The sequence below is a fragment of the Tiliqua scincoides genome, chromosome 5 (genome assembly GCF_035046505.1).
Source record: "Tiliqua scincoides isolate rTilSci1 chromosome 5, rTilSci1.hap2, whole genome shotgun sequence".
NCBI lineage: Eukaryota > Metazoa > Chordata > Lepidosauria > Squamata > Scincidae > Tiliqua > Tiliqua scincoides.
The window spans coordinates 135,618,219-135,690,307 of NC_089825.1; the positions used below are offsets into that span (position 1 = coordinate 135,618,219).

Consider the following 72,089-nt stretch of genomic DNA (forward strand, 5'->3'; position numbering starts at 1 on the left):
CCTGTGGAATCTTGTAGACACCTAAGATACTGGCCATGTAGAGGGAGATTTCAGAATCCAGGCTCCCAATGACAGCTACTGGCTTCTTCTGACCATCACAGTCGTAGTTGAGCACAGTTTGATTCTTGTTAAAGAGAAGATTCAAGGTGTTCTGATAAGTCATCCTAGCATCAAAGTGGCTGTCATAGATGTGGAACCCCAAGGAGATGTTGGGTAAGATCTCTGGGTTCTCATTGATCTCCTTCACGGCGAACACCAAGGACAGCACATGCTGGTAGGTCTTTGGGACTGTGCTATAGGAAGAGACATATAGGAAGAGCATAAAAGGGATGCTGAAACATTCATGTGGTAATTCTCACATTACATTGTTCTTATAAAAGCACCTTCTTCAGGGTCACACACATTTTCACCATATCATGTTTCACATTGAAACAATCTCTATTTCTGGTTTGGGGACATGCTCAGTTTGGACATCTGAGTGAAAAGTGGATTTGCCATAATAGGAGAGAAGGGTTGGAAAAGTGGAACGTACATACAGGGAGAGAACCAAAATGTAATTTAGAAGCTTTAAAAAGAGAACAAAATAATTTGCATCAGTTTCATCTACAAGTAGAAAATGTGCATGAACATAAGAACATAAGAACAACCCCACTGGATCAGGCCATAGGCCCATCTAGTCCAGCTTCCTGTATCTCACAGCGGCCCACCAAATGCCCCAGGGAGCACACCAGATAACAAGAGACCTCATCCTGGTGCCCTCCCTTCCATCTGGCATTCTGACATAGCCCATTTCTAAAATCAGGAGGTTGCACATACTCATCATGGCTTGTAACCCGTAATGGATTTTTCCTCCAGAAACTTGTCCAACCCCTTTTAAAGGCATCCAGGCTAGATGCCATCATCACATCCTGTGGCAAGGAGTTCCACAGACCAACCACACGCTGAGTAAAGAAATATTTTCTTTTGTCTGTTCTAACTCTCCCAACACTCAATTTTAGTGGATGTCCTCTGGTTCTGGTGTGATGTGAGAGTGTCAAGCGTATCTGTCTATCCACTCTGTCCATCCGCTGCATAATTTTGTATGTCTCAATCATGTCCCCCCTCAGGCACCTCTTTTCTAGGCTGAAGAGGCCCAAACGCCATAGCCTTTCCTCAAAAGGAAGGTGCCCCAGCCCAGTAATTATCTTAGTCACTCTCTTTTGCATGTTTTCCATTTCCACTATGTCTTTTTTGAGATGCGATGACCAGAACTGGACACAATACTCCAGGTGTGGCCTTACCATCGATTTCTACAATGGCATTATAATATTAGCCGTTTTTTTTTCAATACCTTTTCTAATGATCTCAAGCATAGAATTGGCCTTCTTTACTGCCGCCACAGATTGGGTCGACACTTTCGTTGACCTGTCCACCACCACCCCAAGATCTCTCTCCTGATCTGTCACAGACAGCTCAGAACCCATCAGCTTGTATGTGGTTTTGATTTTTTGCCCCAATGTGCATGACCTTACACTTACTGACATTGAAGCGCATCTGCCATTTTGCTGCCCATTCTGCCAGTCTGGAGAGATCCTTCTGGAGCTCCTCACAATCACTTCTGGTCTTCACCACTTGGAAATGTTTGGTGTCATCTGCAAACTTTGCCACCTCACTGCTCAACCCTGTCTCCAGGTCATTTATGAAGAGGTTGAAAAGCACCGGTCCCAGGACAAATCCTTGGGGCACACCGCTTTTCACTTCTCTCCGCTTTTCACTTCTCTCCACTTCTCCTCTAATTCCCTGACTGTGGAGTTTTTTCAGTAGCCTTTGGTGAGGGACCGTGTCGAACGCCTTCTGAAAGTCCAGATATATCATGTCTACGGGTTCTCCCGCATCCACATGCCTGTTGACCTTTTCAAAGAAATGCATTTCTTTGAACCAAGATTCACACTATAACACAGTATTTTCCAAGAAATAAATGTTAAATTGGTCAATCTTCTAAAATGCTGTTTGGTCTATCTGTGATTCTGAGGCAGTGTATTGCGTGTTGTGAAACAAATGTCAAATGTTCTTACAGAGGCTCATCCACAAACTTGGCTTTGGGGTGCTCCTCGAATGATACAGTGTCAGAAAGGGAGAAGAACTGAGTAGTGATGGCACCAATGCTCAGATCCCCTTGTTGATAGTATTGGTACCATGTCTGGAGGGGATCACTCCTGGTACAGGTGACAAGATCCATTTTGCTCCCCACCTGAGGCAGTGACAACAGCAGCAGCAGGACTTGTAGTGACAAGGAGAACAAGGTCACTGAGAAAGCCAATCCTCCTTCTGTCCTAGTCATAATCTGCCAGCAAGAGGCTGGTACCATCAGCTCCTTTCAGAGGTCTGGATCCAGCTGGTGGCCTGATCTAACAACCGACCCCTGCACTGAGAGAGAAAAGTACCAAACAGCAACCTGTTTTGCACGAGTTGTAGAACATTCTTCACTCTGCCTGAGGGTTATTTTGTATCTGAATTACCTACCTTCCTTGAGGGTTTGGGTAAGCAGAATTCTGAATACGGGCGATCGGAGAAAATAATAGGCTGTCAATCTCCTCCCCAGAGGAATTTTCTATGATACCAGGTGCAGCAGATTCGTTAAGGAAAATTATACAGTTTCAAGTGTATTGATTGTCATGCTGCTCTGAATTCTTGTGAGGTTATTTTCCCCTTCCAAATTTAGCCCCTTTAGGGTTTGGGTGAATAAAAACAATAACACAGCCCTATCTTTCTCAAGTATTTTGCTCCTTTGGGGCTCATTGTGTGTCTGAATGGATGCTACCTCACCCCCATTATTTTTTTTTATGTGATGAAAAGCAATAGGAAATTTTCTCTCCCCCTTGCTATGTCTTTTGTCTTGCCTGGAGACTCCAATATGTTGACCTCCCTGGTCATTTAAAACTGGAATGCTTGATGTGTGTGTTTTGTTGCAACTGGTCTGCTGAACATTCTAGACATTGTAATAGATTTCCCCTTTTTCTTTATATGGCATCCTGCCATTCACCCCAGTTTCCCCAGTATCCTCTTGGAATGCTGCCAAAGTAGCCCTTTTCAGCCTCGTATACAATCCCTGGGCAAAGGGTTCTCAGTCAGCATCCTGGAGCCAAGAAACCTCTGGGCATCAGGTCTTGTCCCCCAAGTGGTCTCTCCACACCCCCTGGATGTACTCCAATTCTGCTCCTAATCACTACCTACACCATTCCTGCCTTCTGTGATCACCTAGATTCCAAAAGGAAAAAACCCATTTGTTTAGCCTGAAGTTGACCCCCCCAAAAAAGTTGACCCCCCCCCAAAAAAACCCCCCCAAACCTCAGCCAATCAGGTCCAAGGGAAAAAAAAATTAACAAGTCCTAGATTGTTCTCCTGGATTGGTGAGAAGACCCATTGAGCTCAGGTGCAGACGGAGGAAAATGCCCCTGCAAATGGCAGCCAACCAAATGATCCCACAACCTCCCAGCCTCATTATGTTCAGCAAGGCAAAACACTGACCTCCTGTGATAACCATATTTTTGCACCATATTTTGGTCACCCCTGGGGGCTGGGGATAAGAATAGGCCCTCGGTTTGGCTGTACTTGTCGTAAGAGGCGACTAAACAGACACCGGGTAGATGGGACTCGTCAGCCTGGGAAGGCAGCTCATCTGAGAGAAGGAAAACTCTGATCCCAAACCTCCACTGCCCTGTGGCTACATCCAGTTATGGAAAAGGCTTCAGGAGTCAACCTCGAGGCAAAATCCGGAGCCGGAGTCCCTGAGGCAGTTCATGGCTGAACACAGTCACGTGCTGGCAACTCCTGCGACGCCGCTGGAACCAACCGTATTGGCTTCTGCCTTTCCATTGGATCATTTCAGCGACGTGGAGAGGGGGGATTTGCTGCATGGGAAACAGTCTATCCTCCATATCTACTTTACCCAGGCTTCGCACACTGGAGAGGACACTCTGTTCCAGAACCACCATTCAGAGCGTGACACCATAGTCTTCCGAGACTGAAGGATGCCAACATGTATATTTTGGTCAGGGCATCACGTGTTTTGGGTACCAGATCTCGGGTAGCACATGACAAACAGACAGCCCCTACCCCACCTCCTCTCAGTTCCTCTTTCCCACCCAGTTCCTCCCCACACCTGCCTCCCTCCAACTCCCTGAGCTGACTTACTGGCACCAGCAGGCGTCCCCGGTTCTCTGATGCATGGACATGTCCACTCTCTGCTTGTGGCTGTACCCATGCCATGCCAAATGTCTTGCTGCCTTTTGCAACAGCTGTAAAGAATTTTACGCATGTGGAATGAGCATTCTGGCAGTCAAGAGCTGCTTAGAATCGGGCCGTAAATAAACGAGGAGCCCAAAACTAGGCATGTCTTACACCAATGCATCCACAATGCAGCTCCGATATAAGGAATCAGACATTCCCTTACCTTGAGGAGGCTTCCATGACTGCGCCCCCCCACTGCAGGTTGTAGCGCATGCCCTGTTGGCACACCCATGGCTGCCATTAGGGCAATGTGACCAATTTGACAAACTGGGTCCCACGCTTACAGGAGGACCACACTGGGTCAGCAAGCGGAGCACCAGTAGCCAGTGCCGGTATCTCACTGTATAGCGAATGCTTCGGTATGGAATCTTCCATGCTCTGGCATTGCAAGGGGAGTGCAGCAAGTGAAGCATGGCTGCTGGTTGGTCCTCCACCTACACCTGAGTCCTACTGGTTTGAAATCAGCCCCTCTTGAAGCACTTGGTGGTGACACCACTATGGGGTGCCATGCCAATGTTGCTTAGCTTGGTAAGTGGGGGGGTCCTGTGGGGGTGAGCATTCCAGCAAAAATGTGTTGCATTGGGTCCCGCAGCTCCTAAGGCCAACCCTTCCTGCCTCCCTCCTCCAACCCACTGAGGGCCCAATCATATTCAGTGTGCGCCAGCTCACTGCTGGTGTGCACTGCCACAAATGTGCCATGAGACACATTTGCAGGCATTAGTGCCAGCCCAGCACCAGAGCTTGCTGACCTCAAGCTCGCGCTGGACCAGTGGCAGTCGGAGGCCAGAGGTCCGCCTTCTGGCTCGGAGCACTGGGTGGCGAGGAGATAAGTAAGGATGGGTTCCTCTGTGAGACCGGAAATCGTACAAGGGACGCAGTTTCCCTCAGTCTGAGCTCCGCAGACAGTGTGCTGCCTTGCGCTGCCTCTGGGAAGCTCAGATGACCCTCCTGAGGGGAGGGGAACAGAGCATCCCCTTCCCTGCGGAGGGACCGGATTGCGTCAAGAGCCGCTTGACCACATGGATCGCGGTCCCGATCCCTGTCGTTAAGTGGCACATGACTGTATTGGGATTGTGTCTGGATGGGATCATTCATGATACACATGGCAGAATTAATAATGCACTGGGTCTACCTCAGCAACAGCAGCAATAAGAACGTGAGAACAGCCCCACTGGATCAGGCCATAGGCCCATCTAGTCCAGCTTCCTGTATCTCACAGCGGCCCACCAAATGCCCCAGGGAGCGCATCAGATAACAAGAGACCTCATTCTGGTGCCTTCCCTTGCATCTGGCATTCTGACATAGCCCATTTCTAAAATCAGGAGGTTACACATACACATCATGGCTTGTAACCCGAAATGGATTTTTCCTCCAGAAACTTGTCCAATCCGCTTTTAAAGGCATCCGGGCCAGTCGCCAACACCACATCCTGTGGCAAGGAGTTCCACAGAGACCAATACCAGAAGTTATAGCAGCAAGGACAATGCACTCATTCAGAAGGCTACATCCCTTCTGTCTTTCGTAATAAACACCAGCAGGTTACAGCATTGCTTAGCCAGTACAAGTTATCTGCTGCTAAATTGAACTCACCACAGTCTGTTGGCTAAAGGCAAACATGACCCCATTACCACCGATATCTCGATAATGCCTTCAGTCCCTCTTCCCGGCTGCCCTCTGCAAAGATGCTATTTTTCATCAGAATTGAGCAGTCAAAGAAAACTACTCATGTGGGCCAAAAGACCAAAAGAGAGTGAATACCAGCAATGTGAGATAATGACAGAATGGATAACTACCTCCCCAGAGAATTACGTTTTCGACGGCACTTGGTGCAGCCAAATGGTTACAGAATGCATGGGCGTGTTCCAACCAAAGATAAGGATTTTCAAGCCTACTGATATTCATGCTGCTCTGAATTCTCATGAGGTTTTATTTCCATTTCACAAGTTTGCATTTGTTGGGAGCGCAAACCAATCTTCCACTTGCTCCCAAACATTTTGCACCAATGCGTCCTGGTATTGGATATTTTGGTGTCCCTGATATTTGAGTCCAATATATGTGTCTATTTCTATTTAGATGCATTTTTTTAATATTTAAAACACAAAGGTAGGGCTGGGATAAGAGCTTAGGGTAATGGTTCCCAAACCTTTTACCCACGTTGTTCTTCCAAGCGAGTCACAATAGGTTGCTCCATCTTGCAAGGCACCAGAGGCCTTATCCAGGTTGGCAACCCACCCTATCAGCCTCCACGGGACTCAGAATGGCCTGCAGAAGCCTCAGAATGTCACTTCCTGCTTTCCAAAGTCACTTCCCGGGTTTACATTACATAACTGCTGGAGGCTTCTGTGGGCCATTCTGAGACCTGTGGAGGCTCATAGGGTGGGTTTCTGGCCCAGAAAAGTCCTCTGTGCCCTCCTAATGCTTCCAGAATGGCTCCAATTAGGAGTCATCTGGAAGCAAGGGTGGGCCTGATGGACCAGGTTGTGACCCACCAAGCATGAGCTTGAGACACACTGGGTGGGTTGCAACCAAGACTTTGGGAAGCACTGGCTTAGGGTATATAACATGGAGTTTGCTGCCCACTTATAGTGGAATGCAAATGACTAGGACTCATAAAAAAGCCAGAAACAAATGTCCAGGGACATCAATGACCAGGACACATTTGACAAGGATGCAATTGTCCGGACTCAAATACCGCAGTACCCAGCCGGTCCTGTCTATAACGCTACACCCCTTGACCTGGCATTTTCTTACCTTTTCCACATTGTCTCTAAGATCAAATTGAACTCTTCAAATTGAACTTCAGAAATGCCAACACCATGACTGTCCCAACTGTTAGCTTCATCTTGAAAAAAAACCCCAAAAAAGATCTCCAACTTCAACACCACCCAAACAAGACCTTGGAGACTTTTGTGCATGATATTCTTCACCCAACCCCTGGGGGCTGGGGGCTAAGAATAGGCCCTCAGTTTGGCTGTACTTGTCGTAAGAGGCGACTAAACAGCCACCAGGTAGATGGGACTCGTCAGCCTAGGAAGGCAGCTCATCTAAGAGAAGGAAACTCTGACCTCAAACCTCCACTGCCTTGTGGCTACATCCAGTTCTGGAAAAGGCTTCAGGAGTCAACCTCGAGGCAAAATCAGGAGCCGGAGTCCCTTAGGCAGTTCATGGCTGAACACAGTCACGTTCTGGCAACTCCTGCGACGCCTCTGGAACCAACCGTATTGGCTTCTGCCTTTCCATTGGACCATTCCAGCGAAGTGGAGAGGGGGGATTTGCTGCATGGGTAACAGCCTATCCTCCATACCTTCTTTACCCAGGCTTCGCGCACTGGAGAGGACACTCCAACTTCGCCATACGGCGTCGGCACAACACGGGAAGCAGCAGTTTACCGGTTATAAGTCTTTGCTCGATTGGCGTAGAGCATGACGCCAGGGGCTGCTTCCGACGGTGGGAGAGATCATTGCATCTCATTGGGCAGCTACCGCCCGCCTTAAGCTGGGCAGTCCCCAGCCAGTAAGGTGTTGCCTCGCCACGGTCTGTTAACCTCATGGGGTGCGTGGGGTTTAGGGTGAAAACCGACAAGCGGATCGACAACTCTGCACCATGCAACAGAAAACAGAAAACTCCTGCCCTAAAGCTGGGCACCTGGAACGTTAGGACAATGACACCTGGCTTCTCTGATGACCTGCAAGAAATAGACGACGCACGCAAAACAGCTGTCATCGACATGGAGCTGAGCAGACTGCAGATGGACATCGTTGCCCTTCAAGAGACTAGGCTGCCAGATTCCGGATCTGTCAAGGAGAGAAATTTCTCATTTTTCTGGCAGGGAAAACCACCAAACGAAACCAGGGAACATGGCGTTGGCTTTGCGGTCAGAAATACCCTGCTGAAATCCATCATCCCACCTACTGTGGGAAGTGAAAGAATTTTGTCCCTGCAGCTCCAGTCATCAGCAGGACCTATCACTCTCATCAGTGCTTATGCACCGACTCTGTCGTCTCCAGCAGAAGCCAAAGACAAATTCTATGATGACCTGGCCACCACTGTCAAGAAAATCCCTGTAAAAGAGCCATTGTTCATCCTCAGTGATTTCAATGCTAGAGTTGGTGCTGATAACAGTTCATGGCCCACTTGCTTAGGTCAGTTTGGCACTGGGAGGATGAACGAAAATGGCCAACGCCTGCTAGAGTTTTGCTGTCATCACGGTCTCTGTGTCAGCAACACATTCTTCAACACAAAGCCCCAACATAGAGTCTCTTGGAGACATCCAAGATCAAAGCACTGGCACCAGCTCGACCTGATCCTCACCAGATGCTCCAGCCTTCCCAGCATCAAGATCACACGCAGTTATCATGGTGCTGCCTGCGACACTGACCACTCCCTGGTGTGCAGCAGAGTGAAACTGCAAACAAAGCGACTGTATCACACGAAAAAGGAAGGAAGACCTCGCATTGATACCAGCAAGACCCGGGATCAGAGAAAAGTGGAGGAATTTGCACAAGCGCTTGAGGAATCTCTTCCAGGCCCGGCCGACGCAAACGCATCCAACAGATGGGAACATTTCAAGAATACCGTTTACAACACCGCCTTGTCCATATTCGGCAAGAAGACCAACAAGGCGGCAGACTGGTTTGAAGCCCACTCTGAGGAGTTGACACCAGTCAATGAGGAAAAGAGGAGAGCTCAAGCAGCATACAAGGCCTGTCCCAGTGAGCGCAACCTGCAGGTCCTCCGAACTGCTCGCAGCAAAGTCCAACAGACTGCCAGGAGATGTGCTAACGACTACTGGCTCCAGCTCTGTTCCGAGATACAGATAGCAGCTGACACGGGCAACATCAAGGGGATGTATGATGGTATCAAGCAGGCCCTAGGTCCAACACAGAAGAAAATTGCCCCTCTGAAGTCTGCCACAGGCGAGGTCATCCAGGATCGGGCGCAGCAGATGGAACGCTGGGTGCAGCACTACTCTGCGCTATATTCCAGAGAAAATGTAGTCACCGAAGAAGCACTGAACAACATTGAGTGCCTGCCTGTGCTGGAAGAGCTTGACAGTGAACCAACCCTAGAAGAACTTCACGTGGCCCTGGACTCCCTTGCCTTTGGCAAGGCACCTGGAAAAGACAGCATCCCTGCTGAAGTCCTAAAATGCTGCAAAGAGATCATAGTCACTGAGCTGCATGAAATCCTCTGTCTCTGCTGGAGAGGTGGAGTACCTCAAGACATGAGGGATGCAAACATCATCACGCTGTACAAGAACAAAGGTGACAGGGGTGACTGCAACAACTACCGCGGCATCTCTCTCCTTAGCGTTGTAGGAAAGCTGTTTGCCCGAGTTGTACTAAAGAGGCTCCAGGTACTTGCAGAGAGCGTCTATCCAGAATCGCAGTGTGGATTCCGAGCCAACAGGTCCACCACTGATATGGTATTCTCCCTTAGACAACTGCAGGAGAAATGCAGGGAACGACAACAGCCACTCTTTATAGCCTTCATAGATCTCACAAAGGCTTTCGACCTGGTCAGCAGAGACGGCCTCTTCAAGATTCTCCCCAAGATTGGATGTCCACCCAGGCTCCTCAGCATCATCAGATCTTTCCACAAGGACATGAAGGGCACTGTTGTCTTCGATGGCTCCACATCAGACCCTTTTGACATCCGAAGCGGAGTGAAGCAGGGCTGTGTTCTTGCACCAACCTTGTTTGGGATTTTCTTCGCTGTCCTGCTGAAGCAGGCCTTTGGAACTGCAACAGAAGGCATCTATCTCCGGACCAGATCAGACGGAAAGCTCTTCAACCTCTCCAGACTGAGAGCAAAATCCAAAGTCCAGCTGAAATGTGTGCGTGACTTCCTCTTTGCCGACGATGCAGCTGTCACTACCCACTCTGCCAAAGATCTCCAGCAGCTCATGGATCGTTTTAGCAAGGCCTGCCAAGATTTTGGACTGACAATCAGCCTGAAGAAAACACAGGTCATGGTTCAGGATGTGGACTCACCTCCCTGCATCTCTGAGCATGAACTGGAGGTTGTCCATGACTTTGTGTACCTTGGCTCAACGATCTCCGACACTCATTCTCTCGATACCGAGCTAAACAAGCGCATCGGTAAATCAGCTACCACGTTTTCCAGACTCACAAAGAGAGTCTGGTCCAACAAGAAGCTGACGGAACATACCAAGATCCAGGTCTACAGAGCTTGCGTCCTGAGTACACTTCTGTACTGCAGCGAGTCATGGACTCTTCGCTCACAACAGGAGAGGAAACTGAGCGCTTTCCACATGCGCTGCCTCCGACGCATCCTCGGCATCACCTGGCAGGACAAAGTTCCAAACAACACAGTCCTGGAACGTGCTGGAATCCCTAGCATGTATTCACTGCTGAAACAGAGACGCCTGCGTTGGCTTGGTCATGTCGTGAGAATGGATGATGGCCGGATCCCAGAGGATCTCCTCTATGGAGAACTCGTGCAAGGAAAGCGCCCTACAGGTAGACCACAGCTGCGATACAAGGACATCTGCAAGAGGGATCTGAAGGCCTTAGGGATGGACCTCAACAAGTGGGAAACCCTGGCCTCTGAGCGGCCCGCTTGGAGGCAGGCTGTGCAGCATGGCCTTTTCCAGTTTGAAGAGACACTTTGCCAACAGTCTGAGGCTAAGAGGCAAAGAAGGAAGGCCCATAGCCAGGGAGACAGACCAGGGACAGACTGCACTTGCTCCCGGTGTGGAAGGGATTGTCACTCCCGGATTGGCCTTTTCAGCCACACTAGACGCTGTGCCAGAACCACCTTTCAGAGCGCGATACCATAGTCTTTCGAGACTGAAGGTTGCCAATACAAAAATTCTTCACCCACAGTCATGAATAACACTACAAATAATAAATAACTATCTAAATAAACTAATGAATCCATACTTTGAGAGAAGGTGTAGACAGGTATGAAATAGAAAGTCACCGAGCAAAGGTTTCTAAAGATGCAGCATGGGAATAAATGTCCACACTAACAAAAGCTCTTTGGCGTACACATTCACAACAATCCTAATGCAGTTCCTGGATAGGAAAAGCATAAGAAATCTTTTCTTAAAAGATTTTTCTTAAAAGAAATTCACCTCTTCTTAAACAATAATACAATTGAGAAGATAGATTTTTATTTACTGTTCCTCATCAGGTGCTCCTTACAGTTCAGTTCAGGTCTCAAAACAATTATATACACTTTGGGGGAAAAGATGCAAGCCAGTAAGCCAGCACTGGAGGCCAAGATGGAGAAGACCTCTGCAGCCACCATGTATTTCCCTTTGGTGCTTAGATAAGCTGGCACAAAAGACAGCCACACACTGCAAAAGACCAGCATGCTGAAAGTGATGAACTTGGTCTCATTAAAGGAGTAAGGCAACTTCCGAGCAAAGAAAGCCACAACAAAGCTGATGAGGGCCAGAATTCCCAGGTATCCCAGAACATAGTAAAACATATTGGCTGATCCTTCATTGCATTCCACAACAATTTCTTGAGGCAGAGAGTGCATGTCCACATAGGGGAATGGAGGATCTGTGCATAGCCACACCATGGAAATCCCTGCTTGAATGCCTGAACAGTAGAGAACGATGGAGTTTGCAAATCTGTTCCCCACCCATCTCCTCAGCATGGAGTCTGGCTTGGTGGCCATGAAGGCCAGAACCACAGTGATGGTCTTGGCCAAGACGGAAGAAACAGCCACTGAGAAAATGATACCAAAAGCAGTTTGTCGTAGCTGACAGGTCAGGATGGAAGGACGGCCAATGAACAGCAGGGAGCAGAGGAAGCAGAGGAAGAGGGAGACAAGCAGGCAGTAGGTGAGGTTCCGGTTATTGGCTTTGACGATGGGAGTGTTCCGGTGCTTGATGAAGAGTCCCAGAACCAAGGCTGTGGTGAGAGAGAGGGACAGAGCCAAAACCACCAAACTGATGCCCAAAGGTTCATTGAATGAGAGGAAGTTTATCTCCTTGGGAAGACATTGATCTCTCTCCTTGTTTGGGTACTGATCTTCTGGGCAGTTAAAACAGTCATCCATATCTTTAAATGAAATATGTTTTAGTTCATTATACAAACCATACTTTGAGGTCTGCTATGAGAACTTTCTTGAGACTGTAGACCTCATCCCACCATCTACTTTTGTCCCTACCATGAATGTTTTCTGCCCAAACGTGTCAAAGTTGAGTTACCGCAAGCCCCTTAAGTGAACTTGAACCTGTCTTGTCTCTCTGTTGCTCAGAAAATCAATTAAAATATGCTTTGATATTATCTGTGATAACTTATGTGAATTTTTCTCAATCTATTTTATAATATGGTGCCTCCTACCGTTCTGTCTGGAAACCTTTCCTTCTGGACATGGGACACAATCATAGCAACAAAATGGCTCCCCCTCTTTCTTTTGCCTCCTGTAACCTGGATGGCATTGCTCATTACATACAGCAAGGGGCACGACCTGAAACAAAGAATTAACTTAATAATGGACAAAAACCAATGCATTCAATTTCCTTCTACTCCTCTTTTCATTTTGTATTCAATAGGCTTTGGAACTAAAGGAAGGACAAGAACGTCACCACCATTTTCTTGGCAGTCCAGAGATCTAATCACATGTTACCCATGCAATCTTTGTTAATCTCTACTTGAGAACAAGTGTTTCACCTTTCCATTCAATACATGTACAACAAAACTGTTGATCTCTTAACATGAGCCCAGGGTCGGTCATGGACTGTGTACTCAGTTACATAGTTTTGTTTTTTGTTTTTTTTTTTTTCCAGGTATATGTATTATGTACCTGTTTAAAGCATTACATGTGAACAACACTTAAAATTGACTCTTCAGTGCCTGAAAGATTATGCAGTACCCCATTTCATTCTGTTCTCTAAAATCTTCAGAAATGTCCCACCTGGTTAAAATTGCTGTGCCATGTCATGATTGTCTGAATGATGACGAAATCTCTGCCTGGTGGTAACTGGGGATCCATCCGTCCTACTTTGACTTTTTTGAAAGATTTGTTTGGGAAAGTAATCCAGTTGATAATATCAAATCCAGTTGCCCATTCCCCCTTCTCATCAAAAGAGACCTGGTCCCCAGCAGAGTTATTAAATGAGATGCTCCTCAGAAAAGGGCCAAGCTAGAAGGTCAGAGGGGGAAAAAAAATACAAAAACCAGATTATGCTGAATTGCAGCACTGCATTCGTGTCACATGCAGGATGAGCCAGTTGTGCTATTATACAGGCACCTGATAAACCACACAATTTGGTAGGGAGAAGTGGGATGCTCAAGGACAGGTACTTCACCATTTGGTGCACTCCCCTCTTCCTACAGATGTATACTTTCAGTGATTGCCTCTCTCCCCTGGGGGCTGGGGATAAGAATAGGCCCTCAGTTTGGCTGTACTTGTCGTAAGAGGCGACTAAACAGCCACCGGGTAGATGGGACCCATCAGCCTGGGAAGGCAGCTCATCTGAGAGAAGGAAAACTCTGATCCCAAACCTCCACTGCCTTGTGGCTACATCCAGTTATGGAAAAGGCTTCAGGAGTCAACCTCGAGGCAAAATCTGGAGCTGGAGTCCCTGAGGCAGTTCATGGCTGAACACAGTCACGTTCTGGCAACTCCTGCGATGCCGCTGGAACCAACCGTATTGGCCTCTGCCTTTCCATTGGACCATTTCAGCGATGTGGAGAGGGGGGATTTGCTGCATGGGTAACAGCCTATCCTCCATACCTACTTTACCCAGGCTTCATGCACTGGAGAGGACACTCTGTTCCAGAACCACCATTCAGAGCGTGACACCATAGTCTTCCGAGACTGAAGGATGCCAACACGCCATTTTCTCAGGTGTTGAACTAGGAAGGATGCCCACTATTTTTAGATGCTCAGAAGTGGCATGGATTCCCATTTTTAGGGATAGATTGCAACCAGTCACACACTTGCTCCTTAGAGATCAGTGATTTTCAATCTTTTTTGTCTTATGGCACACCGACAAGGTGTTAAAATGGTCAAGGCACACCATCAGTTTTTTTGACAATTGACAAGACACACTATGCTGTTGGTGGGGGGCTCACATCCCCCAGTGGCTCTACTAATATATGATCCTCCCCAAACTCTCGCGGCACACCTGCAGACCATTTGCGGCAGACCAGTGTGCCATGGCACACTGGTTGAAAATGGCTGCTATAGATCTTCTCAGACAGTCTATTACTTTAGCAAGCCAATCCTAACTGCCGTATGCACTGGTGGACTGGGAGACCCTCTAGCATATCTTGTGGGGTGCCATCATGGCAGTTTCTCTGTGCCCTGCTTCATCAGCAGTGCTCTAGAGACTAATTGTCAGGAGGTGTTGGCTGATGGCTGGCTCAGGGCAGAGAGCAGAGCCTTTGGGTGGGGTGAATGCAGGAGAGAGGTGAATCTTGGCAACACTATCATCCACTGGATACTAACACCTTGACCGGAACCCATCCCCGGAGGCTGGCGTAGATCTGAGGTCCCCTCCAGATCTCCTCCCCCTCCCCTCAGGAGACATTTGCTTCTCGCAGCATGCAAGCAGCTCCTCCCCTCCCCTTTGGAGCCATGTGGGTGGGGGAAACGGAGGAGAATGTCTCCTGAGGGGAGGGGGAGGAGCCACTTGCACGCTGCAGGGCGGCTCTCTGCAAAACTTAGTGCACCGCCCCCTGTCTAGCAATGCCTCTGCTGAGGTGTCCCAAAGGAGAGCAGGCAGCCACCAAAGAGGTCAGTAAAAAAGCATTGGGCCATGGGTGAATTAAACAATAATAACTAGGGGTTAGTAATCTGAGGCTGCAGTCCTTTCCTGGGAGTCAGGTCCATCAAATTCAGTGGAACTTAATTCCATGTAGCATACAGTGTTGTGCATATTTGAGAAATCAGCAGAAAATGTGTTTATATGCAGCAAAGTGTCCTGCAATCTTATCTCCTATTTTTACTTTCTGAAGTTGTTATTGCTTTCCTGCAATATGTTAGAAAACTAAGGGCACGATCCCTCCCAGCCCATGTCAAATGCCCACATGTGGAAAGATGGATGGAAGATAATAAAACTCATTGCACCCTAGTCCCTGGGAATGGGGGCCTCAGACAAGAGCCTTTTCAATACCTGGCCTTTTTCTCCCATAGGAAGCACCGGATTCTCTTCTCTTGGCATCACCCTATGTTTTGGTTTGGATGAATGCATGGCATCTAGAGCATGTGCCACAGCATAGACGGCATTGTAGATGCTGTAGCTTTGGCCAGTCATACTCATTTCAAAATAAGGGCCTGGGAGGCTCTCCAGCTTCTCCTTCCCAGTGCAGCTTTCCTTGTCCTCCTTATCCACACCAGTGTCTGGAAATAAACAGTTGAATGCTTGTTCCCAGAAGTCTTTGATAAACCCATCTGTGTCAGCATGAGGATCCAAGGTCTGAAGGAACTGTGAGAACATCTGCACCTCATTGGTTTGAACTGCAAAGGATAAGCCCCCATGGAACACGTGTATAGGTATATCTCTTTGAAATGTTACCAATGAGAAATCCCAGTGGGCTGTCATCACCCACACCTTGTTTATGGGTGCCATCGTTTCCAGTTCCACCAGATTCAACACCATTTGCAAAAAAATCATGGAATGAATGGCAGCGCGTACCACACATACATGGACACGTGTCTGACTATGAACAATAGTCATGTTCAAAAGGGGATCTAAGAGATTGAAAATTTCAGAAATGTTGTCCTGGACTGGTAGTTTCTCAATGAAGGCTGCACAGATGCCACTCTGAGAAAACATGTGCGCCAAGGTCTCTCCAAACCTTTCTCCTTTCTCATCTCTCTGTATAATGATCCCAACCCACTTCCACTGGAAATGCAGAAGAAGCTTCACAATGCCGGTGTACTGATATTCTTCATTGGGAACCATGCGGTAGAGGGTAGAGAGCTGAGTTATCTCATTCACTGTTGCAGCAAACGAGCAATAAGTGACCTAAGCAAGGAGAAGTGAGTTATGATGATTTCAGTGCACATGAACAATTTTTTGAGAGTCAAAAACTTGATTAATTACACTGGTAATTCAGCCAAGCATTCTCCTATCGCAATCATATTTTGAGGAACTTCTGACATGCATAGCTTGAAATGTGGGACTGACCTATGATTCTTTGGGGTCCAAGTATCATAAGCAACAACAAGGGATTATTTTATGATCTGGGTATTATTAGTGTTTGGATAGTTGATAACTTGCTTCATCCTGGCACAAAACTATAGGTATTCTGATACTTTCGCACTTTTCTAATTAGATTCTGGGTGGTGTGACTCGCACGCAGACCCCATTTCCCCTGCCCTACCCATGTGGCAGATGCAAAAGTGGGGCAGCCTGATTTGCTGCGGCCGGTCGCCCAGGGGATGAGCCAGCTTGTGAATGAGGGGAGGGCTGTATGCTACTTGGATGCTACTCTACAAGGATCCTACTTGTATGTTGCTTTAAAATTTAACAAATCCTGGATTTAACATATCCTAGAGGCTAAAATTAGTATTTTCCAAAGAGGTGTTTTGCATATGTATGTACAAGTATGTGCACTAGAGGCAAGGGATAAGATAATGTTACTTCCAGTGATCCAGGAACAAGAAGTGACATCTGAAAACTGAATAGCACACACACACACACAAAATAGTCAAATATACCCACTGGCGCTCCCCTACAGAGATAAATAAGGGATACGGCTTTCCCCAAAAAAGATTTCATTAAATAGGAACTACCCCTGGTAAATAGGGACATTTGGACCATACATCCGCTTACCTGTGGAATCTTGTAGATACCTAAAATAGTGGCCATGTTGAGGGAGATTTCAGAATCAAGGCTCCCAATGACGGCTACTGGTTTCTTCTGGGCATGACAATTATAGTTTAAGATAGTCTTATCCTGATTGAAGAGAAGGTTCAAGGTGTTCTGACAAGTCACCTTTGCATTAAAGTGGCTGTCATAGATGTGGAACCCCAAAGAGATGTTGGGTAAAATCTCTGGATTCTCATTGATCTCCTTCACAGCAAACACCAAGGACAGCACATGCTGGTAGTTCTTTGACACTGCACTACAGGAGGAACATGAAGATACATAAGAGATACATTCAGTCATTTAGTCACCACTTTCTACCATTTACCAATTTTATGAAACAGGTAGATATATAGACGATCCTATACTTAAGGGGCCAGGTTTCAACTCACCTTGCCAGCATTGGAAAACTTTGAACAGTAATCTACATGGTGTTTGTCAGAATTCAGTGTTTAAATGGGGGTTAGTATTGTCCCCACAGTGTGATTGCGGGTTTCCCTACCAAACCATATACCATGTTGTGTCTGGCTGCAAATTGAGGGTGTATACTGGCCGAAGGTCTGATTTTTTATTTTTTATTTTTTTTTTTTACCAAAGGCAACTCTGTCCTTGAATGGCTGGATGAATTGGACATTGATATTTGATCTAGTTTAAATGTTATATAAGCCCACATATTGTTACGTGAAAATCCCCTTTTTCCTTTTAGTTGTAATTTTTTCTCTATATCTGGTATTGTTACTAAAACATCATGCAAGCCACACTTCTTCCAGCACACTTTTCCAAAACCTCTGGTCAAGTCACAAGCTCATGGTTACAAAATCCACCTCCCTATGATTCACATATTATAGGAAGAAGTCTGGCATAGCAATTCATTGTTTAAGTGTCTCCTATTCCTTGTATTGTTTTAACCCAGTCTCCTACATTACTGTATTCATTGCATTGTTTTAACCCAATCACTGCTTAAGTATGCAAACTTGAACTGCCTTCCTGGGTTGCCCATTCATTGTATAGTTTAAGTTCCCCCAGCTAGGAAGCCAGCCATTAGACCCCATTGAATTTTGCTGATAAGGGACATCCTGATCTTTTCAATGTTTATCCTGCTGTGTGGTAGTAAGGAAGCTACCATTCAGCTCAGCATGTTTTGCAAACCCCCTTTTAAGAGAGGGCTTCCCCGCCACATGTTCTCTCTGGCTCCCCCTCCAAGGACAAAACACATTTGTGTTGTGTCAGAGGGTCCTCCACACAGGACTCTCTCTCCCCAACCAACTGCTCTACAGACAGGTAACTATCTTACATCTGGAACTTTGTCCCTTCTTCCCCCCTTTTTTTTCTCCCCTTCTCTCCCCAACTTTAGTTAGCAACTGGGTTTGGCAGATCAGGGACCCCTAAAATCCTTCCCTACAACCTTTCCCTTTTCTAATTTCCTCAGATGCACCAAATACTCTTTACATGCAACCACCATAAAAGCTAGGTACATTGGATTCAAGTACTAGGACCAAGAAACATATACTTATTTTTCCATGTGCTTCATGTTTACCCTTGTGCTCTTGTAATAAAACTATAATCTTTTATTAAAAGTTATCTTTCTCACAGTCTCCTCTTTAAGCTAAAAGGGAATTTCTCTGCATTACACCGTCTTGTTATCCAGCCTGTGATCCTGAGGTTCCAATAAGAGTAGTGTAATAATTCCCCTATACAAAACAGCCCTTTTGGTAACAGTATTATCTGCCATACGCTAAATAAATAATAAACCGATTTTATAAGTACATACTTCAGGGTCACTTTTATGTCACCATGTCATGTTTCACATCAAAACGATCTCTATTGCTGTTTCTGGGCAGGCTACGTTTTGAAATGACAATGACCGAAATGGAAGTACAAGGGAAGCATTAGAAAAGTGGGACACACACAGTGTGCTGGAAATGAAATGTAACGTAGAAGCAATAAAAATAGACCAAAGTAATCCTCAGAAAGTACATCCTGGAGATAAAAAAAAGAAAACTTATCACTTTTTGTGAGCCAAAAATTCATGCCATAACGCAATATTTTTGAATAAAGACATATTAAACAAGTCATTTTTGGCTATCTTTGTGATATTAAGACAGAGTATTGACTGTTGTGAAACAAACATCACATGTTCTTACAGAGGCTCATCCACAAGCTTGGTTCTGGGGTGCTCAGTGAAGGATACAGTGTCAGAAAGGGAGAAGAACTGGGTAGTGATGGCACCAATGCTGAGATCCCCTGGCTGATAACACTGGTATCGTGTCTGGAGGGCATCACGACTGATACAGGTAGCAAGATCCATTTTGCTCCCGGTCTGAGGCAGCAACACCAGTATCACCAGAACTTGTAGTGACAAGGAGAACGAAGTGACGGAGAAAGGCAAGGCTTCTTCCATGAAACAGAATGGCTTCCCTTCCTCCTATCTCAGTCATAATCCTCCAGCAACAGGCTGGTTACAGTCACCTCCTTTCAGAGGTTCTGGGTCCTGCAGCTTGTCTGATCTGACGGCCGGTCTCTCCGCTGAGTGGGAAAGATACCAAACACCCTACTGTGGACAGGGCTGTAGACTATTCCTTTCCTCTGAAGGTCGGTTATTTGTGTTAGAGTGGCACACGTCCCTTCTGAGTTTTTGCAAGGAGGATGCTGAGCAATCTGAAAAATTATAGGCTGGAGAATCTCCTCCCCAAAGGTGTCCTATGGGTTTCAGGTACTCCAGAATCATTAAGGAACATTAAAGATTTCGCATCTGTTGATTTTCATGTTCTACAAAATTATTGCAAAGTAGACTTTGCAATCCTTGCAAAAGTTCAGGACATAGATGGAAAAATAACACCCCTGTCCCTTATAAGTATTTTGCTTCTTTGGGACTCATTCTGTGCCTGAATGGATGCTACTCTGTCACCATTATTTTCATGTGATGAAATGCAGTAGGAAAGAGTTCCTCACCCTTGCCATGTCCTTTATCTTGGCTGGAGACTCCAGTCACATGGCCTTCCAGGTCATTCAGCACAGGGGCGGCACAGGGGCCAGGTTCGCAACTGTCTGGAGGGCCAACCTGTTCCCTCCGGAAGTGACTTTAGGTGATCTCCGGTAGTGTCTGGAGGTGCCCTAAGTTGCAGGGAGGACGTGGCAGCCTCCCCACATCTCAAAGGATCTGTCAGAAGTCTCTAAGACACATGTCAGGGCCCCTCCCAGATGCCCTGACCCCTGACTTACACTGGAGCAGGCACTCCATGCCCAGGGTGGGGAGGCTTCCCTCCCCTTGAAGGGGACAAAGAAGGTTGGCTCACCCCAACCAGCCAGAGGGGGCTGGCAGGGCAAACAAGGAACACTGCAGGAAATAAGCCAGGAACAGGAAAGGCCTTTTCTGCCCCACCTGGAGGAAGGGGAGGGGCCAAAGGGGGTGGGCTTGCTCCATAAAACAGGGAAGCCAGGGATGAGAGGGGGCAGTGTGAAGCAGGGAGCTGTGAGGTGAACAGCTCCTGCTCCCAAGCCAGGTGTGGCAGCTCTGCAGAGGAGGAGGACAAGGGTACAGGAACCCCTTCCCCTCCAGCCAATCTGAGGCCTCCCTGGGGGTGGAACAAGCCTGCTCCAGGTCCCTCCAGCGATGGGCCCCTACAGGGGGCAAAAATGCAGCCCAGGGGCCCAACAGGTGCAGCTCCAGGTCCCTCCAGTGGTGGGCTCCTACAGGGGGCAAAAATGCAGCCCGGGGGCCCAACACTAGAGGAAGAGTAGGCCATACATTTTTTTAAATCAACACATTTCTAGTCATTCCTTTCCACCTTTGATAAGGTTCTTTAATGGAGTGCTTCTACATTGAGGAAAAGAAAACAGCATGAATGATATCACTATAAATGAAATTTCTGGAGGTGTCCCATCCTCTCATAGGAACACCAATGAATTTGAATTCTTCACATCTTTCTTTGAATGAACTGCTAAAATGGTAAAGATATTTTACCTGCTGAAGGTAAAAATGTAACAAATAAATAAATAATAAAGCAACTAGGAGGTGCTCTAATCTAGTTAGTGTGGCCCAATTGAGGAAAAGTTCCTGCACTCCAGCACCTCATCTGATGCCATTGTGGAGACTATTTACATCCGATTATTTACATCAGGTCTACAGCAGTTTTAAGGATCAGCAAGCACAGCCAGGAGGCCTGATGATTTCTCAGATCCCAATGGCATGGGAACTGCTTTAAGAGATCTCTGCCTGAAAGGACAGCATAGAAATAACTCAGATAAATACATGCATGAAATGTGACTCACCCCCAGAGATTGAGACACTCTCGGCCCAGTTCCATTGCCCTACAGGAGTGATGGAGAGACAAAGAAAGATGTTGACAGGTTGCACCAACAGAGCTCTTCTGGCAAAAAATACTTGCTAGCCATTAGCTGTTAGATAAGGGAGACATGATTCTCTCTTTTAGCATGTGTTGGGCCAAGACCAGGAAGACCCAGTTTTATGTCCCTGCTCAGCCACCAAAGCTTACTGGGTGACCCTGGTCCAGTCACTCACAAACTGGCCTACTGTGCAGGGCTGCTGTAGAGGTTAGATGGTGGGCATGAGAGGAGGTGGAAACCATCTATGCAAGGTCTGAGCAATTAGGAGGAAGGGCTGGATTAAAAACATTATCCAGTGTTCTGCATCGAGTGCCACATGTATGATTATATGCCTCTGGGGCATAAGTCATGGGTGTGTCCTCGGTGCAAGGAGCTCCAGGCTCTCAGGGAACGCGTCCGCTCCCTTGAAGCCTTGGTGGCCGACCTGGAGAAGCGCAGGCAGCCAGAGGAGGACCGTGGGGAGACTTCTGGGGACGATCAGGCTTTGTCCCAACCTCAGGCGTGCAGCTCCTCGGCTGCCCGGGTGGGAAGTCTCGGGACTGGAGGACGTCATCCTGGAGAGGAGGGAAACAATCCCCTAGGGGGGATCCCTTCTCCAGGGGATGGGCCCGTATCCGAGCGCACTCGGGATACTCCTCGGCAGGAGGGGGGTCGGGGGCTTCTTGTAGTGGGGGATTTGATTATTAGAAACATAGAGAGGGGGGTATGCGACGGATGTGAGGACCGCATGGTGACTTGCCTGCCTGGTGCGAAGGTTGCGGACATCACTTCTCGTCTAGACAGGCTGGTAGACAGTGCTGGGGGAGAGGTAGCGGCTGTGGTGCATGTCGGCACCAACGATGTGGGCAAGTGTAGCTGGGAGGTCCTGGAGGCCAAATTTAGGCTTTTAGGCAGGAAGCTGAAAGCCAGGACCTCAAAGGTAGCGTTCTCTGAAGTGCTACCTGTTCCACGCGCAGGGCCAGCTAGGCAGGCGGAGATCAGGGGTCTCAATGCGTGGATGAGATGGTGGTGTAGGGAGGAGGGGTTTAGATTCGTTAGGCACTGGGGAACGTTTTGGGACAAGCGGGGCCTGTACAAGAGGGACGGGCTCCATTTGAACCAGAATGGAACCAGACTGCTGGCGCATAGCATTAAAAAGGTGGCAGAGCAGCTTTTAAACTGATCCCTGGGGGAAGGCCGACAGGAGCCGAGGGGCATCCGGTTCGGGACTCCTCATCCCTATGTAATGAGGATGGGGAGGTTAGAGAACAACAAGACAAAGGCAGGGTAGGAGAAGAAATTGGGAAAGGTAGGGTGATGGGATGTGATAGACGGTTTGGCACAATGAGAGGATGCGGGGACAAAGGAGCAAATAAGCAGCGCATCCTGGGGCATTCCGTGTATAAATGCTTTTATGCGAATGCCCGAAGTCTACGAGCAAAGGTGGGAGAACTGGAATGTCTGGTGACAAGGGAAAATATTGACATAGTGGGCATAACGGAAACCTGGTGGAATGCGGAGAATCAGTGGGATACCGCAATCCCGGGCTATAAACTCTACAGGAGGGACAGGCAGGGGCGTGTTGGAGGTGGGGTGGCCCTTTATGTTAAGGAAGGGATAGAATCCAGCAAAGTAGAGATTGAAGGTGGGTCCGACTCCACCGTAGAATCTCTGTGGGTTAAATTACCAGGCTTGTGCAGCGATGTAATACTGGGGGCGTGCTATCGTCCTCCAGACCAGAAATCTGATGGGGACCTTGAAATGAGGAAACAGATCAGGGAGGTGACAAGGAAGGACAGGGTTGTAATCATGGGGGACTTCAATTATCCTCATATTGACTGGGTCAATTTGTGCTCTGGTCACGATAAGGAAACCGGATTTCTTGACGTGCTGAATGACTGTGGCTTAGATCAGCTAGTCACGGAGCCCACCAGAGGACAGGTGACTCTGGATTTAATTTTGTGCGGTACGCAGGACCTGGTTAGAGATGTAAACGTTACTGAGCCATTGGGGAACAGTGATCATGCTGCGATCCGTTTTGACGTGCACGTTGGGGGAAGAATACCAGGCAAATCTCTAACAAAAACCCTTGACTTCCGACGGGCGGACTTCCCTCAAATGAGGAGGCTGGTTAGAAGGAGGTTGAAAGGGAGGGTAAAAAGAGTCCAGTCTCTCCAGAATGCATGGAGGCTGCTTAAAACAACAGTAATAGAGGCCCAGCAGAGGTGTATACCGCAAAGAAAGAAGGGTTCCACTCGATCCAGGAGGGTGCCCGCATGGCTAACCAGCCAAGTTAGAGAGGCTGTGAAGGGCAAGGAAGCTTCCTTCCGTAAATGGAAGTCTTGCCCTAATGAAGAGAATAAAAAGGAACATAAACTGTGGCAAAAGAAATGTAAGAAGGTGATAGGGGAGGCCAAGCGAGACTATGAGGAATGCATGGCCAGCAACATTAAGGGGAATAATAAAAGCTTCTTCAAATATGTTAGAAGCAGGAAACCCGCCAGAGAAGCGGTTGGCCCTCTGGATGGTGAGGGAGGGAAAGGGGAGATAAAAGGAGACTTAGAGATGGCAGAGAAATTAAATGAGTTCTTTGCATCTGTCTTCACGGCAGAAGACCTCGGGCAGATACCGCTGCCCAAACGGCCCCTCCTGACCGAGGAGTTAAGTCAGATAGAGGTTAAAAGAGAAGATGTTTCAGACCTCATTGATAAATTAAAGATCAATAAGTCACCGGGCCCTGATGGCATACACCCAAGGGTTATTAAGGAATTGAAGAATGAAGTTGCAGATCTCTTGACTAAGGTATGCAACTTGTCCCTCAAAACGGCCATGGTGCCATAAGATTGGAGGATAGCAAATGTCACGCCTATTTTTAAAAAGGGAAAGAGGGGGGACCCGGGAAACTATAGGCCGGTCAGCCTAACATCCATACCGGGTAAGATGGTGGAATGCCTCATCAAAGATAGGATCTCATAAGAACATAAGAACATAAGAACAACCCCACTGGATCAGGCCATAGGCCCATCTAGTCCAGCTTCCTGTATCTCACAGCGGCCCACCAAATGCCCCAGGGAGCACACCAGATAAAAACACATAGACGAACAGGCCTTGCTGAGGGAGAGTCAGCATGGCTTCTGTAAGGGTAAGTCTTGCCTCACGAACCTTATAGAATTCTTTGAAAAGGTCAACAGGCATGTGGATGCGGGAGAACCCGTAGACATTATATATCTGGACTTTCAGAAGGCGTTTGACATGGTCCCTCATCAAAGGCTACTGAAAAAAATCCACAGTCAGGGAATTAGAGGACAGGTACTCTCGTGGATTGAGAACTGGTTGGAGGCCAGGAAGCAGAGAGTGGGTGTCAATGGGCAATTTTCACAATGGAGAGAGGTGAAAAGCGGTGTGCCCCAAGGATCTGTCCTGGGACCGGTGCTTTTCAACCTCTTCATAAATGACCTGGAGACAGGGTTGAGCAGTGAAGTGGCTAAGTTTGCAGACGACACCAAACTTTTCCGAGTGGTAAAGACCAGAAGTGATTGTGAGGAGCTCCAGAAGGATCTCTCCAGACTGGCAGAATGGGCAGCAAAATGGCAGATGCGCTTCAATGTCAGTAAGTGTAAAGTCATGCACATTGGGGCAAAAAATCAAAACTTTAGATATAGGCTGATGGGTTCTGAGCTGTCTGTGACAGATCAGGAGAGAGATCTTGGGGTGGTGGTGGACAGGTCGATGAAAGTGTCGACCCAATGTGCGGTGGCAGTGAAGAAGGCCAATTCTATGCTTGGGATCATTAGGAAGGGTATTGAGAACAAAACGGTTAGTATTATAATGCCGTTGTACAAATCGATGGTAAGGCCACACCTGGAGTATTGTGTCCAGTTCTGGTCGCCGCATCTCAAAAAAGACATAGTGGAAATGGAAAAGGTGCAAAAGAGAGCGACTAAGATGATTACGGGGCTGGGGCACCTTCCTTATGAGGAAAGGCTACGGCGTTTGGGCCTCTTCAGCCTAGAAAAGAGACGCCTGAGGGGGGACATGTTTGAGACATACAAAATTATGCAGGGGATGGACAGAGTGGATAGGGAGATGCTCTTTACACTCTCACATAATACCAGAACCAGGGGACATCCACTAAAATTGAGTGTTGGGCGGGTTAGGACAGACAAAAGAAAATATTTCTTTACTCAGCGCGTGGTCGGTCTGTGGAACTCCTTGCCACAGGATGTGGTGCTGGTGTCTAGCCTAGACGCCTTTAAAAGGGGATTGGACGAGTTTCTGGAGGAAAAATCCATTATGGGGTACAAGCCATGATGTGTATGCACAACCTCCTGATTTTAGGAATGGGTTAAGTCAGAATGCCAGATGTAGGGGAGAGCACCAGGATGAGGTCTCTTGTTATCTGGTGTGCTCCCTGGGGCATTTGGTGGGCCGCTGTGAGATACAGGAAGCTGGACTAGATGGGCCTATGGCCTGATCCAGTGGGGCTGTTCTTATGTTCTTATGTTCTTATGACAAACAAATATTCTCTCAGGGACACAGGAAGCTGTTCCCCATTTCCTGCTTCCAGAAGGAACTTAGTATTCTAGTGTAGCCTGGAAAAGACAAGGGGAGAATGAGAGCCATCTTCAAGTATCTAAAGCAGGGGTATCAAACAAAAGGGCCGTGCACCAGATGTGGCCATGGAAGCTTTTTATCCAGCCCTCAGACTCTCCCAGCATCAGGGTTGAGCCTCCATTTGCCTGAAGATAACATCCGAAGATCGCCAGTTCGAGGCCACCGGCACCGCGCGATCTTGAAGCAGCTGACAAGCTGAGCCGAGCTATTCCATCTGCTCTGAGCGTGGGAGGATGGAGGCCAGAATGTGCGACCAGATCACGGAAGAAACATCTGAATGTTGTGGTTTCTTGAAAGATAGAAACCTTCTTTCAAATTGTAAAAATCCCTACGGGGATTTAATTTGCCTGCCTATGTAAACCGCCTTGAATAAAGTCTAAGGAGAAATCTGAGGACCAAGAAAGGTGGTATAGAAATACCTGTATTATTATTATTATTATTATTATTATTATTATTATTATTATTATTATTATTATTATTAGCTGCTCTCATTTACAGCTAACACCATTAGCTGTTCGAGACCGTGAAGCAGCTGACAAGCTGAGCCGAGTTATTCCACCTGCTCTTTGGTGTGGGTGAAGAAACGCCTTGGCTGCCCTTCAAGTGAAAGATGAAGGAGCCGCTTGTCAACCAGTATGGGGGGCAACTGGGGACCAAAAGTGATACCAGACCATGACAGATCCATCTGAAATGGACAGAGTGGATAAAGAGATGCTCTTTACACTCTCACATAACACCAGAACCAGGGGACATCCACTAAAATTGAGTGTTGGGAGAGTTAGAACAGACAAAAGAAAATATTTCTTTACTCAGTGCATGGTTGGTCTGTGGAACTCCTTGCCACAGGATGTGGTGATGGCGTCTGGCCTGGACGCCTTTAAAAGGGAATTAGACAAGTTTCTGGAGGAAAAATCCATTACGGGTTACAAGCCATGATGTGTATGTGCAACCTCCTGATTTTAGAAATGGGCTATGTCAGAATGCCAATGCAAGGGAGGGCACCAGGGTGAGGTCTCTTGTTATCTGGTGTGCTCCCTGGGGCATTTGGTGGGCTGCTGTGAGATACAGGAAGCTGGACTAGATGGGCCTATGGCCTGATCCAGTGGGGCTGTTCTTATGTTCTTATGAAATGCTGTGCGGTTCTTGAAAGACAAAAACCTTTCCGTTATTGTAAAAATCCCCTTGGAGGTTTAGAAATAGCCTGCCTATGTGAACCGCTTTGAATAAAGTCAGAGGAGTAATCCAATGACCAAAAAGGCGGTATACAAATAATTAATTAATTATACAAATAATTATACAAATTATAATACACAAATATAATATATAAATAATATAATATACAAATAATTATACAAATACAAATTAATTAATTAATTAATCAGAGGTGTCACTGCTGAAAGTGCATGCTTTCTCATATCCTGAATATATGATCAAAATGTATGTATTTGCTCTCCTGCCATTTGCAGCTAATGGCAGCAAGGAGTGAAGTAAGGAAAAAAGGGCTTATTTCTGGTCATGATTGGCTTAATGACTGTCGGGGCCCCTCCCAGATGCCCTGACCCCCAACAGGCATGGAGCAGGCACCCCATGCCCAGGGTGGGGAGGCTTCCCTGCCCTTGAGGGGGGCAAAGAAGGTTGTCTCACCCCAACCAGACAGAGGGGGCTGGCAGGGCAAACAAGGAAACAAGCCAGGAGCAGGAAAGGCCTTTTCTGCCCCACCTGGAGGAAGGGGAGGGGCCAAAGGGGGCAGGCTTGCTCCATAAAACAGGGAGGCCAGGGATGAGAGGCAGGCAGTGTGAAGCAGGGAGCTGGGCGGTCAACAGCTCCTGCTCCTAGGCCAGGTCTGGCAGCTCTGCTAGGGAGGAGGACAAGGGTGCTGGAACCCCCTCCCCCTCCAGCCAATCTGAGGCCTCCCAGGGGGTGGAACAAGCCTGCTCCAGGCCCCTCCAGGGGTGGGCCCCTACAACACAGTTCCCTTTTTCTAACTGGAAGTGCATCTTTGAGGCCTCCTGTGATGTGTGTTATAATGCTGAGGCTGTGGGTGCACTCACATCAACCCTGCCCACAGCAGAATCAACAGTTAATCAGTTGTCTCCATAGCCTCCTGGCCTCGTGCAGGCTGGGCAAGGCAAAGCACTGGCCTCCTGTGATAACCATATTTTTGCACCATATTTTGGCAAGAGTCTTATACCTTTTGGGTACCCGATTTAGGTTGGGCAGCACATGGCCCACAGACAAGGTCCCTTGGATGAGTCTTTGCTTCAGTCAGCCTGGGAAGGCAGCTCATCTAAGAGAAGGAAACTCTGACCTCAAACCTCCACTGCCTTGTGGCTATATCCAGTTATGGAAAAGGCTTCAGGAGTCAACCTCGAGGCAAAATCAGGAGCCGGAGTCCCTGAGGCAGTTTGCGGCTGTACACAGTCACGCTCTGGCAACTCCTGCGATGCTGCTGGAACCAACCATATTGGCTTCTGCCTTTCCATTGGACCATTCCAGCGATGTGGAGAGGGGGTATTTGCTGCATGGGTAACAGCCTATCCTCCAAACCTTCTTTACGCAGGCTTTGCGCACTGGAGAGGACACTCCAACTCCGCCATATGGCATCGGCACAACACAGGAAGCAGCAGTTTACCGGTTATAAGTCTTTGCTCGATTGGTGTAGAGCGTGATGCCAGGGGCTGCTTCTGACGGTGGGAGAGATCATTGCATCTCATTGGGCAGCTACCGCCCGCCTTAAGCTGGGAAGTCCCCAGCCTGTAATGTGTTGCCTCACCACGGTCTATTAACCTCATGGGGTGTGTGGGGTTTAGGGTGAAAATCGACACGCGGATCGACAAGTCTGCACCATGCAACAGAAAACTCCTGCCCTAAAGATGGGCACCTGGAATATAAGGACAATGACACCTGGCTTCTCTGATGACCTGCAAGAAATAGATGACGCATGCAAAACAGCTGTCATCGACATGGAGCTGAGCAGGCTGCAGATGGACATCATCGCCCTTCAAGAGACAAGGCTGCCAGATTCCGGATCTGTCAAGGAGAGAAATTTCTCATTTTTCTGGCAGGGAAAACCACCAGACAAAACCAGGGAACATGGTGTTGGCTTTGCAGTCAGAAATTGTATTGTATTGGCAACCTTCAGTCTCGAAAGACTATGGTTTCACTCTCTGAAATACCCTGCTGGAATCCATCATCCTACCTACTGTAGGAAGTGAAAGAATTTTGTCCTTGCAGCTCCAGTCATCAGCAGGACCTGTCATTCTCATCAGTGCTTATGCACCGACTGTGTCATCTACAGCAGAAGTCAAAGACAAATTCTATGATGACCTGGCCACCACTATCAAGAAGATCCCCGTAAAAGAGCCATTGTTCATCCTTGACGATTTCAGTGCTAGAGTTGGTGCTGATAACTTCTTGGCCCACTTGCTTAGGTCAGTTCGGCACTGGGAAGATGAACAAAAATGGCCAACGCCTGCTAGAGTTTTGCTGTCATCACGGTCTCTGTGTCAGTAACATGTTCTTCAACACGAAGCCCCAACATAGAGTCTCTTGGAGACACCCAAGATCAAAGCACTGGCACCAGCTCAACCTGATTCTCACCAGACGCTCCAGCCTTCCCTGCATCAAGATCACACGCAGCTATCAGGGTGCTGCCTGTGACACTGACCACTCCCTGGTGTGCAGCAGAGTGAAACTGCAAACAAAGCGACTGTATCACACGAAAAAGGAAAGAAGACCTCGCAATCAGCACAAGGCCCAGATAACACTGGGCCAGTAGTCTTGGCAAATTAGCCCCATGATTCCTGCAACTCTTCAAACTCCTGTAGCAGATACAGATAGATCACCTTTGGCAAGCCTGGCCAGTGACTCACTAAGCCTCTCTAGCTTCTTATCACGTTTGCAGCCAAGTTGAGGACACAATTAGCACCTCCATCATGTTCTCCTTGACATGTCTGAGTCCAGGACTCTTGTCTATGTTGGAATCTTTAAGGGGAAGGCCTGAGATCAGCCCCAAGCATTCAACATATGATATGAACATGTGGTAAGTATTTGTAGGATTGCAGCCCTAGCAACTGCTTATGATTATGCTGAGTTGTATGAGTGAGTAATGAATACATTGCAGCGATTTTCAACCCGTGTGAGTGGCACATTATTGTGCCACGCAGGGTGTGCATGTATGCCATGGACATTTGGGGAGGGTCGTTTATTAGGCCATTGGGTGATGTGAGCACTCTGACTGGCAGCTGGGTGTGCCTTGTCCAAGAACCCATGGTGAGTCTTTACAATTTTATACCCCTGACAGTGTGCCATGAGCTGAAAAAGGTTGAAATTATCCAATACACTGTATTGCTTTTTATCTTGACTGCACATTTCTGCTACTGCATTATTATCACCATAATAAAAGTGATGTATTGAGTCCCGTAGTTCTTGTGTGTCATTCCACAAAGTTGTGCCATTGACCACCACACTTAAAACTGCAGGCATATTAGCTTTCCTCCTTGTGTGTTCCTGTTCCACATGTCTTTAAAAGCACACCCACTAGCCAAACCACTTTAGAGCACCAGCTGCAGCTCACCTAACCAAATATTCTGTTCCTTCCTGCCAAAAAACTTCTCCACACAAGGATAACGAGCAGGACACATTGAAAGAGTTCTAGCCTAGTGTTAATAATAAGAATAAAAATAATAACAATAACAATATTTATTTCGTATTCATCTTGACCTTCCAGTTCTCTAGTTGCTGGGGTCTTTTTGCATATGTGAAGTTGAACTCACTCCATGCCACCACTGCTGCCCCCACTATTGCCACCAGTCCCAAAGTATGTAATTCCGAGTAATTTTTCTATATTTCCAACACTGAATTTTAATCCAAACCACAACCCAACTTACTTTCCATTCACGGAAGATGCATCTGGAGTTTCTTTAAAGGAGAGATCTTTCTGGTCAACAAATGCGAGAGATGCAAAGACACCAATAGTAACGTCTGGAGACTGATGAATGCTCTTCTGCCAACCCCACCTGGAGTGGCAGTTGTTGATGATACCATAAGGCAGCTGCAGCAGTAGCAGCAGCACTGTTGACTATCTGAACAGCAGCATGTCTGAACCTCAACCCCACAGCATTCTACCAATTTCCAGTGACTTCCACTATGAACACACTATGGCACTATGAACACACAATCATCAGTCATGAGGAGAAATGACTGTAGAGGGGCTGAGCGAATCCCCACTGCCAAATTTCTCACATGAGGTCTTCATATTCAAGCGACAGACACCTGGCTGTATGCAGCCTACATCTGCCTCGTGCAGCTGGCTTTTCAAAAGCTGAAGTGCACATTTTATCCTCAGCTCCTGAGTGGAGTCAGCTGATTTTGTTATGAATTTTGAAGGTGGCTTCAGATTATTCCTGGGACTTCTCTAACGGAAGGCAATGGTTTCGATAATTACCAGGAAGATGATTGCATTGAGAAACCTTTTCAAAGGTCTGCAAGGCCTTTGATGCTGCAGCACTCTGTAAATGCACAGGTGCTCAGGGGCTACCCGAGCTACCCGAGCTACCTGAGACACTACACATGCAGAGACTCCTTTTAGGAGTGTAAAGTGTTCCAGAAACCAAAATGTTTGTGAACTGCTGCTCTCACATCACCCTGTGCATGACTACTCAGAAATAAGTCCTACTGAATTCAATGGAACATATTGATATCCTATAAACACTTCCCTGGGAGCACATCATATTGAGCTTAATGGTACTTTTGCATATTCACGCATGGGATTGTGCTGTTGTTTCAATAATTATTGAAACACTTGCAGCTAAGGCAGAGAGGGAATGTGTTACATAAATGGAGAATCTCTCCAGGCAAATCCAGTTTCTTAGCTCATTCATTTCACCAGGACGCTACAATAAAGCTCTCATGATATGTCAGGACCAGCACTGTATCACGTTGCCTATTTCTCCCATCTTGGTCTTCAGCCTGATGCTTCAAGGCATAATGATCTCTGAGTGTTGCATGTTCATCAGGACAAGCAGGAAATCACAATAAATAAATACATTTATCTAAAGATCCAGTTCACCATCATCATCATCATCATCATTTATTATTTTTTGAGCAGTTAGAATATGCAAATGGCTTAGGATAACTGCACTTTGTAGGAGAAGAGAGGAATGAGATTGACCCTAAAATGTCAAATTGGTGAAATTTGAAATAAATCTCAGAATTACATCCAAGGAGGAACAGCTGGGAATATTGAAGGAAGTCACATGAACTTCTATTTTAAAAAATGGACCTATCTCAAGGGTTTTCTGCACAATGCTATGGACAAAGGTACTCAAGCTCATCTGTCAGGTAACAACATTCTTTTTCCTTACTAAATTCTTCTTGGTGTTCAGCTGGGGCCTCAACACAATAATGAAGAATTTGGGGAGAAAGATGAAACCCAGCAATCCAGTACTGGAGACCAAGATGGAGAAGACCTCCACGGACACAATGTATTTCCCCTTGGTGCTCAGGTAGGCTGGCACAAAGGACACCCAAACACTGCAAAAGACTAACATGCTGAAGGTGATCAGCTTGGCCTCATTGAAAGTATCAGGCAGTCTTCTGGCCAAAAAAGCCACCACAAAGCTGACAAGGGCCAGAAATCCCATATAGCCCAGAACAGTGGAGAACATGAAGACTGAGCCTTCATTGCACTGCACTATGATCTGACCTATCAGGGAGTGCGCGTCAAGCTCTGGGAAGGGGGGAGACACTGCCAGCCACGCTGCACAGAGGCCAGTTTGAATCAGACAACACACCACGATGACGGACATGGCCAATCTCTTCCCTAACCATTTCCTCATCCTGTTGGCTGGTCTGGTGGCCATGAAGGCCAGGACCACAGTGAGGGTTTTGGCCAACACTGAAGAAACAGCCCCAGTGAAGGTGATGGCAAACAAGGTCTGCCGGAGAATGCAGGATGCCTTTCTGGGCTGGCCAATGAACAGAAATGTGCAGAGGAAGCAACACAGCAGGGAGAACAGCAGGGCACAGGTGATGTTCCAGTTGTTGGCTTTGACAATGGGGGTGTTCCTGTGCTGAATGAAGCTCCACACGAGCACAAGTGTGATGGTGGAGAGCAGCAGAGCAGAAGAAGCCAGAACGATTCCCAAGGGCTCTTCATAGGACAAAAAAGTGATGGCTTTGGGGATACAGTGATCCTGGTTCCCGCTTGGATGCTGGTCCTCTGGGCAGTCACTGCAGTGATCTGCATCTAAAAGACACATGCAGGGATTCAACAGTTCAAAGTGTGCCTGTGTCACCTTAGGCTGTATGGCAACAGTGCAGTATAATCATAGTATGAAGTATGCTAATTAATACATTCAAAAGAAATCACTCACTCAAATGCTCCTTTACATCCATCCATGTATGTAACACATCCAGGTATCCTTTGAATGTCAACCCTCAGTAAAACTGGCATCAGGCTTTGCCCAAAGGTCAGCTGTGCTGTGCCTAGGAAGTGTGTGCTGTCATGGGGGGCAAATAGCCAGCCAGCAGAGTTGTGTATAGGCTGCCCAGTCACCTGTAGGTCTCCTCCTCCATTTTGCTGATGCACTTCCGAGGAGAGTCAGGGAGTATTCCGAGGAAAGGTTCAAGGATTAGATCCTGGTGCATGTTGCTGCCACCAGGATCCACCTCCTCTCTTCCCTGGCCGGATCTCTCCTCATCCAAAACATGCCCCACTTCTGAATTACTGGCATCTGCAGCAATGTGGTTCCGGATCTGCAGCTGCTTTGAAGCAGATGCTTGGTTTGGCACAGTGGTGGCACCAGCTTCACGCCATCACTGGGCCTTTGGCAATAGTAGACACTTTCCCCACTGTCATAACAGTCCCATTGGACTGGGCCATATGTTCTGCTGAATTGTTGCTTTACTGACTGCATCAGTATGATGAATTTAGGATTGTGCCCTAAGGGTACAATCCTAAAGGTTCATAGCACCGGTGCTGAGCTCCAGTGCTGGCACTGGGTGTTGTAAACATGTTGTAAAGCACATCTATGGCACCCTTGGAGTAGGTAGTGCCGGATGAAGAATGCCATGTGACTGCGTGGAGATAAGTGGGACCACCAGGCAGTGGGATGGCCTTTCGGTTTTGGGATGGCGTTCTGAGTGGGGGAAGGGGGAATGGGGGTAGAGATGGGGTGGGAGGGGTGTGGGAGTGGCGGAGGCCTCCTCCTCCAGATCCTATCCTCTGTGTCCGACCTAATAGCTTGACATGAAGGTTCTCACATCGGTGCCAGCATAATAGCTGGAGCAAACATGAGAAGCCCCATAGCGGGACCTGAGACATTCCTCAGGGGAAGGGGACAAAAGTTCCTGGACGCCACAGTTCCTCTGAGTGCTGGGAAAGAAAAGATTGGGCTGGAAGACCTTTGAGCAGCTCATTTCTACAAACTTCTGGAACACCCACTGGATGGAGCATCACCTTCTTCACTTACCCAGCTGGCTGGAAATCCTCCCTTCAGAGCACTGAGCACAGTCATAGCAACAGATCTGCTCCCCCTGGCGTGCCACCTTTGTCTGTCCTGGATGGCAGCTCTCAGTACATGTTGATCGGGGCGGCATCTTCAAAAAACCCCAAAGGAGAAAGGGTTAGCATGGAAATCCACAATTGTCTCATTGCTGTGATGTTTGGTTTGGTTTGTTCTGCATGAGATTACAGTTATGACACTCAGCTTATGAGCTCCTCTGGCTTCTTATAGGTATCGATTTACCTCTATACAGGTATGCGCTACTTAACAACGGTTCACTTAGTGACTGATCGCATATATGACGGTGGTCAAAGCACAATGCAGGTGCTCTTAAGGAGGCAATCGCATCTCCCGTAGCTGCAGCAGAGTGTCTGTCTACACAACAGAGAGGCTCTTAATGCAAAGAAGAGGCCATCTGTCTCCAGTAGCCTGTGCAGCCAGCTAGTGTCTGGCAGGCGGTGTCTGTTTACACAACAAAGGCAATAGATTGGACTGAATGTTCACTTAATGACCAAATCGCAAAAGAGGTATCCCTGGCATTTAGTGGTGCACACCTGTATGTATATAAGGCCTTACTCATCCGATATTACTCAAGACGGTTTACATAGGTGGGCTGTCCTAGTTAGTTCCAAAGAGGGTCTTTACAATATTGTTCTATATATAGAGTCCTTCAGACTCCAGATGTTTTCCTTTAGTTCCTTTACATACCACCTCTTCTCATCACCATAATCAATTCAGCCTGAAAATTCATAGAAAGAGATGGACAAACAAGGGGACAAAAGAGCATGGATAACATATGCCTGCACAAGTGAGAGTTTGGCATATATTATCCATGTTATTCATCCTAGTCTACAAGCACAAACCTTATAACAAGTCAGTCACATTTGTAGGTGTTACTCTTGCATCACTGTTATGATCATCACAGAAGGCTGGCAGATCCAGAGTAATACCCAGTGAATACCATAGGGCTTGCTTCAGAGTAAGTGCATCATGTACAGGAATATGCATTCCCAGGCATCTGCTGAAGAGTACTTCTGAGTTCTTCTACAACAATGGAACTATAGCTCAGAAAATGCATTCAGATCCTTCCCACCTGATCAAACTTCTGTTTCCACACAATGGCGCTTCCATTAATGGCAAACTCTTCTCCTTCAGGAGCCCAGGGGTCCATCTTTCCTACCCTGACACTACGGAAAGAGCGATTGAGGAACGTGACTGTGTTGACGATATCGAAACCTGTTGCAAGTTCCCCATTTTCAAAGAATATTTCTTCGCCTGCGTTATTGTTGAAGCGAACGTTTCTCAGAAAGTGGTGAAGCTGATTAGAGGACAAGAAAAATAAAACACTGGGGTCAATTGTGAAGCAGGAGTTCTTCTGATATCACTGGAATCTTGGCCTTCTGGCAATGCAGAGACTGTGATTATACTTGCAGATGCATGGCTAGGTCATTGGACATGCGGGGCCCATACATTTTTGACACCGCCCCCTGTATACGACAAAATTATTTTCAGTAGGAGTCATGACATGAAAGGAATAATAATCCAGGCCAGAAAATAAAGGTCTTGAACATTTCACCACAAGCAGGGAGTGAAAGTCTCTGCACCTAGTACTCTGTGATATCCTGCCCCTGCACCTGGAGGTTCAATGTAGCCAGAATGGTTAATCATCACGAATAGACCAGTAGTCCACCATTAATGTTTGGAACCCACTTTTAAAGTCATCTAAGGCAGTCACCAACAACACACAAAGTCCCTAATGCCCCACATAAACGTGAAACCCCTCCTCCTAGTCAACAAGCTGCAGGAATTCCTTGTGACCTGAAAGACCCTGCATGCAAGCAAAACCCGTGAGAACATTTTTTCTCTGCAATTATTATAAACTTTACATAGTAAAACTTTCTCAGAGTTATTCTCACTCCCTCCGCCTATTCCCAGTCCCCATTTCCACCAGAATTCACAATTCATTTAATAACCCCCAATAGTAATCCTTCAGTCTATTGCTCCTCTTAATTAAGTCCCTTTCCAAATGAAAAGGAACTCATCACCTTCCTTCACTGTGGACCAGACAGTGTTGTAGGGAGTAGGAGTTTAGTTTCATTAGGCTCTGGGGAACGTTTTTGGACAAGCAGGGCCTGTACAAGAGGGATGGGCTTCACTTGAACCAGAATGGAACCAGACTGCTGGCACATAACATTAAAAAGGTGGCCGAGCAGTTTTAAACTGATCCCTGGGGATGGCCGACAGGAGCCAAGGGGCATCTGGTTTGGGGCTCCTCATCCCTATGGGATGAGGATGGGGAGGTTAGAGAACAACAAGACAAAGGCAGAGTAGGAGAAGAAATTGGGAATGGTAGCATGATGGGATGTGATAGACGGTAAGAAGGTGATAGGGGAGGCCAAGAGAGACTATGAGGAATGCATGGCCAGCAACATTAAGAGGAATAATAAAAGCTTCTTCAAATATGTTAGAAGCAGGAAACCCTCCAGATAAGCGGTTGGCCCTCTGGATGGTGAAGGAGTGAAAGCGGAGATAAAAGGAGACTTGGAGATGGCAGAGAAATTAAATGAGTTCTTTGCATCTGTCTTCACAGCAGAAGACCTTGGGCAGATACCGCTGCCCGAATGGCCCCTCCTGACGGAGGAATTAAGTCAGATAGAGGTTAAAAGAGAAGATGTTTCAGACCTCATTGATAAATTAAAGATCAATAAGTCACTGGGCCCTGATGGCATCCACCCAAGAGTTATTAAGGAATTGAAGAATGAAGTTGCTGATCTCTTGACTAAGATATGCAACTTGTCCCTTAAAACGGCCACAGTGCCAGAAGATCGGAGGATGGCAAATGCCACGCCTATCTTTAAAAAGGGAAAGAGGGGGGACCCGGGAAACTATAGGCCGGTCAGCCTAACATCTCTACCAGGTAAGATGGTGGAATGCATCATCAAAGATAGGATCTCAAAACACATAGATGAATAGGCCTTGCTGAGAGAGCATGGCTTCTGTAAGGGTAAGTCTTGCCTCACAAACCTTATAGAATTCGTTGAAAAGATCAACAGACGTGGATGCGGGAGAACCCGTAGACACTAAATATGTTTTCAATGGTAAATGGCAATTTTCACAATGGAGGGAGGTGAAAAGAGGTGTGCCCCAAGTATCTGTCCTGGGACCAGTGCTTTTCAGCCTCTTCATAAATGACCTGGCAATAGGGGTGTGCAGTGAGGTGGCAAAGTTTGTAGACAACACCAAACTTTTCCGAGTGGTGAAGACCAGAAGTGATTCTGAGGAGCTCCAGGAGGATCTCTCCAGACTGGCAGAATGGGCAGCAAAATGGCAGATGCATTTCAATGTCAGTAAGTGTAAAGTCATGCACATTGGGGCAAAAAACCAAAACTTCACGTATAGGCTGATGGGTTCTGAGCTGTCTGTGACAGATCAGGAGAGAGATCTTGGGGTGGTGGTGGACAGGTCGATGAAAGTGTCGACCCAATGTGCGGTGGCAGTGAAGAAGGCCAATTCTGTGCTTGGGATCATTAGAGAAGGTATTGAGAACAAAATGGGTAATATTATAATGCCATTGTACAAATCGATGGTAAGGCCACACCTGGAGTATTGTGTCCAGTTCTGGTCGCCACATCTCAAAAAAGACACAGTGGAAATGGAAAAGGTGCAAAAGAGTGCGACTAAGATGATTACGGGGCTGGGGCACCTTCCTTATGAGGAAAGGCTATGGCATTTGGGCCTCCTCAGCCTAGAAAAGAGGGGGGGCATGATTGAGTCATACCAAATTGTGCAGGGGATGTACAGAGTGGATAGAGAGATGCTCTTTACATTCTCACATAACACCAGAACCAGGGGACATCCACTCAAATTGAGTGTTGGGAGAGTTAGAGCAGAAAAAATAAAATATTTCATTACTCAGCATGTGGTTGGTCTGTGGAACTCTTTGCCACAAGATGTGGTGATGGCATCTGGACTAGATGCCTTCAAAAGGGGATTGGACAAATTTCTGCAGGAAAAATCCATTATGGGTTACAAGCCATGATGTGTATGTGCAACCCCCTGATTTTAGAAATTGGCTATGTCAGAATGCCAGATGAAAGGGAGGGCACCAGGATGCAGGTCTCTTGTTATCTGGTGTGCTCCCTGGGGCATTTGGTGGGCTGCTGTGAGATACAGGAAGCTGGACTAGATGGGCCTATGGCCTGATCCAGTGGGGCTGTTCTTATGTTCTTATTTTCTTATATTCTTATGTTCTTCCAATATAAAAAACTTTCCATCCCCAATGATATCCCCTCCCCCACATGTCCCCCTCTTTGTGATCCTGTCCCCACCAGCTTCTGGGGTCCACTTTAAGAATGACTAACTTAAAAGTGACAAACAAACTTCAACTCAGTCAGTGACTAACACCACCCAAACGTCCCACTAGTGACATGACTAGGATTAGTGTCACCCCCATTAACTTTATTTATTTATTTATTTTACTATACAACATTACCGGTCACCCAACAAATCAGTCACCAACAAAGAACAAGTGGCAAACTTGATGACACACACAAAAGAATAGGAGTTCTAGTGTGAGTTCTGATCCATGGAATTTAGAGCTGACTCAGACTAACACTTAGTGGTTCCATGCTGTTTTATCACACCTCATTTGTTCTGAACAATTAGGGCACAATCCTAACCAACTTTCCAGCACTGACCTAGCTGCAATGCAGCCCCAAGGTAAGGTAACAAACATGCCCACATGTTGAAGAGGCCCCTTTGACTGCTTCCCCACTGCAGGATGCCGTGCACGCCACATTGGCACAGCTAAGTCACTGCTGGAAAGTTGGTTAGGATTGCACACTAAGTCGCATTGGTTAGTTTTGAGTTAAAGAAATCCACTTTTTGTTTTACACAAAACAGTTGTGTTTTCCTTTTCTTGTTATTTGGCTATCATGTTTGACAGAAAACAGATAACAGGGTTTGTTTAATTACATTTTGCATTAAGTTACTTGTCGAAGGATATATATCATGATGGCATGATTCAAAAATACAAAAGAATCCACAGTTTAGGCCACTCATAGTATCACCGTCCCTGAGTGTGTCACATGGTACTGCCTCCCACGAGCTAAACCACCGTAGACATACTAACATTGTGACATTCAGTTCAGAGGTAATCAACATAGTAGCAGAACTGAGAGACAGCCTGTCTCAAATGGGTTCCTCACTGTTAATAATGAGCTTAAAAACTGTTAATACTTGGCTGACATTGGAGGCAATTAACAACCCAATCCTATCCACACTTTCCAGGAAGTAAGCCCCATTGACTCTAATGGGACTTACTGCTGAGAAGACATGCAGAGGATTGGGCTGCCAGTCCCTTTCCAAATAAAAAGGACTTGGGCTTAGACAAACTAAAGTGAAAATATTGTCTCACTTCTTGCTCAGTCCAGTTGCACTGCAAGAGTGGATCCAAGTCCATCCGTGACCTTACACAGTAGAGGCTTACAGGAAAATCCTACCTGCCATGGCTGAGCAGCCCAAACATCTCCTGTGCGTCCAGTTCCCTTTAAGTTATGCTTGGGTATTGAAGAGTACATGGAATGGAGAGCATGTGCTACGGCATGAGCAGCATTGTAGATATTGTAGCTCTCACCGGACATTTTCAATTCAAATATAGAACTAGGGAGGCTGCTCAGCTTCTCCTCCCCAGTGCAGTTCCCTGAGTCTGGTACATAAAAGTTAAATGTGGGGAATGAACACAGAAATGCAGTTGACCAGAAATTATACGAGAAAGGAAACACAAACCGATACAGATTTATTTCCTTAAGGAAGTTTTCATATCTTGGCACATCCTTTGTGTGCAATGCGAACGACAAGGTACCATTGAAGGATTTGGGTGTGAAGAAAAGCGGGTTAAATACGGTTGCAAAATCCCACTGAGATGTCATGATCCAAACATTCTCTGTTGGGTATTGCTGTACAGTTTCATAGGATACTAGAAGCAATCGCAAACTTTCCATACATCGTGAATCTCCATGAACAACAGTCACGTTGCTTTTGGATGCAAAGAGAGTAGATCCTATTCCTAATAGATGGTCATAAAAGGGTATGCTTTCATTCACGTGTGTCTTTGCTTCCAGAATAGACTTCGTAAAAGCCACACAAATATTGTTCTGGAGGAACCTGGGAAGGAGAGTCCTCAGAAATATTTCTCCAGTGTCATTGTCTGAAACAAGGAGGCCAATCCAGTTCCATTTGAAATGTCTAATCAGTCGAACAATCCCAGTGTACTGAGATCTTGCATTTGGGACCATCTGGTAGAGAGAAGGGAACTGAGTTCTGTCACTCAGTGCAGAGTCAAAGAAGTCATAATTGAGCTAAGGGGAAAGACAATGAGCTTTTTAGGGCAGACAAACATCTCCCATTATTCCTAAATAAAAAGGTCCTCTCTCATATGCCTGGCAGGTTATATAGTAGTTTTTTGTACTTGATCCTGTAAGAAAAATTTGGAAGTCTCCGTTTTCTGGAGTGTAGTGTTTTGGGCTGGATGACCAAGAGGCTTAGGATAATTCATTGAAGCTCCAATTCTGTCCACGCTTTCTTGGGAGTAAGCTCCATTTACTATCATGGGACTTACTTCTGAGTAGACAGGCATAGGATAGTGCTCTCAGGGCCCAATCCTGTCCAACTTTCCAGCTTTAATTCAGCTGTCATTGTGTTATGCACTGCATCCTGCAGTGTGGGGCATTCATGGAGGCCTCCTCAAGGGAAGGTAGTGGAGTAAATATTTTGCCCACATAGATTTGCTGCTAATTCAGTACAAATTATTCCCTCCTTAAAGTGGTTTTTTAAAGAACTTAATCAGGTTTTGACATTTTCACACAACACTTGATTAACATTCGATTCCAACTATGTGCTAAATGGACAGAGAAGAGTCTTCTGTCTTCACTTGTTGTAGCTGAGATTGTCTGCTCTCCTACCAATCCTAGTGGCTGTACCTCTCTCTAGATTAGGGAACACACATACCTGTGGGATCCTGTAGATATTTAAGATGTGAGGCATCACCTTCGAGTTCTGAGGAATGAGCCCCCCAATGATGACAATGAGCTTCTTTTCCTTGCTACAGACGTAATTAAGGGGTTGCCTCTGATCTGTGAAAAGGAGACTCATAGTTCCAGAACAGGACCCCCTGGCATTGTAAGCATTTTCAATCGATAGAAAATTCAATGTCTTGTTTGTCAAGAGGTTCACATCTTTCTTGATTTGTAACCCGGCAAACATCATAGCAAAGAAACGATGGAAGTACTTTGGAATTATTCTGAAATGAGACAATCATGCAGTTTTCGGCTCTGGTTCATATTCCGTATGGTGAATGGGAATGCTTCATGCTCTTTGCATAGCCCTTACTTGTGCTTAAAATCAGGTTGATGGGCCCACATGCGGCTCTGCTTTTATGAACTTTCTAGCTCTCGCTATGCTCAGTTACAGGAAAGGAATTCCTGGTAACATCTTTTGATGGCTCAACAAGAAAAAGAGGTGGAAAATAATATAACCCTATCACACTAATTCCTTCTGAACAGAAATCAGAAGGGATCTGGTCACCTGGCCCACTGGATGTGTCCACTCATCTTCCCATAGTCTATGGGTGGTTGAACAGGATGACAAGTTTCTTCTCCTGGAACAAATCAATGAGGAAAGTGGAGCCTCAGTTCCCCAACTCCTGAGAAGGAAAGGCTGGCTTGAGAGGTAGCGTGTTTTGTTTCTGTCATGGAAGAGCCCTTTGCTCATACCTTGATGACCTTCAAGGGTAGAAAGTGACAAACAAATCCCCTTATAGTGCAGGGATTGTTTCATTAAAAACTGGTTTTTATTTATTTTGAAGATGCTCTAAGTGGATTTCCTACTTACAGGCAGGGGTTTGGACTAGATGACCCTTTAGGTCCTTTCCAGATCTAAGATTCTATGATTCTTTACTTTGCCACCATATGCTTGTCTCCTCATTGTGTTCAATGGGGCTTACTTTCAGGTCAATGTGAACAGCCATGCAGCCCAAAGGCCTAATCCTATGGGCATCTTCTGTTGATGGAGCTATTGTTCCATCACTGGAATCCCGCATCTCAAAAAAGACATAGTGGAAATGGAAAAGGTGCAAAAGAGAGTGACTATGATGATTACGGGGCTGGGGCACCTTTCTTATGAGAAAAGGCTATGGCGTTTGGGCCTCTTCAGCCTAGAAAATTGACGCCTGAGGGGGGACATGATTGAGACATACAAAATTATGCAGGGGGTGGACAGAGTGGATAGAGAGATGCTCTTTACACTCTCACATAACACCAGAACCAGGGGACATCCACTAAAATTGAATGTTAGGAGAGTTAGAATAGACAAAAGAAAATATTTCTTTACTCAGCGTGTGGTTGGTCTGTGGAACTCTTTGTCACAGGATGTGGTGATGGCGACTGGCCTGGACGCCTTTAAAAGGGGATTGGACAAGTTTAGAAATGGGCTATGTCAGAATGCCAGATGCAAGGGAGGGCACCAGGATGAGGTCTCTTGTTATCTGGTGTGCTCCTTGGGGCATTTGGTGGGCCGCTGTGAGATACAGGAAGCTGGACTAGATGGGCCTATGCCCTGATCCAGTGGGGCTGTTCTTATGTTCTTATGCAATGGAGCCACCAGCGTGAATGGCTGTAGATTGTCTGTGTGCACCACCAGAAATCTCAAGCTCCCCCCAGAGCATGCCATGTGCACCTCCACCTTTTAGAGTGGCAGGGGATGGGATTGGACAGTGTGTCTCTCTAATCAAGTATCCATTTTGCCTCTTTTGATCAATTTCCTTCTCCATTTTAAACTCTTCTGGCTTTTAAGAAACCAGCTTTGTTTGACAGTGTGCGATGAGCTCAAAACAGTTAAAAATATCCGATACACTGTATTGCTTTTTATTTTGACTGCACATTTTTGCTGTTGCATTATTATCCCCACAATAAAAGTGATCTATTGTTTCACCATCACCATTGTGCCCCATAGCTCTTGTGTGTCATTCCACTAAGTTGTGCCATTGACCACCACACTCAAACTTGCATGCCTATTAGCTTTCCTCCATGTGTGGTCATGTTCCACATGTCTTTAAAAGCACACCCACTAGCAAAACCACTTTAGAGCACTGGCTGCAGCTCACATAACCAAATGTTCTGTTCCTTCCTACAAAAAAAACTCCGCACAAGAATAATGAGCAGGGCACATTGAAAGAGTTCTAGCCTAGTGTTCACCTTGACATTCTAGTTCTCTAGGTGCAGGGGTCTTTTGGTCTATGTGAACTTGAACTCACTCCATGCCACCTCTACAGCCCCCACTATTGCCACCAGTCCCAAAGTATGTAATCCCAAGGAATTTTTCTATATTTACAGCACTGATTTTAATCAGAATTACTAGACATCAAAACCACAACCCAACTTACTTTCCTTCCAGGTAAGACACATCTGGAGTTTCTTTAAAAGTGAAATCTTTCTGGTGAAGAATTGCGAGAGAGGCAAAGACACCAATAGTAATGCCTGGAGACTGATGAATGCTCTTCTGCCAACGCCCCCTGGAGTGGCAGTTGTTGCTGACACTGTAAGGCAGCTGCAGCAGTAGCAACAGCACTTTTGACCATCTGAACTGCAGCATGTCTGAACCTCAACCCCACAGCATTCAGCCAACTTCCAGTGACTTCCATACACGAGGCACTATGAACACAATCATCAGTCATGAGGAGAAGTGACCGTAGAGGGGCTGAGCGAATCCCCACTGCCAAGTATCTCACATGAGGTCTTCATACTCAAGCGACAGACACCTGGCTGTATGCAGTGAATACCCTACATCTGCCTCGTGTGGCTGGCTTTTCAAAAGCTGAAGTGCAGATTTTATCCTCAGCTCTCAAGTGGATTCAGCTGTTTTTGTTATGAATTTTGAAGGTGGCTTCAGATCATCCCTGGGACTTCTCTAATGAAAGGCAATGATTTCGATAATGACCAGGCAGATGATTGCATTGAGAAACTTTTCCAGATGTCTGCAAGGCTGAAGAAGGGGTGTGTGTGTGTGTGTGTGTGTGTGTGTGTGAAAATGAAGTGACCTAAACATGTAGGACCTAATGTTTCCTATTGGATGGGTGGGAGGTGATCAACAGGTGGAGGAGGTTTAGGGTGCAATCCTAACCCCTTACGTCAGTGCTTTCTAGCACTGACATAAGGGCAATGCAGCTCTGAGGTAAGGGAACAAACATTCCCGGACTTTGAGGAGGCCTCCATGAGTGACACCCAACTGCAGGATGCAGCACATGTTCCATTGGCACCACTGTGCCAGTGCTGGAAAGCACTGACATAAGGGGTTAGGATTGCATGGTTAGAGCCCAATCTTGAGCTGCTGGACATCCAGAGGAGTAGCAGCACCAAAAGGAAACCGCTGTTTCCTGAGTTCCAAGTATGTGCCTGCAAAATAGCCAGCACAGAGTTGAGAGGTCCCATGTCAGAACAGGATGTCTGATGCAGTGTTCTTGATCCAGCGGAGCAGAGCTCTTCCAGTCCCGCCCCTCTCACTGCAATGCTTACGGTGTGCTCATGGAGTCCCCGAAAGTGTCCGCTGTCTGCCCCCTGTCTGGTTTGTTTGTCTGTCACTCCCACCTTCCCAAACATTCCCTGTGCCTCCATTTCCCTTTAATCTGTGCTTGGATATTGAAGAGTACATGGAATGCAGAGCATGTGCTACAGCATGAGCAGCATTATAGATACTGTAGCTCTCACCCGACCACATTTTTTTTCTTCAACAATTATTTATTGAACACAATGAAACTTACACACAAGAAAGAATGATGTTTCTTCTACACTCCCTATTTTTCCACGTAATCTCCGTCCAGTTCTATGGCCTTCCTCCAGCGAGACACAAGGGCATGTATGCCCTGTCGGTACCTCTCCTTGTTCTGGTCACGAAGCCATTTGGCCATCACTTGTGTGAGGCCGAGCGTTATCATGTTGAATCAAACATTCACCTGGGTTGTTATGGCGCCGAAGTCGCTGGAAGCGCTTCTTGAGTTTGGTTAATGTCTTCACATAAGCTTCAGAATTAATGGTGCTGCCTCTTGGCATCACATCAATGAGTATGACGCCCTCACAGTCCCAAAACACAGTGATCATGACCTTACCGGCGGAAGCAGTTGCTTTGAAATTTTTCTTCTGTGGAGATTGAGGATGACACCATTCCATCGACTGTCGTTTTGTTTCGGGCTCAAAATGGTGAACCCAGGTTTCATCACCTGTCACAATCCTGGACAAGAATGCTTCCCCCTCATCTTCAAAACGTTTCAGCAACTCAGAAGAAATGTTTTTTTCTGAGAGATTTGTGGGCCACCGTAAGACAGCGCGGAACCCATCGTGCACACACTTTTGAGTAATCAAGAGCACGGATGATTGCATCCACACTTCCTTTGCTGATTGACAGCTTCAGCGCCAACTGCCTAGTCGTTATGCGTCGGTCCTCGCGAATGAGCACATCAGCAAGCTGCGTCTTGTCAGGTGTGACAGCCGTGGATGGCCGCCCCAAACGCTGCAAATCTTGGAGCTCTGCCGAACCGCCTTCTAATGGCCTCACGCTCTGTGCCCAGCGACTAACCGTACTTCTGTCGACTGCAGATTCTCCATAAACTGTACACAAACGTTTGTGAATATTCCCAACAGTTTCTTTCTCCGCAGTGAGAAATTCAATGACGACATGCTGCTTGTAACGTACATCACTTACAGACGCCATTTTGAAACACTGCTGCAGCTATGCTATCTGTCTGAAGAAACCAAAAATTTGTGTGCGCACTCCTGAAAATTCAAATAATGTATATCTAAAGTTTCGCATTCGTACCATTACTGTAGGCTGAGAAAAAAAATGTGGTGCATTACTTTCTGGGCGACCCTCGTATGCACTGCAGAAACAGAGACGCCTGCGTTGGCTCGTTCATGTTGTGAGAATGGATGATGGCCAGATCCCAAAGGTTCTCCTCTATAGAGAACTTGTGCAAGGAAAGCGCCCTACAAGTAGACCACAGCTGCGATACAAGGACATCTGCAAGAGGGATCTGAAGGCCTTACGAGTGGACCTCAACAGGTGGGAAACCCTGGCCTCTGAGCGGCCTGCTTGGAGGCAGACTGTGCAGCATGGCCTTTCCCAGTTTGAAGAGACACTTGGCCAACAGTCTGAGGCAAAGAAGCAAAGAAGGAAGGCCCATAGCCAGGGAGACAGACCAGGGACAGACTGCACTTGCTCCCGGTGCGGAAGGGATTGTCACTCCTGAATCGGCCTTTTCAGCCACACTTGACGCTGTTCCAGAACCATCATTCAGAGTGCGATACCAGAGTCTTTCAAGACTGAAGGTTGCCAACACTCCTATCTAAGTACTAACCAGACCTGACCCTGCTTAGCTTCTGAGATCAGATGAGTCCAGGCATGTGCAGGGTAACAGTTGCTGCTATTACTGATGATAAAGGAAGTGTATATAATGAAAAGACTATGCAGAGGTGCATCAGTGAGCTTGGATTTGGGGTGCTTTTTCAAGGACTCAGAATAAGAATGGGAGAAGAGCAGGGAAGTGATCACACCAGTGATGTGGTCCCCTGGCTGGTAATACTGGTATTCATGTCTGGAGGGGATCATTACCACGGTACACAAAGCAGAATTCATCTTGCACATAGTTGGCGGCAGTAAGAGCTATTCCAGGAGTTGTAGCCTCAAGGATAATGATGTCATTTTTCTGCATGTAACAGAATCCCTTCTGTCCATCTCATAAGAACATAAGAACAGCCCCACTGGATCAGGATTAGGCCCATCTAGTCCAGCTTCCTGTATCTCACAGCGGCCCACCAAATACCCCAGGGAGCACACCAGATAATAAGAGACCTCATCCTGGTGCCCTCCCTTGCATCTAGCATTCTGACATAACCCATTTCTAAAATCAGGAGGTTGCACATACACATCATGGCTTGTAACCCGTAATGGATTTTTCCTCCAGAAACTTGTCCAATCCCTTTTTAAAGGCATCCAGGCCAGATTCCATCACCACATCCTGTGGCAAGGAGTTCCACAGACCAACCACACGCTGAGTAAAGAAATATTTTCTTTTGTCTGTCCTAACTCTCCCAACACTCAATTTTAGTGAATGTCCCCTGGTTCTGGTGTTGTGTGAGTGTGTAAAGAGCATCTCTCTATCCACTCTGTCCATCCCCTGCATAATATTGTATGTCTCAATCATGTCCCCCCTCGGGTGTCTTTTTTCTAGGCTGAAGAGGCCCAAACGCCATAGTCTTTCCTCATAAGGAAGGTGCCCCAGCCCGGTAATCAGGTTAGTCATTTTCTTTTGCACCTTTTCCATTTCCGCTATCTCCATCAAGCAGGTTACAGAATTGCATCATCAGTACAAGTCATCTGCTGCTAAACTGAACTAAACACCGCTCTGTAACCTTAAAGCAAACATTACCACCTTGCTATTGATATCATCCCAGGATGCTCTCAGTTCGTCTCTCCTGTTCTCCTCTGCAAAGAGGCTATTTTCCATAAGAATTACTCATTTGGGCTATGGAAAGCAAGAGAGTGAGTAACAGTACAATGAGGTAATTACCTTCCCAAAGTATTATGTTTGCCTCCCCAGAGAATGATGCTTCCTATAGCACATGGGGCAGCAGAAGAATTACAGAAGATTGTACATGGACAAGATAAGGATTTCCATGCCTATTGAGGTTCATACTGCACTGAATTCTTATGAAGCTTGATTTACATTGCACAAGTTGACATTGGGGGTCACACGCACAAACCAATCTCCCCACTTGTCCCCAAACATTTTGCACAAATGTGCCCCGGTATTGGACGTTTGTATCCCTTCTTTCTGTGTATATTTATATTAGATGAACTTTTTTAGAAAACACAGAGGTAGGTCTATGGTTAGGGTTCAAGACAGGGTAAGAGGCTTAGGGTATACAATATAGAGTTTCTTGTCCCCGTTATAATGGGATGCAAATGACTGGAATGCCAAAAAAACAAACAAACAAACAAACCTAGAAACCATCAGACACAAATATTCTGGGACCAGGATGCATTTGACCAAGGCAAAATAGTCCAGAACACAAACACCCTAATAGCCAGCCAACTCTACACCCCTTTAGCTGGAACCTTCTTTTCATTTCCACATTATCTCTGAGATCAAATGGAACTCTTCAAGTTGACCTTCAGAAATGTTAATACTATGAGTGATCCTATTGCTAGCCTCACCTTGACAAGACCTTCATGAACCAAGGTCTCCATCTTCATCACAATCTGAACGACACCTCCATGCATGGCATTCTTCGCCCACAGTCAAGGGGGTTTGTGCCACAAATAACACTATTAATCCTACCTAAATAAACTACTGAATCCATATTTTAAGAAAGGAATGAAGAAGGGCGACACTGAGTAAAAGTTCTTAAATATGGAACACCAGAATAAATGTCCACATTAATTCTTTGGCATTCACATTCACAACTGTCCTAAAACAGTTCATGGATAGGAAAACCATAAGAAATGAAGACGATTCGGCTCTTCTTAAACAGCACTACAATTGAGACATTAGATTTTTATTTACTGTTCCTGATCAGGTACTCCTTACAGTTCAGTTCAGGTCTCAAAACAATTATATACACTTGCCCCTTATCAAATGCTCCTTACAGTTCAGTTCAGGTCTTAAGATGATTATATACACTTTGGGGAAAAAGATGCAAGCCAACAAGCCGGCACTGGAGGCCAAGATGGAGAAGACCTCTGCAGCCACCATGTATTTCCCTTTGGTGCTTAGATAAGCTGGCACAAAAGACAGCCACACACTGCAAAAGGCCAGCATGCTGAAAGTGATGAACTTGGCCTCATTAAAGGAGTCAGGCAACTTCCGAGCAAAGAAAGCCACAATGAAGCTGACAAGGGCCAGAATTCCCAGGTATCCCAGAACACAGTAAAACATATTGCTTGATCCTTCATTGCATTCCACTATGATTTCTTCAGGAAGAGAGTGCATGTCAAGATCTGGGAATGGAGGATCTGTGCCAAGCCATACCATGGAAATCCCTGCTTGAATGCATGAACAGCAGAGGACAATGGAGTTTGCAAATCTACTCCCCACCCATCTCCTCATCTTGGAGTCTGGCTTGGTGGCCCTGAAAGCCAGAACCACAGTGATGGTCTTGGCCAAGACTGATGAAACAGCCACTGAGAAAATGATACCAAAAGCAGTTTGTCGTAGCTGACAGGTCAGGATGGAAGGACGGCCAATGAACAGCAGGGAGCAGAGGAAGCAGAGGAAGAGGGAGACAAGCAGGCAGTAGGTGAGGTTCCGGTTATTGGCTTTGACGATGGGAGTGTTCCGGTGCTTGATGAAGATTCCCAGAACCAAGGCCGTGGTGAGAGAGAGGGACAGAGCCAAAACAGCCCAACTGATGCCCAAAGGTTCATTGTATGAGAGGAAGTTTAACTTCTTGGGAAGACATTGATCTCTCTCCTTGTTTGGGTACTGATCTTCTGGGCAGTTAAAACAGTCATCCATATCTTTAAAAGAAATATGTTTTAGTTCATGATACAAACCATGCTTTGAGGTCTACTTTGAGAACTTTCTTGACCAAGGATAACGTACAAGTTTGAAATATTTTCATAGAACACGTGCATTATCCTTGATCAAGAAAGTTCTCATAGCAGACTTCAAATATTGTCAAAGAACTTACAACACGGATGAGTATTTTCATCTGAGGTCTTTTTCAGACTGTTACTGTTCATATTTTGAGCACCCTCATGGAGACTTGGTAATGGAAGCTATGGAGAAAGGAGACGTGGCAGACACAGTTAGAAGGGGACAGGGAGGGTAGCTTAATGACAGCTGATGTCACCAGGAAGCAGGTGCCAGAGATTATGCAAAGAACATGAGGTGTATATGGATGTAGCTAGATGGACAGGCCAATGCAATTGGTGCCCTGTGTGTCATGCAAGTCCAAAGAGTGGCCCAAGCAGTGCTTCCTCTGATTAGGTGCAACCTCCCAGGCACTGCCTGTCTTGGAGCTTCAGGATTTTAAATGCTGGAAGGAGTTATCTTTGCTTCTGTCTTTCTGTGGTTGAGTGCTTAGAGGGCAGTGTTTTCGAGTAGTCAGTGTGGATTGTAGACTTCATCCCACACTCTTCTTTTGGATGTTTTCTGGCCAAACATGCCAATGGTGAGATAGAGCAAGCCCCTTAAGTGGACTTGAACCTGTCTTGTCTCGACCACTCGCACTTCTGCCCTTTAAATTCAGTAAGGGAGCAATCCTATCCCCTTATGTTAGTACTTTCCAGCACTGGCATAGCGGTGCCAATGGGGCATGTGCTGCATCCTGCAGTTGGGTGTCACTCATGGAGGCCTCCTCAAAGTAAAGGAATGTTTGTTTCCTTACCTCAGAGCTGCATTGCCCTTATGTCAGTGCTGGAAAGCACTGGCATAAGGGGTTAGGATTGCGCCCTATAATAAGCTGTGGTGAGATTTGTGATAACTTATGTATTTCTTTCAATCTATTTTTCAATATGGTGCCTCCTACCGTTCTGTCTGGAAACCTTCCCTTCTGGACATGGGACACAATCATAGCAGCAAAAGGGCTCCCCCTCTTTCTTTTGCCTCCTGTATCCTGGCCGGCATTGCTCATTACATACAGCAAGGGGCACGACCTGAGATAAAGAATATCCATAAAGAAGGAGAAAAACCACTGCGTTCAGTTTTCTTATACTCCTCTTTTTATTTTGGATGCAAGAGGCTTTTGAGCTGAAGCAAGGACATCCCCCACCACCCGCTTTTGGACACATTCTCTGGGATCTCCAGAGGGCTAGTCACATGTCACACTGCGCCTGTGTACATTTGGGTACCTTGCTGCAATCCGTGTTAATCTGTCCTGGGAACAAGTATTCGCACGTTCCATTCAATGCAGGTACAACCATCTGTAGATCTCTCAAAATGAGCTCAGAGTCAGTCATTCATGTAGAAATATATACTCAGCTACATGCAGTTGTTTCAAGTACAGGTATTGTGTTCTTGTTTACCGCCTTACATGTGAACAGCACTTAAAACTGACTCTTCAAGGAGTGGAAGATGAACAGGTACCCCATTTTACTCTAAAAACTTCAGAAATGTCCCACCTGGTTAAAATTGCTGTGCCACGTAATGATTGTCTGATTGATGACGAAATCTCTGCCTGGTGGTAACTGGGGATCCATCCGTCCTACTTTGACTTTTTTGAAAGATTTGTTTGGGAAAGTAATCCAGTTGATAATATCAAATCCAGTTGCCCATTCCCCCTTCTCATCAAAAGAGACCTGGTCCCCAGCAGAGTTATTAAATGAGATGCTCCTCAGAAAAGGGTGAAGCTGGAATGACAAATGGGAAAAAAAATACAAAAACCAGATTATGCCAAATTACTGTCGTGCACCCTTCTCATGTGCGGGATGATCTAGCCCAGCCATTTTCAACCACTGTGCCGTGGCACACCAGTGTGCCACGAGTGGTCCACAGGTGTGCCACAGGAATTTGGTGGAAGGTCATTTATTAATAGGGCCAATGGGAGATGTGAGCCCCCACTGGCAGCACGGTGTGCCTTGTCAATTGTCAAAAACCTGGTGGTGTGCCTTGACCATTTTAGTGCCTTGTCAGTGTGCAGTGAGATGGAAAAAGGTTGAAAATCACTGATCTAGCCAAACCCCTATCCACCATGTGGAGCAGGCACCTGTTTGACCAAACAATTTAGTAGGGAGACGTGGGAGGCTCGGGGTCAGGTTCTTCACCTTTTGTTCATTTGTGCACTTCCCTCTACCTGCTAATGTGTGTTTCCAGCGATTGGTTTTGGACTAGGAAGGAGGCCCACTGTTTTTTTTACATGTTCAGAAGTGACCTGGTTTCCCATTTCTAGGGATATTTCCTTCCATTGCAACCAGTCACACACTTGCTCCTGTCTAGAGATCTTCTGAAACAGTCTAATACTTTAGCAGACCAACCCTATGTGCATTATATGCTAGTGAACTGTGAGGTCTTCTAGTATATTTTGTGGGCTGTCATCATGGCAGCATCTCTGGACCTTGCACCATCAGAAGGCTTTGATGTCAGCAAGTGCAGCCAGCTTCTGGTGGTGGAGGCACAGATGGTGAGCAGGGCTTTGGGGGTTTGGGATTGGTTAGTACAGAACAGGGTGGATCTTGGTGACACTAACATCTGCTGGACCCTAACCCTCTGGCTGGAACCCAGCCCCATAGGCTGGTTTAGATCTGAGGATTCCCAAATGGGAGCAGGCAGCCACCAAAGAGGTAAGCAAAAGAAAACTGGGCCATAGATGAGTATATTAAAATACACACACACACACACACACACACACACACACACACACACACACACACACACACGCACACACACACAAGTTGTTAGTAATCTGAGGTTGAAATTCTTACCTAGGAGTAAGACCATTAAACTCAGTAGAATTTACTTCCAAGTAGAAATGCACGGTATGGGGCAGGGAACTGTGTTTGAGAAGTCAGCAGAAAAGGCAAATTACATGTCGCAAAATGGCTGTGCATTCTTATCTCCTATTTCTGCTTTCAGAAGTAAGCACACCCTGCAACATGGTCGGAACTAAGGATTTGATCCATCCCTGCCCATGCAAGATGCCCACGTGTGGAAAGATGGACAGAAGCTATTACAACCACCTCTTTGTTCTCTAGTCCCTGGGCATGGGAGAGTGTGCTCAGATAAGAGACTTTTCGTTACCTGGCCTTTTTCTCTCATAGGAAGCACTGGATTCTCTTCTCTTGGCATCACCCTATGTTTTGTTTTGGATGAATGCATGGCATCTAGAGCATGTGCCACAGCATAGACGGCATTGTAGATGCTGTAGCTTTGGCCAGTCATACTCATTTCAAAATAAGGGCCTGGGAGGCTCTCCAGTTTCTCCTTCCCAGTGCAGCTTTCCTTGTCCTCCTTATCCACACCAGTGTCTAGAAACAAACAGTTGAATGCTTGTTCCCAGAAGTCCTTGATAAAGCCATCTGTGTCAGAATAAGGATACAAGGTTTGAAGGAAACGTGGGAACTTCTGTACTTCGTTGGACTGAATTGCAAAGGATAAGCCCCCATGGAACACGTGTATATGCATATCTCTTTGAAATGTTACCGATGAGAAATCCCAGTGGGCTGTCATCACCCACACCTTGTTTATGGGTGCCATCGTTTCCAGTTCTACCATATTCAACACCATTTGCAAAACTATCATGGAATGAATGGCAGTGCGTACCACATATACATGGACATGCATCTGACTATGAGCAATGGTCATGTTCAAAAGGGGATCTAGGAGATTGAAAATTTCAGAAATGTTGTCCTGGACTGGTAGTTTCTCAATGAAGGCTGCACAGATGCCACTCTGAGAAAACATGTGTGCCAAGGTCTCCCCAAACCTTTCTCCTTTCTCATCTCTCTGTATAATGATCCCAACCCACTTCCACTGGAAATGCAGGAGAAGCTTCACAATGCCGGTGTACTGATATTCTTCATTGGGAACCATGCGGTAGAGTTTAGAGAGGTGACTTATCTCACTCACTGTTGGAGCAAACGAGCAATAAGTGACCTAAGCAAGGAGAAGTGAGTTATGATGATTTCAGTGCACATGAACAATTTTTTGAGAGTCAAACGCTTAATTATACTGCTAATTCAGTCGAGCACTCTCATATCCCAATCATATTTTGAGGAACTTCTTGTGATTTACACCCTATGAGTTTTCTCTCCAGTTTAGTCTCAGAAGGCAAAGTGAATTAGTAGATGACAGGCATACATAACCAGAACTGTGGGACTGTAACATTAGTTTCTGGAGTTCAAATACCAGAGGCAAAAACAAGGGATGATTTTATCCCAGGTCCATGAATTAGTTCAAGGGAGGAATTATTAGTGTTTGGATAGTTGACAACTTGCTTCATTATGATGGTATCAATCATATTCATGATGATGGTATCAATCATATATCAATCATTTTGTATCTCAACCATTCTCCAGAGAAATTGTGGTAGTTTAAATGGGATTTCTCTGCATTTTAATTTCAGAAGGCTCATATGAAATCAGATAGTTGGAGGTCTTGCCTTTGAGCTTCTTATCCAACCAGGGACTTGGGTTTCTAATGCACTCTGATACACTCACACTTTCAAAATCTGATATATTGGCTAATGCAAAATACAGGCATATACCCTGAGAAATATTCTTGAGCTTTCTCATATGGCATGAGGTGAGATATAGTTAAGGCAATATTGCTTTGGAGGTATGTTAGTCATTACATCAACAAATGTTCCATCTCCTTCCTTCAAGTTTTTATCTATCTTTTCTTCCCTTCCTTGCTGTTTGATTAGATTAACAGAAATATTATAATCACGATAACTTGCAAACAATAACTGAAAATGGAACAACTAAACCTACATCTTACCTCTTCTGTGGGTTGGAGCTTGCTGCTTTCCCACTTTGAATTTGTTGGGTGAGTGACATTGGAACTTTAATCTCCCCAGCAATCACACTTTCTTGCCCAGATCCATATCCCACAGAGTGACCAGGGATGAGATTGTTCCTATTCACTATGACATGGAATGAGTCTGGGGCCCAGATGCTTTCTCCCTCTTCCGTTCTACCATTCTACCTAGGGGGATAGGGTTTAGACAAGACCAGGGGTGCTCAAACTCCAGCCCGGGGCCACTTGTGGCCCTCGGAGGCTCTCAACCCGGCCCTCAGGGAGCCCCCAGTCTCCAATGAGCCTCTGGCCCTCCAGAGACTTGCTGGAGCCCATGCTGGCCCGGTGCAACTGCTCTCAGCATGAAGAAGACTGTTCAACCTCTCACCTGAGCTCTGGGATGAGGGCTCCCTCCACTACTTGCTGTTTCATGTCTGTGATGCAGCAGCAGCAGTGAACGAAAGGCCATTCTTGCTTTGTGCAAGACCTTTTAAATGCCTTCAGCTACTGCTAGACCTTCATTCATTCATAAAAGTTCCATCTCTAATAAATTCATTTATGTAAATTTATTCAAATTTGAAATGTAAGTTAATTCTTTTTTTCCCCCTGGCTCCCAACACAGTGTCAGAGAGATGATGTGGCCCTCCTGCCAAAATGTTTGGACACCCCTGGACAAGACTATAGCAAAAGATTATTAATACTGATGTATTTTGTATAATTTTTCCCCCCACGAATTATTAAAGTATTCCAGTTTACAAATGCATTACCTTTATATGGCAAGATTGAAAAGGAATGATTGCTGCTTGCTTTTTAATTTTTTTTTTTTTACTTCTAATCATTATATTCCTGATTTTATGATGCCATTTTCAGATCTTAAGAGATTTTGTGGTTTTTGTTTTGTTTTTTAATTAATTATCCTGGCAGCTAGAATCAGTATTGTATTTTCCAGCGGGGTGCTTTTCATGTGTATATACAAGTAAGGGCACTAGTGTCATGATAAATATCACCCCACACCCATAAGATAATGTAACATCCAGCGATACAGGAACGAGTGCTGAAATACTGAATAATACACAAAACAAATTTGATAAATGTATCTGCAAGGTTTCTCCAATAGGGACAACGAAGGGATAGTGTTCTCCCAAAGAAAAGTTTCATGAAATAGGAACTACCCCTGGTAAGTAGGGACATTTGGACCATACATCAGCATACCTGTGGAATCTTGTAGACACCTAAGATACTGGCCATATAGAGGGAGATTTCAGAATCCAGGCTCCCAATGACAGCTACTGGCTTCTTCTGACCATCACAGTTGTAGTTGAGCACAGTTTGATTCTTGTTAAAGAGAAGATTCAAGGTGTTCTGATAAGTCATCCTAGCATCAAAGTGGCTGTCATAGATGTGGAACCCCAAGGAGATGTTGGGTAAGATCTCTGGGTTCTCATTGATCTCCTTCACAGCAAACACCAAGGACAGCACATGCTGGTAGTTCTTTGATACTGCACTACAGGAAAAGACTTGTGTTGATTCATAAGAGGGATGCATTCAGTCATATAGTGGCTACTTTTTAGCTCCTTCTGATCTCTCATAAGCACCATCTTCCTAGGTCACATTTATGCCATCATATCATGTTTCACATCAAAACTATCATAAGAACATAAGAACAGCGCCATTGGATCAGGCCATAGGCCCATCTAGTCCAGCTTCCTGTATCTCACAGTGGCCCACCAAATGTCCCAGGGAGCACACCAGATAACAAGAGACCTCATCCTGGTGCCCTCCCTTGCATCTGGCATTCTGACATAACCCATTTCTAAAATCAGGAGGTTGCGCATACACATCATGGCTTGTATCCCATAATGGATTTTTCCTCCAGAAACTTTTCCTATCCCCTTTTAAAGGCATCCAGGCCAGATGCCATCACCACATCCTGCGGCAAGGAGTTCCACAGACCAACCACACGCTGAGTAAAGAAATATTTTCTTTTAACCCTCCCAACACTCAATTTTAGTGGATGTCCCCTGGTTCTGGTGTTATGTGAGAGTGTAAAGAGCGTCTCCCTATCCACTCTGTCCATCCCCTGCATAATTTTGTATGTCTCAATCATGTCCCCCCTCAGGCGTCTCTTTTCTAGGCTGAAGAGGCCCAAACGCCATATCCTTATTTCTGGTGTGGAAGCCCACTAAGTTTGGAAATCTGAGTGAAAAGTATGTGCCATTTTAAGGTGAAAATGGAAGAAGAGGAAAGAGGAGGTAGAAAAGTGGGATGTATATAGCATGATGGAAATGAAATATAATTTAGAAACATTTAAAAAGGAACAAAATAATTCTCAACAAGTACATCCTGGAGGAAAAAAGAAAAGTGTATACATTTTTGTGAACCATGATTCACACTACAACACAATACTTTCTAATATACAAAGTTAAACAGTTCCTTTTTGGAAAATCCTTTTGGCTATATTTGTGATTATACTGCAGCATATTGCGTGTTGTGAAACAAATGTCAAATGTTCTTACAGAGGCTCATCCACAAGCTTGGCTTTGGGGTGCTCCTTGAATGAAACAGTGTCAGAAAGGGAGAAGAACTGAGTAGTGATGGCACCAATGCTCAGATCCCCTGGCTGATAATACTGGTATTGTGTCTGGAGGGGATCACGACTGATACAAGTAGCAAGATTCATTTTGCTCCCAGTCTGAGGCAGTAGAACCAGTAACAGGAGAACTTGCAGTGACAAGGAGAATGAGGTCACTGTGAAAGGCAAACCTTCTTCCCATGAAACGGAATCCCTTCCTTCTATCTCAGTCATAATCCTCCAGCAAGAGGCTGGTTACGATCCCCTCCTTCTGGATGCTCTGGGCCCTGCTGTGAGTCTGATCTGACAGCTGTCCTCTCCACTGAGAGGGAGAACTAGAAAAGTACCCCCTGCTGTGAGCAGAATTGCAGACCGTTCCTCACCTCTGAGTGAAGGTTATTTTCTATCAGAATTAAAAAGTATGTGTGTGCATCATTCTAGGGTTTGGCAAGCAGGATGCTGAATAGCAGCAATTGAGAAAATTATAGGCTGGACAATCACCTCCGCAAAGGGGTTCTGTGTGGTACCAGGTGCAACCGAATCATTAAACACCTTGCTGTAGACTGAGTGGCACACCATTCCTCACCTGAGCAGGAAGGTTATTTTGTGTCGGAATTACTTACATTCCTTGAGGGTTTTGGTGAGCAGGATTTGGAATTAAAGCAATCAGAGAAAATACAGGCTGGAGAATTCCCTCCCCGAAGGTGTTCTGTGTGGTACTAGATGCAGCAGAATCATTAAGGGAAATTAAACTTTCAAGTCTATTGATTTTCATGCCTCTTGAAATTCTTGTGAGGTTAATTTTCCTTGCAAAAATTAACACTTTTGGGGGGGGGGGGGAATGAAGGGAATACATCCTTATCCTTCACAAGTGTTTTGCTCCTTTGGGTCTCATTCTGAGTCTGAACTGATGCTGCCCCATGACCGTTATTTTGACATGGTAAAATGCTAGGTGGTTGAACACAGAACTATCCAGTGGTCCCTGACTGAATTCTTTGAGATTTTTTCTTTCCTTTTAAGTCACAGCCAATTAAGGTAATGAACATTACTGCTGATATCTGCTGGATTGCAAATGTGATATAAATGATAACTTTTTGTTAAAGAAACACAAAAGCAACCCCCCCCCACCCCAACATTTCTACATAATCAATAAATTTTCTGTTCAGAACTCACTATAAACAGTGTAGTGGCTGCAGTCATTTTTAATGACTAATCATTTCTGTTTCACAAAAGAGGCATGCACCATTTTTGTGAATAAATATCCTTATATCTTTATTGATAACAACTGTTATGTTTGTTTGTTTGTATGTAAATTGTTTGTTTACCAGAAATTTCCTTCTTGCACAATGGTCTCGGTCAGCATTACCACCCAAACAGTCTTCTCCAACTTGCCATTCCTATCTGCAATCAGGAAGACTGTACTATCAATTACAGTATGAATCAAGTCTATATAAATGAATGTATAACAGAATAGAGCAGCAATTTTCAACATTTTTCATCTCATGGCACACTGAGAAGATGCTAAAAATTGTCAAGGCACACCACCAGGTGTTTTTTGTTTGTTTGTTTGTTTTTTACAATTGAAAAGGCACACCACACTGCTGGCTGGGGGACCACATCCACCAATGGCCCTACTAATAAATTACCCCCCCCCACCAGACACCCATGGCATACCTGAGAACCATTCACATCAAGGTGCACAATGGTTGAAAATCACTGTTAGAGAAAAAGTACTGCTACCCATGAAAAGAGAGAGAGAGAGAGAGAGAGAGAGAGAGAGAGAGAGAGAGAGAGTTGAAAATCAATAGCATGTCTGCAACATCTGGTCTTTCATAGTTACCTCAACCAACATGCTTGGAAAGTAAAATACATCAAAAATTGATAAACTAGGGTTTACTTCTGAGTAAACATGTAAGGAGTGGGTGTATGCTTCTTACTTAATAGTATGTACTAACTGATCCTTGCAGTTCAAATCAGGCCTTAAGATGATTATATAACATTTGGGGCAGAAAATACAAGCCAGCAAGCCAGCACTGGAGGCCAAGATGGAGAGGATCTCCACAGCCACCATGTATTTCCCTTTGGTACTCTGATAAGTTGGAACAAAAGAGACCCACACACTGCAGAACAACAACATGCTGAAAGTGATGAACTTGGCTTCGTTAAAAGAGTCGGGCAACTTCCGAGCAAAGAAAGCCACGATGAAGCTGACGAGAGCCAGAATTCCCAAATAACCCAGGACACAGTAAAACATGATGGCCGATCCTTTGTCACATTCCACAACAGTTTCTTCAGGCAGAGAGTGCGTGTCCAGATGTGGGAAGGGAGGTTCGGTACAAAGCCACACCATGCAAATACTGGCTTGAATGCACGAGCAGCACAAAACAACAGAATGCACCCATCTTTTCCCCAGCAATTTCCTCATCTTGGATCCTGGCTTAGTGGCCATGAAAGCCAGAAGCACAGTGATGGTCTTGGCCAGCACTGAAGACACAGCCACTGAGAAGATGACACCAAAAGTGGTTTGTTGCAATTGGCAAGACCATATCTGAGGCTAGCCAATGAACAGCAGGGAGCAAAGGAAGCAGAGCAGGAGGGAGGCAAGCAGGCAGTAGGTGAGGTTCCGGTTGTTGGCTTTGACGACAGGAGTGTTCCGGTTCTTTATGAAGATTCCAAGCACCAAGGCTGTGGCTAACGAAAGGGAGACAGCCAAAACAATTAAAGCAATCCCCATTGGTTCATCGTAAGCCAGGAAGTTTAGATGATTTCCAAGGCATTGATTTCTTTTCTTGTTAGGAAACTGATCTTCTGGGCAGTTGAAACAGTCATCCGCATCTTTGAAAAACAATGTAGTGTTAGGTCCTTAGATGTAGCATAGATTGAAATATATACGGAGACATTTCTTCACTACTGATGATCTAGGTGTCTGAAGTATTCCAATATGACTATTTAATATGTGATTTGCTATAAGATAAATGGCAATAAAGGAAAGTCCTGCATCGTGCAATGTTGGTTGGTTGGCAACCTTCAGTCTCGAAAGACCAGGGCTTTTTTTCTAATGGAACGCAGGGGGACGGAGTTCCGGCACCTTTTTGCAGGGGCCCCTCCCCTTTGGAGGCATTCCAGGAGGGGGGGAGCAAAACAGATGCATTCGCTGGGTGGGTGCTGGGGGGTGTAGGGTGGGTGGGCACCTGGCCCCTGCCTGACTGCACAATGACCCCCTCCTGCCCCCACCTCCAAGCTCTCGCCTGAGCCCAGCCCGCCTCCCCTCCCCCCACGCTCTAATTCCCCGCGCAGCTTCCAAGCCGGTGGAGGGCACGGGGGACACGTGGTGACACAGAGGAGGAGGACGGACAGCCAGCCAGCCAGCCAGCCAGCCAGCCAGCCAGCCAGCCAGGGAGACGGGCTGCAGCACCCACGGAACACCCAGGTACTGGCTTGGCGGGGGAGGAGGGGAAGGAAGCTGGCTGGTGCAGCCCCCGTGCCAATCTGCAGCACGAGCCTAGGCATGTCTACTCAGAAGTAAGTTTCATTGTGCTCAATGGGACTTGCTCCTGGGAAAGGGTGCATAGCCTTGCAGCCTGAGAGCCCAAGCCTATGCATGTCTACTCAGAAGTAAGTTCCATTGTGTTCAATGGGGCTTATTATTATTATTATTATTATTATTATTATTATTATTATTATTATTATTACTTTATTGATTTATATCCCGCCTTTTTGCCCCATGGGCACACAAGGCAGCCTACAACAATTAAAAATACAAAATTAACAATTAAAAATAATAATTAAAACAATTTTCAAATAATTAAACATCTAAAACAAACCCCGTGGATTCTAATACAAAAGGAGAAAGACAGTCAGCCAGCCTGTCAACAGTTAAAAGCTTTTTGAAATAAAAAGGTCTTCAGTCCACGCCGAAATATTAGCAACGAGGGAGCAGTTCTCAATTCTAAGGGGAGAGTATTCCGAAGTTCGGGGGCCACCACTGAGAAGGCCCTCTTCCTGGCCGTCACCCCTCTCACCTCTCTTGGTGGCGGCACAGTCAAAAGGGGCCCCCCCAGATGATCTAAGAGTACGGGCAGGATTGTAAGGAAGGAGGCGGTCCCAGCTTACTCCCGGGAAATTGGCATAGCCTTGCAGCCTGAGTAGGCAGGCAGAGGAAGGGCTCTGAGGCTTTCCTGGGAAGAAGCCCCATTGACTCTAATGGAACTGACTTCTGAGTAGACATGCATAGGATTGGGCTCTTAGGCTGCAATCCTAGGCACTTTCCTGGGAGTAAGCTCCATTGACTAGAAAGAGACTTACTTCAGAGTAGACATACCTAGGATTGGGCTCTTAATCCTGGCAGAGATATATATCTGCACCCGTTGTCACATGCTAAGGGCAGGTGAAAAGGGATTCTGCATGTGTACAACGTGCTGTCCAGCCTTGCCAGATATCCTCCTCATCCTTCCCCCACAAGCATACCCTCCACCAGCCAGCATTTGCAGCTCCTCTCCAGCAATGCACAGCAGCTGCTCAGGGCAGCAGAGAAAATACAATTGCATGCCAAGCGCCTTCCCAAATAATAATAATATATAATATACAGTATTTATATACCGCCTTTCTTGGTCTTTATTCAAGACTTTATTCAAGGCGGTTTACACAGGCAGGCTTATTAAATCCATGCAGGGATTTTTACAAATTGAAAGAAGGTTCTCTCTTTCAAGAACCACCACATTCAAGCTGTTACACTCCGATCTGGTTTAACATTCTGGCCTCCATCCTCCCACGCTCCGAGCAGATGGAACAGCTCAGCTGCAGCTTGCCAGCTGCTTCAAGGTCGCACGGTGCCGGTGGCCTCGAACTGGCGACCTTGTGGATGTTAATCTTCAGGCAAATGGAGGCTCTACCCTCTAGACCAGACCTCCTGCCCAGAGTATTCTGACACCTGAATTAAACCATATTTAATCGCTTGTTTGCAAACATAGCTGTTTCTATGTGCACCTGAGGACCCCTCTCGTGTAAGAATTCCTTTTTTGTTCTTACTCCCACAGTTGCTTAGAGTAATTTTACTACATGGAACTCATGTAAGCCATTTTCTGGAATTCATTCACTGCTTCCTCTCCTCGAAGTAGTGCCAAACTACATACTACACGCTACGAATGCACCTGTACCGTATTTTTCCCCATGTGTAGAAAAAGTAGCTAGGGGGAAGGGGATGTGGAGATTGACAGCCCAATCCTATGCATGTCTACTCAGAAGTAAGTTCATCTTTATAGGGGAAGCACATAAAAAATATTTTATTTCTCCAATAAAAAATGGTTTAAAAATAAATAAATAAAAGATTAACAAGTTGTGAGTTCCTGCACCTTTTTTTTTTTTTTTTTTTTTTTACAAAAAAAGCACCATAAAGACTATGGTATAAGCCTACAGCACCCGGTACACCCAGGCAGTCTCCCATCCAAGTACTAACCAGGCCTGACCCTACTTAGCTTCCGAGATCAGACAAGAACAGGCATGTGCATTAATAGCCTAATCCAGCAGTTCCCAAATCCTCAGGGAGTTCAGGAGCCACAGTAAGTCTTGTGCTGCTGCCAGGGGCCACCGTGTAGGCCTCCCAAGGATGCGGGGATTCCCATGGAAGCCTTGGTAAATGTAAAAATAAAGATTGCGACCCACTTCTCATTTTCGATCGCCATTGCATCAATCTTTCCACTGGGCTGGGAAGCACTGTTACCAGTGTGGATTGGGGTGGGGATCTAGCCAGGATGGGGGTGGATCAAGCACGGGGCAGGGTGGATCTCAGCAGAATGTCATTCACTGGATCAGGTTCCCTTTCTGACCAGGACACGCCCCTTCTGTGTGACAGATCTATGACAGCTGAAGATCTTAGTAGGGTCATTAGGGACCGACTAAAAAGGATCAAAACAGAAGCTTCAGCTGATAAAGTGAACCTTTTTGAGACTTGCAAAGCCAGGTGGATCCTGACAGTGATCTGGTTTTAAACAGAAGTTCTTCAATTGAACTGGGCACTGGGTAGGGCTGAAAACCTTACTGGTTTTGGAGGGGGGGGATGTTATTGCAGGCAGGCTACAGAGGACATTCACTTGGTGGACCAGGGCTGGCTTCTGCTTATTTATTTGTTTTACTTTAATTATTTATACTTATTTTAATTTGCCTGATGATGTCACTTACACCATCATATCACTTCTGGTGGGTCTTGGACAGATTGTCATTCTAAAAAGTTAGTAAGTTGACACCCTGGGTGTATGTGATACCACTAGCGACCAAAATCACACTTTGGAGGAATAATACCATCATGTTATATATCAATCAGTGAGTAATTCCATGCAGAATGTGTTCTATCTTTGTTCTATCAAAAAGTACAGCCAAAAAACCAGTGGGGGCTTAGTGATGGTACATCACCACGCCCACCACCTGGGGTGTGCCCTGCCCACTGCATGGGGGTGATGCTCTGGCATCCCGCACTGGGTGATGAGAACCCTAGATGAACTGCATCCATGCTCTCGCTCTCTCTCTCACACACATTCAGAATTCTAAACTATATAGAAGCTGTAATCATACTATATACATGCATCTGCAAAAAATAAAAAAAATAAAAATGTGTACTAAACAAGCCTCAAAAAATGGTGTCTTCTACCCTTCTGACTTGAAATTGTCCCTTCCGGGCATGGAGCGCAATCGTAGCAACAAAACGGCTCCCCTTCTTTCCTTTGCCTTCTGTTACCTGGACTGCAGGGCTCACTACACAGAGCGAGGGGCACAACCTAAGCGTAAAAGGGAGACAAAGAGAAAAGGAACATCATTCTTATAATCTACAAGCTGTTGCATTGACCTAAGGACAAGAGCCCCGCATCCTGTTCTTCTTTTCTTCTTTGTTGTGAGTTGATGGTAAAAGGTATGAAAGGTTTTGCTTTTATAAGGAACATTGCCTAGACTCTTATGAAGCTTAGTTTGCCCATAGTGATCCCTGATTGGCTAGCATCATGCATACAACCTGTGCATGAAACATTGTTCTATCAAACAGTTGTGTGTGTGTTTTTTTGCCTTCAGCAACATCAATTTTCGAATGCGGTGGCTTTATCAGCTATATGTTAGTATACCTTGTAGACAGGGATTAATCTAAGAAGGGGAACCATGCACCAGTCAGCTTTCAGTCACCAACAGTTATGGAGAACAATGGTGGAAAACAGTGAATATTCACACATTCCACCATTTTTGATAACCTGCCTAACCACCATTCCGAGAAGCAATATTTTTGGTCCCAAACTGGACATCAATGAATGTCAGCAGGATTTGGGCTGGGCTATGTCTGGGCTAGGCTATGTCAAAATGCCAGATGCAAGGGAGGGCACCAGGATGAGGTCTCTTGTTGTCTTGTGCGCTCCCTGGGGCATTTGGCGGGCCGCTGTGAGATACAGGAAGCTGGACTAGATGGGCCTATGGCCTGATCCAGTGGGGCTGTTCTTATGTTGTTAACTACAATTCCCAGGAAGCCTTGCAGGTCTCTTGCTATCTGGTGTGCTCCCTGGGGCATTTGGCGGGCCTCTGTGAGATACAGGAAGCTGGACTAGATGGGCCTATGGCCTGATCCAGTGGGGCTGTTCTTATGTTGTTAACTACAATTCCCAGGAAGCCTTGCAGGTCTCTTACTATCTGGTGTGCTCCCTGGGGCATTTGGCGGGCCGCTGTGAGATACAGGAAGCTGGACTAGATGGGCCTATGGCCTGAGCCAGTGGGGCTGTTCCTATGTTCTTATGATTTGCTCTGCACAATGCAAGGGATTATCAGAGTACTTCAGTTAATATTTTAAATAGTGGCTTTGCCTGGTTAAAAGTGCTGTGCCATACAATCCTGGTCTCATAGATGGAGAACTCTCCATCGGTAGCAGACTGTGGATCCAGCCATCCTACTTTCACTCTTAAGAAGGACTTGTTTGGGAATGTAATCCAGTTGATAAGATCAAAGCCAGTGGCCAGTTCTCCCTTCTCATCAAAAGATACTTTGTCCCCTGCAGTGTTGTTAAATGAGATGCTTCTCAGAAAAGGGTGAAGCTAAAACAAGAAAAAAAGGAACATATCAAATTGGTGGTAGAAACATATGGATTCTGGAAAATACTGGAAGAGTTGCAAGGTCTCTGTGAATGCCACCTCACCACCAGCAGTCAGGTTGGTGTCATCCTTCCTCTTCTGCCAGGAGCCTCAGAGCTTGGGTGGGAAGGGGGTATTATTTCGGCAATGTCAAGTTTTTATCCTTCTCTTCCCCCACCTACCAGTGCTTTGTCTGCAGCACCTCCTCATGGTCTGCCCTCTTTTTTATTCTCTTCCCAGACTCATCACTGGCTTCTTTCCCCTGCAAGCCTGAGGTTGCTTCAGGTACGTATGCTTCTGCTGGCCCCTGAGAGCCATCATTGGCCGGCTCTCCCTTTTTGACATGGTGGCCAGCCATTCAGCATCCCTTGCCATGGAGTTGGTGAGGACAACTTGGTTTGGAGACTCTTCTCTGGCATGGTAATGTCTTTGTTCACCCATTCCACAACCAGACCTCCTTTCCATATAAAATATTACCTGTTCATTTTGTGCCACGGAACGGTCCAGATTGTCTCCTCCTATCTTTGTTTTGTATTTGATTATAGATGACTGAATGACATCTAGAGCATGTGCCACAGCATAGACGGCATTGTAGATGCTGTAACTTTGGCCAGTCATGCTCATTTCAAAAAGAGGGCCAGGAAGGCTCTCCAGCTTCTCCTTCCCAGTGCAGCTTTCCTTGTTCTCCTTACCCACACCACTATCTGGAAAGACACAGTTGAATGCTTGTTCCCAGAAGGCTCTGATAAAGCCATCAGCATCAGAATGAGGATTCAAAGTCTGAAGGAAACTTGAGAACGTCTGCACCTCATTGGATTGAATTGCAAAGGATAAGGCCCCATGGAACACTTGTACATCCAGAGTGCTTTGAAATGCTGCTGTTGAGAAATCCCAGTGGGCTGTCATCACCCACACCTTGTGTATTGGCATCATAGTATCCAGTTCAAACATATTCAACAGAAGTTGTAAAACTACCATCGTGTGAGTATCAGCATGTACCACATTCACATTGACACTTGTCTCACTGAGAAATTTTCTCAAGTTCAGAAGCGGTTCTAACAGATTCAAAATTTCAGAAATGTTATCCTGTACTGGTAGTTTCTCAATGAAGGCAGCACAGATCCCACTCTGAGAAAACATGTGTGCCAAGGTCTCCCCAAACTTTTCTCCTTTCTCATCTCTGTGTAAAATGATCCCAACCCACTTCCACTGGAAGTGTAGGAGAAGCTTCACAAGTCCTGTATACTGATATTCTTCATTGGGGACCATGCGGTATAGGGAAGGCAGGTGAGTTATCTCACTCACTGTTGGAGCAAATGAACAATAGGTGACCTAAGCAAGAAGAAGTGAATTATGATTATTTTGGTGGACACTGTAAGTTTTGTAGTTCATCAAATACTTACTTAATTATGCTGTTAATTATTGTATCCCTGTACTCTGGTAATTTATATGAGTCTTCTCCCCAGATTAACCTGAGAAGGCTATGTGTGCTAACAGGATAAAAGGCAATATATACCAGAAATGTGAGGCTTGAACTGGAGTCTGCAGAGACCATGTTCAAAACACTGACTGCTATGCAACATTCCCAGATATAGAAGTTTTGCAAATGTAAAATCCAGGCCTACATCTTGAGTATCCTTGTGTCTTATAGTATGAGAACAATATAAATGCAGAGTACATATTGGTTTGTAGGAATTATAGTCCTTGTAGTTTCAAAATTTCTATGTTTTAATTAATTTCATTTTGTATTGTACAAAAGAAGTATAATTTTTTCAGTTTGTTTTTAATTGAATGATTACTAATTCATTATAAATGAAGTTCTGCCTTCATAAATAAAACCATGCACATCTTTGCTCCTAAACTAGTAGTAAAAAGGAAAAAATCTTATGCAAGTCCAAATGTTAAATCGGGGTCCCACCCTGGGTCCTTTTGGGGAGAAGGGCGGGATAAAAATAAAGTTTATTATTGTTATTGTTATTGTTATTAAATTAAGGATCACTGTTGTTGGCATCCTTCAGTCTCGGAAGACTATGGTGTCACGCTCTGAATGGTGGTTCTGGAACAGAGTGTCCTCTCCAGTGCGCGAAGCCTGGGTAAGGTAGGTATGGAGGATAGGCTGTTACCCATGCAGCAAATCCCCCCCTCCACGTCGCTGAAATGGGCCAATGGAAAGGCAGAGACCTATACGGTTGGTTCCAGCGGCGTCACAGGAGTTGCCTGAACGTGACTGTGTACAGCCATGAACTGCCTCAGGGTCTCCGGCTCCGGATTTTGCCTCGAGGTTGACTCCTGAAGCCTTTTCCATAACTGGATGTAGCCACAAGGCAGTGGAGGTTTGGGATCAGAGTTTTCCTTCTCTCAGATGAGCTGCCTTCCCAGGCTGACGAGTCCCATCTACCTGGTGGCTGTTTAGTCTCCTCTTACGACAAGTACAGTCAAACTGAGGGCCTATTCTTATCCCCATCCCCCAGGATCACTGGGAGGACATCATTTCTCTAATACAGTGGTTCTCAAATGTTTTAGCCCAGGACTCACTTTTTAGAATGATAATCTGACCAGGACCCAGCAAAAGTGATGCCACTAACCTGGAAGTGATGTCATGGCCAGAAGTGACATCATCAATCAGGAAATTTTTTTTTTAACAATCCTAGGCTGCAATCCTATCCACACTTACCCAGGAGTAAGCTCTATTGACTATCATTGCTAAAAGCATATACATTGCAGCCTGTTAAAAGTATAGATCTTTCTAAATGCAGTCACATACCATATTGGCATCAAGTTTAATATACTAAAAATAAAATATTGAAATGAATGGGGACTCACCTGAAATTGGCTCATGACCCACTGAGTGGGTCCTGACCCACATTGAGAAATGGTGCTCTAATACAAATACCTTTTTTTTAATCTGAAAGAAGCCCCTTCCACCCAATTCAATTAAGCATTTTCAGTCAGCTGTGTTTTCACACAAACACTTGATCAACCTGATCAATCAATTTGGTTGTTGCATCAGAATAGAAACCACGCCTTTTCACCATTGCAAGTTAAATCTGTTAATTCTTTTTTTTTCTTGGCTAGGGACTCTCCTATTTGAGCTTTCAGGCCATTCAGCTGGAAATCCTTTAATGTGGGTCTTCTGAAATATTGCATACATCCAGCAACATTTGTTTTGTAGGTATGCTCTGTGTAGGGCTATAGATGGCATTTTGTATCTGTGTGTATCTGTGCATGTGCGCTAGAGTCAAACTACATCTCCCTTCCTCACTGCAAGTAATTCATTGCTAGAAATCTAGTAACAGAAACTAATACCTGGAGAACAGAGCAGTGCATTCACATATCAGATTTGATAAAAGTATTCACAGGATCCCAGCCATTGGCAAAATAAGGATAAACCAATGCTGGGGCTTTCCCAAAGAATGCTGCAATCTCTACACACTTACCTAGGAATGATTGAATTCCATGGGGCTTACTTCTGAGTAGATATGCATGGGATTGTGCTGCAAACATCTCAGAAAGCAGTCTCTACTAAATAGGGCCTTGGGTTAGAGTGTCATATTACCTGTGGAATCTTGTAGATGTGTAAGATAGTGGCCATGTAGAGAGAGATTTCAGAATCAAGGCTTCCAATGACAGCTACTGGTTTCTTCTGACCATCACAGTTGTAGTTGAGAACAGTCTTATTCTTATTAAAGAGAAGATTTAAAGTGTTCTGATAAGTCATCCTAGCATCAAAGTGGCTGTCATAGATGTGGAACCCCAAGGTGATGTTGGGTAAGATCTCTGGGTTCTCATTGATCTCCTTCACAGCAAACACCAAGGACAGCACATGCTGGTAGGTCTTTGGCACTGTGCTAAAGGAAGAGATACATGATGGACATGCAACCATTCAGACACTACTTCCCACTTTCTTCCTGACCCTATAGGAACTACTCCCTCAGAACCACTTTGCAGTGCACCTGTTTCACTCTGCTGTTATCTACATCTATGGTTTGCATGTATGCACATTTTCAAATCAGAAAAAAATTTTTTTAATGAAAAATTAGTGGCCTTTACAAGTGCACTCTTTACCCAGGCACCCTTCAAATAAACATGCAAGATGAAGGCTTGAACTGAACATGGGCCACTTTATTAACTAACATAAAACTACAGCAGGGTAACTAGTTAATCCTGACTGCACTTACCTAGGATTAAGACCCATTGACCATAATGGGACTTACTTCTGAGTAGTCATGCATAGGATTGGGCTGTAAAACATCCAAAGGCTGATGGGCCACTAGATGGGGGAACCAGTCCTAGCTGTTACCTCCCTGAGATTGAAATGGCCGCACCAGTCATAGACTGGATAAGCCTATCAATGCCAACTGTTACCAGGGCCCAGCTCTGACACCACCGGTGCCATTGGGGGTGAGGGAACCCTTAGGAGGGAAAAACCCCTCAGCAGGCAGAGAAAGGGATGCCTCCCCCAGGCCAGGGGTCACCCTGGGAGTAGGGCCAGGTAACCCTCAAAACCTGAGCAAGATCACACGGAAGGAATGGGTGGGGCTCTGGAGTCTGGGAGCTGGGCTCATAAGGAGCCCAGTAGCCCAAGGGAAGGGAGGCTCTCCACGGGGCTCCAATTACTGGGGGGGTGACCCATCCAAACCCATTCTCTCAGAGGCCCAAGGAATGGGAAGAGGAAGAGCAGCACTGGGAGGCCTGGAAGGAGGGTACCCTCTAGTTGAAGGGAGATTGGCTGTGGTGGAGGGCACCAAAAGGGCACCCCAGGAACCCCATCCCTGAGGGGCCAGTGCAAGACAACTGGGTACTGGGGCCTCTGGAGCCCCTCCTCTGACCTCGGCCTCTCCTCTCCTCCCTGACTGTTAGGAACCACTCACCTCTTGAAAGGCAGCTCCAGAGCTCATGCTAGAGGAGACCTGCGGAGCTTGGGGAGTGATGCCTTTGTAACTAGAGGAGCCTGGCCAGGATCAGGACTCCTGTGCTCTCCAAAGGGCAGGGGCCCTGATTTGGAGAGAAAAGACAACCATGAACAGTTTGGCTCCATGGGTTAACGAGAGCCCGATGAATGTTAAATGTCTGATGCGCATAAACAGCCTCTTCAAAATCAGAGCTCCGTGTGGTCCATACTCAGGAGGGGTAAGTCTGCCGCCACTTGGGCCTGGTCCAAATCGCCTATAGAACCCCCAGGGAGGGCCAGTTCACAAATGGATGTACACCAACCCTGAAAGATTGAGGCAGCAGGAATGCACAGAACCCTTAGGCCAAGTTCATGGGACATTTGCATGTTCTAACCTGGGGGCTCGCCAGCCAGCCTCACCAACCTGGAGAAGAATCGTCTGAGTAGGTCTGGCTCACTCCATGCCAACCTCAGAATGGACACCAACAACATTCCTTCCAGCCTACCTAGTCCACCGATTCCTATCTAAAGTGAACAAAAACCTAACAATGAGCCCCACTAACCATAAAGTCTGGGGTAGGTGGGGAAAAAAAGCCAGCCAAAAGCCAATCAAGCTGACAGCAAAAAATTCCTACTCAATCCCAAGTGGCAACCAACTAGCCTCAGGCTGCAGGAAGGGAAGGTGAGAGTCGAAGAGTGCGACTGCCTGCTTTGCCGGCAAACTTGGGGCATGTGCAGAGCATACACTCCCCCTGCATGAGCTCAGCTCAGGGCTCTGCCCATGATCTGAAAGGGGCGGGCAATTGGTGCCAGCATGGAAAGTGAGCTCACCACCTTATTCCAAAGTGTGTGTTTTTTTTCTTAACTAATACAATTATATTCACTTCTTTGTGTGGATCCTCACAGGAAATGCGTACATACGACATGTGCGCATACACACATGAATGCCAAACACAAGTCCTGTTTTGCTGCTTAATTCTTTGCCACTACACCACACCCGCTGTCTGCAAGGAGATTCCAGACTGGTGACACTTAGAAGCAAAAAGGCAATACACTGAACATCCACCAAAGGTTGCCTGTAGGACAAAACAATGTGCACAGTGTTTCGATTATCAAAACGCATCCTAAGATACATTTTAAAAAAAATTCTAGAAGATTCAGAAAGATGTTCTGAAAACCTTATGTTATGGCTTCTATTATTCCTAGGTAGTAGTTATAATTGAAAGAACTATGCAATTTTTCTTACAGAGGTTCATCAACCAGTTTGGTTTTCGGGTTCTCACCGAAAGACACAGGATAAGAAAGGGAAAAGAGCTGGCAAGTGATCACACCAACGATGAGGCTCCCTGCCTGGTAATACTGGCATCGTGTCTGGAGCGGATCGTTCATGGTACACGGAGCAGAATTCATCTCACACACAGTTGGCAGCAGCAGCAACAGCAGCAATGCCAGGAGCTGCATCAACAAGGAAAGTGCAGACATTCAGAAAGCAAAACCTTTTCTCCATGAAAGAGA

General features: G+C 45.9%; 2 protein-coding genes and 1 pseudogene across 2 annotated transcripts; all 3 read right to left on the bottom strand.

The window, feature by feature from the left end:
* Positions 1–11,406: 11,406 nt before the first annotated feature.
* Positions 11,407–19,379, bottom strand: LOC136653722 (vomeronasal type-2 receptor 26-like). Its single transcript, XM_066630605.1, has 5 exons — positions 19,216–19,379; positions 17,039–17,330; positions 13,168–13,395; positions 12,594–12,720; positions 11,407–12,308 (listed from the first exon to the last, which is right to left on the bottom strand). Exons 1-5 carry the CDS (start codon positions 19,377–19,379, stop codon positions 11,407–11,409), a joined length of 1,713 nt encoding a protein of 570 aa, XP_066486702.1.
* A 12,970-nt stretch (positions 19,380–32,349) lies between these two features.
* LOC136653723 (vomeronasal type-2 receptor 26-like) lies at positions 32,350–57,698 on the bottom strand. Its single transcript, XM_066630606.1, has 9 exons — positions 57,535–57,698; positions 56,231–56,522; positions 51,688–51,915; positions 51,096–51,222; positions 49,192–50,082; positions 41,527–41,651; positions 35,699–35,836; positions 34,594–34,612; positions 32,350–32,522 (listed from the first exon to the last, which is right to left on the bottom strand). The coding sequence occupies exons 1-9, from the start codon at positions 57,696–57,698 to the stop codon at positions 32,350–32,352; spliced, it is 2,157 nt and encodes a 718-aa protein (XP_066486703.1).
* A 1,825-nt stretch (positions 57,699–59,523) lies between these two features.
* Positions 59,524–72,089, bottom strand: part of LOC136653724 (vomeronasal type-2 receptor 26-like) — a 23,667-nt pseudogene continuing 11,101 nt past the window's right edge.

Excerpts from the sequence above, each read along its gene's own strand:
- LOC136653723 (XM_066630606.1), bottom strand. The coding sequence starts at position 57,698 with ATGAATCTTGCTACTTGTATCAGTCGTGATCCCCTCCAGACACAATAC. Across the intron at positions 56,523-57,534 it reads AAGCTTGTGGATGAGCCTCT|TGCAGTATCAAAGAACTACC; the intron begins GTAAGAACATTT and ends CTTTTCCTGTAG. Across the intron at positions 51,223-51,687 it reads GGCACAGCAATTTTAACCAG|GTCGTGCCCCTTGCTGTATG; the intron begins GTGGGACATTTC and ends TCTTTATCTCAG.
- LOC136653722 (XM_066630605.1), bottom strand. The coding sequence starts at position 19,379 with ATGGATCTTGCTACCTGTATCAGTCGTGATGCCCTCCAGACACGATAC. Across the intron at positions 17,331-19,215 it reads AAGCTTGTGGATGAGCCTCT|TGCAGTGTCAAAGAACTACC; the intron begins GTAAGAACATGT and ends TTCCTCCTGTAG. Across the intron at positions 12,309-12,593 it reads AAAGGTTTCCAGACAGAACG|ATATGGATGACTGTTTTAAC; the intron begins GTAGGAGGCACC and ends TTTCATTTAAAG.